The 68,842-nt window shown below is 44.7% G+C and overlaps 4 protein-coding genes and 1 long non-coding RNA gene across 7 annotated transcripts in view; all 5 read left to right on the plus strand.

Moving 5' to 3' along the window:
• The first annotated feature begins 29,364 nt into the window (after window positions 1-29,364).
• On the plus strand, window positions 29,365-38,078 carry LOC146757993 (obscurin-like protein 1). The gene is made up of 5 exons (XM_085518635.1): window positions 29,365-29,383; window positions 32,501-32,776; window positions 36,419-36,685; window positions 37,009-37,121; window positions 37,838-38,078. Exons 1-5 carry the CDS (start codon window positions 29,365-29,367, stop codon window positions 37,892-37,894), a joined length of 732 nt encoding a protein of 243 aa, XP_085374761.1. The 3' UTR covers window positions 37,895-38,078.
• A 121-nt stretch (window positions 38,079-38,199) lies between these two features.
• On the plus strand, window positions 38,200-42,125 carry LOC146757994 (immunoglobulin superfamily member 22-like). Its single transcript, XM_085518636.1, has 4 exons — window positions 38,200-38,218; window positions 41,007-41,273; window positions 41,918-42,078; window positions 42,111-42,125. Exons 1-4 carry the CDS (start codon window positions 38,200-38,202, stop codon window positions 42,123-42,125), a joined length of 462 nt encoding a protein of 153 aa, XP_085374762.1.
• Window positions 42,126-50,036: 7,911 nt separating this feature from the next.
• On the plus strand, window positions 50,037-54,523 carry LOC146757995 (kinesin-like protein KIF20B). The gene is made up of 5 exons (XM_085518638.1): window positions 50,037-51,414; window positions 51,855-51,993; window positions 52,723-52,845; window positions 53,241-53,402; window positions 54,353-54,523. The coding sequence occupies exons 1-5, from the start codon at window positions 50,267-50,269 to the stop codon at window positions 54,521-54,523; spliced, it is 1,743 nt and encodes a 580-aa protein (XP_085374764.1). The 5' UTR covers window positions 50,037-50,266.
• A 1,706-nt stretch (window positions 54,524-56,229) lies between these two features.
• LOC146757996 (kinesin-like protein KIF20B) lies at window positions 56,230-59,260 on the plus strand. Its single transcript, XM_085518276.1, has 4 exons — window positions 56,230-56,294; window positions 57,023-57,149; window positions 57,687-57,829; window positions 58,841-59,260. Exons 1-4 carry the CDS (start codon window positions 56,256-56,258, stop codon window positions 58,919-58,921), a joined length of 390 nt encoding a protein of 129 aa, XP_085374402.1. The 5' UTR covers window positions 56,230-56,255; the 3' UTR covers window positions 58,922-59,260.
• Window positions 59,261-65,766: 6,506 nt separating this feature from the next.
• LOC146757997 (uncharacterized) overlaps window positions 65,767-68,842 on the plus strand; it is an 11,946-nt gene continuing 8,870 nt past the window's right edge. Inside the window, exons 1-3 of one of the 3 annotated variants that reach the window (XR_014935118.1) lie at window positions 65,771-66,269; window positions 66,501-66,647; window positions 67,390-67,499. This is a non-coding gene — a long non-coding RNA (uncharacterized LOC146757997). Of the gene's footprint in view, window positions 66,648-67,389; window positions 67,500-68,842 lie in introns of all 3 variants that reach the window. The other 2 variants (XR_014935119.1, XR_014935117.1) reach the window with 2 other exon arrangements.

The following is a 68,842-nucleotide window of genomic DNA, read 5'->3' on the forward strand; positions in this document are numbered from 1 at the left end:
ATCATGAAAGAGGTTGTTGATACTTGGTAATAGAGTGGCGGCAGGAAGAAGCAAATAGGCTTCAAGCAACAGAGCCACTGTCTTGAAAGTGATCCTTGTGCAGGTCCAGCTCGTGTGTTGTTTCACTGTAATCTGCTTCTTTGGGTCTACTTAGTGGGCAGCAGCACTCGAGCTGTTACTGATATCATTGAAAAGAACTGGAGACAATTGTTCTATTCCTAAGAGCTTCAAGGTGCCTAGAAGTACAAATAGAAACCAGCAGTATTTCATCACTTCACCAAAAGGAAGGTCAAACACCTGAGCTGTGAAGAGCAGTTATAGAACCTATGCATAATATCACACCAGGCATAGTTTGTTCTAACAACAGTTATGGTACATAGTCCATTTCCTTCAATATTCCCAAAATGAAATGATGTGGAGCATTACAGGGAAAGAAACACTGCACACAGACACTATGACCCTGATTATACTCATGCAGCAGACTTAAAACAAGTCAGAGTTTTAGATTCCAGGATATTTCAGGACCTATCATGTGTGAAATTCAGTTACACAACAGTGCCTAGGTGCCTGCGTTTCAAGCAACTTTCAGATCACAGCCATGTAAAATAAAAACAAATTCAGTGCAGTAATAGCAAGCCTGTACCTTAATACCCATGAGATTATCCATTTTTTACAGCACTCTGACTAAGTTCTAAAACTTGCTCATCCCAGTTCACTTCAACAAGTTCCACCAGTTCAAGCAACGCAGTTCTGAGATCCTATGTATGTTATGCAGATAGAATTGAACAGTGCAGAAATAGTCTCTGACAGCTTTAAGAGCTCCGTTCTGCTTACAAACTCTCAGTCCAAAACTATTCTCAGTTTTAAGGAAATGAACACCTGAAGCAGTTGGATCATCTGCCATTTGCCGCATTCGGCTTCTTGGCATCATGATTAGCACAAAGGGTTTTCTGCTGTCCTGCAGAGATGGACAAAGTCCTGCTTACAAATGGACCAAGTTTCAGTGTACAGCAGAGTTTGTACCAGACTAAAAAGCCACGTCATTCAATTCATGTGCTCAGGTTGTTAATGCACTCCGAAAGGAAACAGAACTAACTGTTGGATTCTGAAGGCAATCTGTGGGGTCCTACATTACCTCCTGATTCTGGAAGAGGAAATTCTAATAGCAAATGCAGAACTTTGCTCTTCGTAGACATGAGAAGAGATGACATATAGGAACATTGATTTCTGGGAAATCAAATGATGTGTCTGTATTTTTACTACAGATAGTATAGGGAGCAGCCAGTTGAAGAACCAGATACAAAAAATCCAGCCTATTGGCAAGAAAATACTTCTCCTTAAATTCTGTATGCTATCATGGTACAGAATTAGGCTACAGTGCCACATAGGCCAACCAAGCGTAGAACCAAATCCACAAAATACTGGTAGACAAAGCAGCAAAAACAGGGACAATATTCAGCAGACAGGCCTTTCTACCCACAGCTCAGCATGTTCTGCCATCCGAAAAGCAAGGCCTCTTGTCAAGCTCAGCTATTTCCCTTCTCAGTGTATTCTAGCACCACTGATACCCACTGGTATCCTCCTGTAGAGTGCCATCATATTGTCATCATCCAAAGGAAAAACCCACACAGCAGAGCATACAGCACTACACCCATGCTCCAAATATCCGCCTGAAAAACAAAAAGACAAGCTTACAAACCTGAAGCACCACAAATGGCTTCCTGACAGACTGGATTGTCTGCCCTTGCCAAAGCCCACATATAGCCCATGAAAAGCTGGCTCTTTCCCTCAGGAAAAAAAGCCTTATCGTCCCAGAGAAAGCATATAACCCTCATTCAATAGCCCTTCCACTCAGCTTAGAGCACTAATACAACCAGCATCTTCATGTTAGCTCATCACACTGCTGCAGTTCCTTTTACAAGGATTTCACTGGCAAAAATGAAATCAAAGCCGTCACAAGGGATTTAGCACAGTTACGTGTTACTGGCTACGAGAGCTGTCAGCACAGTCACCTGTCTGGCTTTGCTGCTGTTCTATTTATGTATAGGCACAACAAGGTTCAGACACCTCACAGTGCAATTCTCACTTTGACTGTAAAGAAAAAGGAGGCTTGAAAAGCAGTGTGTGGAAAACAAAGAAACAAGAATTAGAACAACAGTGGGGCCATGGCACTTGTAGGAATTGCTCCGCCTTTAACAGCAGAGCGATTCAAGAAGGATGAGGGCATTCCAAACCAGACCAGTTTGGACAGATTAACAACTGCAAGTAGTGGGTTCCAAAATTCCAGACATGAAATCAAAGCTGGAAAAACTCTTTGCATTTACATCTCTCAATTTTTAGTACACTGTGCATTACAACGGAAACAATTCTTCACATACAACTTGGAAGCTAAAGACAAGTCTGACAAAACAGACTGCACAGAAATGATGGATAATTAACAGAGCAAATTGCTCTTTCAAACACTTAGTAATAGAAAGAGATCTCTGAAGTTGCTGTTCTGTAGAGCACCAAAGCAGTCGCTTGAGGCAGTTCAGGATTAGCCTGAGACAAACCAGCCAGCTGTGTGAACTGAGACCAATTGCACTTCTTCTATTTTACTTTCATTCTATGTGACCTCACTAAGCAAATATTGTCTAAGACCATGAGTATCACATAAATGTGCAGATCTCAAGCTGCTCACTTATCTAGTACCCTTGGCATGATGCTTTATTTTCCTCAGCTATTCATCTAGATTGTGTCTGTTGATTGTGCAACAACAGCCTGTTGGTCTCGATTACCTGTGAGAGGCTCTAAATTTGGCCAGGAAAAATCATTTGAGGATAAGTAATTATCTGGGACTCAGTAAGTCTTCCCATGCTTTCATAACAGCCGAGATACACACACACACAAACTCATGGAACCCCACTGCTTTGCACAATCCTGTGCACACTCACATGTGTCATGCACTGATTTCCCAGCCAGTCCTCATGGGGTCTATTACTTAGGACAGGAGTGCAGGGGAGCAGCCAGAAGCTGTTTGCATTCCCTGCTGTCTGCTGGGCAGCTTTGCTGGAGATGCTTGGGTTGCTTTGTTTTTCCTTGGGAGGTGGGAAGGAGCTTTGGGTTGGAGGCACATCCTGTGCCAGAGCATCTCGATGGCACGTGTGGGGCACGGATCTGCAGCAGATGAAGGGGAGGAGGTCCCAGCACAGCTCTGCACCATGCTCTGCCACACTGGGCAGCTTGTTCCTGGCTCAGCAGCGCCATCAGACAAGAAGCAGGGAAGGAAATCAAGGATGGGGGGTACCATCAAACGCAGTTAGTGCATGCCTGTGCAAGACAAACAGACCCAGAGCTTGCGGGTTGTTCCTGCTTTTGTAGCATTTGTGTGCTGTAGCTGAGCAAAAGGTTCTGCTGCTTGAATCTTCTTCTACAAGAGCTGCCTACAGGTAAATGTCTGCAGGGATGGAGGATGTGACAGAAAGCATTTGTCTCCACGACAGCGTAGTTACACTTGGTCTAGAGAGTGAGAGAGGCAGGCAGCACTGCCTGATGTTGGTCAGGGCGAGCTCCTCCTGCTGCAGCGTGACGATGGCAGGGCTGGAGATGATCTGCAGGGACAGCTCACAGGTGGGAGCCAGGAATGGACACGGCGGGAGGACAGAGCTGTTAGGGAGCAGCCACGGCATCAAAGAGCATCAAAAGGCCCTGAAAAGCATCACAGAGCCACAGCCAGGAAGCTTGGGGTTTTCATGAGCAGCATCCAGGATGCTAGAGACTATTTGCTGCCATACACAACGGCAGCAGAGCTCTCGCTGCAGGCATCCCAAAGTCAGGCAAAATGGGAACACACCCAGAGCTCGGCCGCACAAACCCCACAGCCAGAGTGTTGTAAGCTGAGCTGCCTTGATGTTTCTTGCACTCATCCCAATCTCTGCGAATGAAAACTCGGAATTCAGTCAAGGCGTTGATTGAGCACGAGCGTGCCTTTATTCAATAGGAGAAAGGAGGGGGTGTGAGGTCTGGAGGAAAGATGGGACTCATCCTCTCTTGTAATCATGAGAGCTGCTCAGAGACCGTGCTGTTGCCCGGAGCCTGGGACTCGTGTCCTGATTCTGTGCCCCCCTGCGAGATGCTCGGCTTCTCCTCGGTGATGCTGACCTGAGCCTGCATGGTGGTGCTGCTGTCAGGGCACTCGGGCTGTGCTTGGGCTGGGCTGCACTGCAGAGACATTGAGTCCAGGCTGGTGCCTGAGGTGTCTGGCAGGCTCAGGTCAGCAGCTTCAGTAGGGATGGGATGAATGAGGGCTTCAACGATGATGACATTCTTCTCTTGATAGCTGATGTTATATGGAAGGCTTTCATCTGAACTGCAGCATCCTGTGCTTAGTAACAACTCTTAATTGATGGAAGATGCGTCATCGTAACATGCCCTGTGTCTTGGGGATATACAAGGGCTCGGGTCACCTAGGAAGGAGTAGATGTACAGCGGTTAGTGTCGAACGTTCACAAGATGAACCATGGAGATTCTTGACATTTGGCTATGTAGTGGTGGTGGGCAGAAGCAAATAGGCTTCTAGCAATAGTGTCACTGTCTTGAAAGTGATCCATGTGCAGGTCCAGCTCTTGTGTTGACAAGAGACTCATTTGGGAAAGACAGGTGTCAACTGAAGATGTCAGGCACGGACTTGAACGCCAGAAGGAGGTACAAGCCCACTGAAAGCATGAATTCTACCTGTGTTGCTGACAAGCAGTGTTTTGTAAGCTGGATTTGCATGCTTACCTGCCAGGACCAAGACTTCAGCTTCAGAGGGCTCCCTAGCACTGCTCTGCAGTTGGCGTTTGGCCACAGGGGATGGTTTGCCCAGGCAGAAGCAGGAACACCAACTGCCAGCTGCTGACTCTGCCCTCTTACTGGGAGAACTCAGTCTGCAGAGAAAACAGAGCATGCTGTCAGACGTGGTGCAGGGTGAGGGAAGAGCTGCACTGAGCCCTGGCCAAAAGTTGCCTGTTCCGGGCACTGCCTGCTTTCTGCTGAAACACAGCTTATAAACGCCCTCTGTTTCAAACAGCAGAGGATGCTTCCATTCCTACAGCTCAGCCCTCAAGTCCTGAAGGCTAAATAACTCTCAACGATGTCAAGCAAGGACATGGATCCGGAGAATGTTGGAGGCTCGGGCTGCTTCGCTCTCCCGGGGCTGGCCTTCACCAGGGAACGAAGGCGGTTGATGAGCTTGCCCCATTTCTTTGGCTCTGCACAACAAAACAAAGAAACCAGTTCATTTCAGGCCTGGCTCAGTTGGACGAACCTGAGCGCAACGCATTCGACAGAGCATGTAACAACGGGAAGAACATTCCCAACAAGGACACGCAAGAATGGATTTTCCCCATCCCTGGAGGTGCCCAAGGAGATTACTGTAGTTCTCTTTCTAAGCTTGCTGAACTTGGGCATAAACAAACCCACTGAAAGTAGCGTTCTGACCCTATTTGACTAACTCGCGTTGTCAAATGTAAATTACGCACCTGGCTTTGGCAATGAATTGAGGAGGGAATCGGGAACTTTTCCGCTGATGAGTTCCATGCACTCACCAGGGAAAAGCCCAACCTGTAATTAGAACAAAAAGACAGGTGAGCATTAGCCCGAGCCCAGAGCCAAAGGGAAGGTCCACTGACAGTGACACAGGGCAACTGTTTGCATCCAGATGCCATCCTGTGCAGGCAGAGCAGCTCCAACCTGAGATTCCCAACTCTACTGAAGTTGTGCTCTCTAGTCAAAAACGTGTGCCTACCTCAAAGCCACGCTTGCCTCTCCACCAGGGGCTCAGCCTGTTGATATGTCCTCATATCAACAATGCTCACCAGATCTCCGACCTGCAAGAGATTGAAACATCAAACCCAGATTCAGCAAATCTGGTAGGAAAACAAAGCAGAAAGGACTGCCCTCCTCTATGCATGACAACAAGGAACGCCTGGAACTGCTTACCTCCAGAGAGAGCTCATCTGGCCCCTGGGCGACGTGGCTCTTAATAACATGGGCTGCCGCAATCGCTGGTACGTTTAAAGATGACATAGCACGCACCAGCTGTGGCTTCTGCATGTTATCAGCCTGCAAAACAGAGCACAGGCCGTGGTCAGGAGCTGAGGACAAACCAGGAGGATTTCAAGGTGAGGAGCACATCTGCAGAGAAAGCTGCAGCAAATGCGCTCCATCCTTCTCAGGAGCACTTCAGAAGGAGCTGCGCGTCTCATAGCTCTTGAGCAGCACTTCTTCCCCACCCTTCACTACTCCAAGCAGCTCCAACAAACTTCTCAGAAGAAATCCAGGCCAGCACAGACCTGGCAGACCAGAACCAAGTGCAGCTTGTGGGACGGCAGTGCCCACTCCTTGCTTCCACCCTGCTCCAGCAGGTTAAGGAGTCTGAGCCTCACTGGCCTTTGACAGCTCAAGACTTTCATCATCTCATGCCAACATTTCTCACTAAGATACACCTCAGGCATTGAATTCTCTTCTCATACCTCCTCCCAGTCCTCCCCTAGGAACAGAAACCATTCAGATTCTACAGCAAACTACAGCATCTACCCTGCCAAGAGCACACTGAACCACCTGCAACAATGAAACATGGTTTTGGAGAGTGGGTCTGAAAACACACCTCTAGACAGCTGTCTCCCTGTAGCCAAAAGGAAACCAAGTAGCAAAAGAAGAGTCCAGCCTGAAACATGCCCACGCTACTAGCCCAGGTTTCTCACAGTGAATGCAGAATCCATCCTGTTCTTGAGGTAACAAATGACCAGTGGGTCTCCTCTTGCTCCACCCCTTCTCCTTCAAAGCCAGAAAAAGAAAAAACAAGCAGAAGAAACCCAGACGTACCTTTCCACACACAAAGCAGAAAGTGGAACAGCAGTTGTCTCCTTCCTGAGACATGGTGGGGAGCATGCCAGAGGAAGCCCAAGTTCTTTGCTTCTCTCCACAGGGACTTCAAGCACTCTTGGCAAGAGCTGCTTTGGTTCTTTCTTCAATTGCTTCCATCCCCAGAATCTCCTTTGGAAAAGGAACCCGAATGAAAGAATCAGCAAATGAAAAAGAATGAGCAATAGCCACTTTCCCAGCTTTCTTCTGACACTCAATTTAGACTCTTGACTCAGGCAAGGTCTTAAAATCAGCTGGTTACAAGAACTGTCCCAAAATATATCCAACATCTGTACAGCTGCCATTCTTTCTGACAGCGAATGTAATCACAGAATCATAGAATGGCCTGGGTTGGAAGGGACCTCAAGGATCATGAAGATCAATCACCTCCCTGTCCCAGCTGGCCATCCCCTCTTCTGATGGAGCCCAGGGGACTATTTGCTCTCTGAGCTGCAAGAGCACGCTGATGGCTCACGTTCTGTTTTTCATCCACCAGGACCCCCAGGTCCTTCTCTGCGGGGCTTCTCTTAAGGACTGCTCCTCCCAGTCTGTAGAAATGCCTGGGATTCCTCCAGCCCAAGTGCAAAACCTTGCACTTTGCTATGTTGAACCTCATTAGATTCACGTAGGCCAACCTCTCGGTTGAGCTCCCTCTGAATGGCATCCCTTCCTTCCACTGCGTCAGCCGCACCACTCAGCAAACAGCAGAGGGTGCACTCCATTGCATCATTGGTGTCTCTGATAACCATGTAAAAAAGCACTGGTCCCAAGACAGACTCCTGGATGACACCACTTGTTATCGGCCTCCACCTGGACATCAAACCATGAATCACCACCCTCTGTCCTCTACAAAACCTCTTTGTCTTCTACTCCTGCTGCAGCTGCAATGGCTGCACCAGCATGACTCACGTGTTTGACAATCCTCCAGCTCTGGCCTAGCCATGCACAGCAGCAGTCTGTCTCCCTCCCAGTTCACTCACCAGTGTGCTGCTGTGCCCCAAATTCAGTGCAGCAGCATTGAGAGCAGGCAGCACCCATCACCCTCCTCTAACTCTCTCTGCCAGCCGCGATGAGGACTGACACAGCACGCCCACCCCAGCCCAGCTTTTCTGCTGAGACACCTCCCAGCAACCACCCAGCACCAATCCCAGTTGCTGCAAGCTGTCTGAGAGCCTGCTGGAGTGCACTGACAATAACTTTGTGGGCCAAGCATTAAGCACACCAAGCAGAAGGGAAGCATTACTGGACATGGTGCACAGCAGGGGTTAAGACTGGAGGTGGTCAGGGCTGTAGTGACCATGCCCTCCTAGAGTTCCTCATCTCAAGGAATGCGGGCCTGGCAAAAAGCAAAGTCAGGACCCTGAGCTTCAGGAGAGTCAGCTGCAGGCTGTTCAAAGAATTCTTGCATGAGAGACACTGGAAAACTGTTTTTAGGGGTAAAGGAATGGAAAAGAGATGGTAACTTTCTCAGAAAACCTTTCTCAGAGCTGGAGCTCTGAGCTCCATCCCGACCACACGAAACACAGCAGAGGAGGCAGGAAAGCAGCATGGCTGAACCTGCTGGTTACAGGGAGCAACAAGAAGGAAATGGAGAAACAGCGGAAATGGAGACATGCAGCCTGGTCGCTTTGGTGGCCTTCTACAGTGGAGTGACAGCATCAGTAGGGAAAGGAAAAGCAACTGACATCATTCAGCCGGACTTTTGCAAGGCCTTCAATGTTGAGCAAGTTTCCTGTTAGAGCTCAGTGTGAACAAATCTACCACTGAGCAACACCATATCATATAACACCATCATATTTGAGAAGTCATGGCTGTCAGGTGAGGTCCCGGATGATTGGAGGAAGGGTCACGTCACTCCCATTTACAAGAAGGGGAGCAGGGAGGACCCGGGGAACTACAGGCCGGTGAGTCTCACCTCCGTGCCTGGGAAGATTATGGAACAGATCCTCCTGGACAACATGCTTGATCACATAAAGAATGAGCATGTGATCCGAGACAGCCAGCATGGCTTCACCAGGGGAAGGTCATGCTTAACTAATCTTGTGGCCTTCTATGATGGAGTGACGGCATTGGTGGACGAAGGGAAGGCGACCGATGTCATTTACCTGGACCTGAGCAAGGCCTTTGACATGGTCCCCCATCACATCCTCATCTCCAAATTGGAGGGAGGTGGATTTGATGGGTGGACAACTAGATGGATAAGCAATTGGTTGAAAGGCCGCAGACAGAGGGTGGTGGTCAATGGCTCTATGTCCAGGTGGAGGCCGGTAACGAGCGGTGTCCCTCAAGGGTCTGTCTTGGGACCGGTGCTCTTTAACATCTTTATTAATGACATCGATGAGGGAATGGAGTGCACCCTCAGCAAGTTTGCTGATGACACCAAGCTGAGTGGTGCAGTCGATATGGTGGAGGGAATGGATGCCATTCAGAGGGACCTTGACAGGCTGGAAAGCTGGGCTTGGGTGAACCTAATGAGGTTCAACACGGCAAAGTGCAAGGTTTTGCACTTGGGCCGGAAGAACCCCAGGCACCTGTACAGCCTGGGAGGAGTTGTCCTTGAGAGCAGCTTGGCAGAAAAAGACCTAGGGGTCCTGATAGATGAGAAACTTAACATGAGCCAGCAGTGCGCTCTGGCAGCCCGGAAAGCAAATGGGATCCTGGGCTCCATCAGGAGAGGGGTGGTCAGCAGGGATAGGGAGGTGATCGTCCCTCTCTACTCTGCTCTTGTGAGGCCCCATCTGGAGTACTGTGTCCAGGTGTGGAGCCCTCAGTACAAAAAAGATATAGAGATTTTGGAAAGGGTCCAGAGGAGGGCCACAAAGATGATCAGGGGGCTGGAGCACCTCCCCTATGAGGGCAGGCTGAGGGAGTTGGGTTTGTTCAGCTTGGAGAAGAGAAGGTTGCGGGGTGACCTCATTGCAGCCTTTCAGTACCTGAAGGGAACTTACTCCCAGGAAGGGAGTAAACTCTTCGAAAGGGCTGATAATAGCAGGACACGGGGAAATGGTTTTAAGTTGAAGGAGGGAAGATTTAGGTTGGATGTTAGGGGAAAGTTCTTTACTAGAAGAGTGGTTAGGTCCTGGAACAGGCTGCCCAGTGAGGTTGTGGATGCCCCGTCCTTGGAGGTGTTCAAGGCCAGGTTGGACGGGGCCCTGGGCAACCTGACCTAGTAAAGGTGTATGTTTGGTGGCCCTGCTGGGCAGGGGGGTTGGAGCTACATGATCCTTGAGGTCCCTTCCAACCCGGGTAATTCTGTGATTCTGTGATTCTGTGATTCTGTAACACCCTGAGCCCCCACTCACCTCAGCAGAGGTCAGCCTGCACCCCAGCCTTCCGCCTATTCTGCTCCATTGATGGAAGCACACCGGGCATCATTGCTACTCACCCGACCAATGATGATAGGGGCAGAAAAGGGAATTCCTCTTTACCTTTCAGATGAAAAATTGATGACTGTGTGGAATCTTCCCAGTACAGCTGCGGGGCCTTCCTTTACTTGTATCCTGCTGTCACAGTGGGAGAGCTGCTCTGGCCTCTCCTCTCAGCCTGTGCCTCCTGCAGTGTGAGCAGCTTTGTGGATAGAGGAGACACCCACACAGACTTGGGCCTGGATAGAGAACTGTGCCCTACAACATAGAATAGCCCTTGGTACATTTACATCATGCTCTTTTCCTTGTGTGTGAGCAATCCTTGCTCTTTTCAGATGGTACTATGAGTGTGTGACACCCCAAACACATAGTTAGCATCTGTCCATATCATTAAGGCTCTCGTCAAGGCAGTTATTTCAGCCTTCTGAGGGGTAGTCCCCACGGCTGATGGTTGTGCTTCCATTCCCTGCTCAGTAGCAGTTACTGCATGTCCTGCCTTAAAGCCTCCTTGTCTCACAAAACTGCAGCTGCTGGTAAACCAGGCGTCTTCTGCATCTTCTAAGGGTTCGTCCTTCAGCTCCGACTGACTGGATGTAATGTGCAGCATCAGTTGTTTCAAAGCAGTGATGTCATCCTGGTTCTCCACCAGGGGAGTTCCGCTAAGGAAAGATACTGGGTTGGCAATAGTAGTTACAATTATTTCTATATCACCCTGCTCTACCAGGATGGCCTGGTATTTCGGGAATCTTTGGGGTGAAAGCCAATGTCCCCCTTTTGCCTCCAATACAGTAAACACTGCATGAGATATTAAAACTGGTATCCTTTGGCCCAGTGTAGATTGATGGGTTTCTTGAATATTGAGCACCAGTGCACCCTGGATATCCCTTACTCACTTCAAGCTGTTTCAAGTTTACCATCAGTCCGTAGCTGTGTATCCATGGTCGGCACCCTCCTGTCATTCCTGGCAACGTATGGAGTTCCTTGGCAGTTTGCAGCTCAGGGGTTGAGCAGATGGCTTCTTTCTTGGCAGTCCTTAAGGTTCAAAGTCCAGCTGTCATCTCCTATCCCAAATACGTCACTTGCTGCTGAGTTATTTGTGCTTTCTGTCAACCAAGAAACTCAGCAAACTCTCAGTCTATTGTACACAGTCCTTTTGTTGCTGTGGCACCCACGTGCTCCAGTAAAGTTCCACCCTAGGATGGAGGATCCCAGGTCTCAGGCTCACGAGTTGACCAGTTCTCAACAATCATTCAGCTGTTCTCACAACCCTGGGTAACACTGTCCAGGTTCACTGAGTCTCTTCTCCCTCTGTTAGGGAGAACAGATACACGCAAGTACTCGTATGCTATCATGAGGAATCCAGTAGGTTACATTTAATTTAGAAGCATGATGCAATCAAAAGCTCGCTTAAATAAAAGCATACCCTTTTCTTTCACTCAAAATAATAGCCCAGAAAAAAATAAAAACAAAACAAAACCCTCATCATAATTGTTAAAGAAATTATCTACTAGATCTCAATGGAGAGTGGAGACACATGCTAGTTTTAGGAACACAGCGCTTATCTCATTATCTGAATGCATCTCAAGGCATGCTCCTTGTGAAACTGTGAGAACTTCTATCATTAATAGACATGTACCGTGCCCTGATATATGGTTAAACCACTTGCAGTACACTGTCAGATGTACAGGCTGGCAGCTGTATGTGCTGTGACCAAATAAACCCCACACTGAAACCTTTCAGAATTTTAGGACCTACAAGTATTGCATTCATATTTAAATTAAAAAATTCCTAAGCTACACATGTTCTAGGTTTCCATTTGTTAGATACAACATACCTTTGGAAGTAGGCACCTGAAAGGATATGCCTTCTACTTGCTTCTCTGTCTGGCTCTTCGAAAAGAAGGCCTTTGGAGCAGGAAATGCAAAGGGCAGCTCATTTCTTAACGCTGACTCTGCATCAACATTCTCTGTGTTTGCACGCTTCTTAGATGCCACTTTTCTTGTCACTGGAGTTGACAGTGTGAATTCCATATCACCCAGTTGAGTATCATGCCTCGAATGCTGCCGGAGACGGAACAAAAGGTTTTCTGATCACAGCCGGAGAAGTTACTGTCAAAGAAATTCTAACAGCTGAGAAGGTCAGGCACAATGCTTATAAAAATATCATACATTATTTGGCTATTGAACAAAACAGTTGAAAACTCTGATTCTCTCCTAGAATAAGTTCGTTTCTTATAGACTGTCAAACGCCATTTTTTTATTTGTTCATCTCAATTCTCCATTGAGGATTAACCCTCACCAGCTTATCTAAACATAAATATGAATTATCACTTGGTTTAGTTAAAAATTTGAATAATATCACAGTGGATTTTTTTGTCCAACACAGTAAGATTGAATTTCTTTCGGTACCTTTCAACCTCTGCCTACCTCCAGCCTAACTCCAGAATCTTATTAACTGTGCCTTATCTCTTCCCATTGTGTTTTAAAATCCTCACTGACTCCTTTACTTGTTCCCTTGCTTGCTGTTTCTGTGCAAACCAAACACTGGAGTTAGGGATCACGTCAAACCAACCATGGCCTACAGGTAGAAGGCAACAAAATTTATGCTTAACATACTTCTTTGCTCTATCTTTATCTTCCTTTGGTCAAGGTCCACTAGATACTTAAATATGGAGTAAGCACTAGATACAATGAGAAGCAGATTTCTAGATTAAGAGCTGTATTTTTTCTGTAAGAAACTAGCTGTACATCTTCACACACCTGCTTTGTTTTCTGAGTATTTAGATTGAGTGGAGATTCTTCAAACACTGAAGCTACATCAGAAAATTCCATGGATCCAAACGCATCTGGCACATGGCTGCAGTCTGGCACATATGCCAGAGCCTTTTCAGACAGAAATGTTCCATCGAGATTCTTTTGCAGAATTAGAAGGAGGATTTCATCAGAAGATTTCATCACTAAAGTCTAAATAAGATTGCTTTGCAAGTTCCAAACTATGGCTAACAGCTAATGGAAGTCCACAGGCCAGCAGCAACAACTTTTATATTATGTTCTTAATATTCTAATTGTTGATATGACGTTCATATCAAGAGCAGAAGGGAAATTACTCTTAGAGCTCAAGTCATCTTTCACAGCCTGTGTCAACAAGAGCAGCACCTCATAGCCTTTGGTTTCAAGACCCGGACCACAAGCTAGCTAATGATTTTACACAGAATTCCAGAGTTCAAGTCACTGTTTACATTAGGGCTGAAATTGTACTGAAAGCCTTCAAGTTCATCACACTTAATTATCACTGGCACCACACATAACTCCACGTTACATATGTGATCACACGCAACCTGGCAACTTCAGACAATTCCAAAGCACTCCACTTGCACTTGGCTACTAAAGTACAGAAAAAGGAATTAACATCAGAAATAGCTGCAGTCAAAGCCATCTAAGAATCCAAGTCTCCAGGAAACAAGGAAAGCAAATCCTCTCCAGGACTGTGTTCTAAAAGGAAACAGATCAGAAAGGTGAGTTCTTCCCCCCTTTGACCACCCACTCATGTAACGTCCATGTCATTTCTAAGTATGCTGCCCAGACCAAGACTGAGGATGCTTCAGAAGAAGACCTTCCCTGCTAAGCCAAACAGAACAAGTAAGGTACCAAAATATGTAGAGCCAAACGAGGAAAGGTGCTCTAGGAAGGTAAGCATCACAAGAGACCAACAGGAATACTTACACAATCCAAACAATGCACAGTTTCTGTTCCACAAGCTGCCAAGAGGAATGTGTGCAGTACTCACAGCGCACCATGTACACTGCTTACTGCAGTCATACTGCTTCGTAGGACCAGCCCAACTTACTAAAACATTTTAATGAGCAGTCCGAACTGTCTGGATCAGCACGGTTCACTTGGAAGGGACCTTCACAGATAAACCTGAAGAGGTGAGGCGACTGCACTATCTAAACCTTAAAGCATATAGGACCTTAAAGCATAAGCTTAAAGCACAGAAGCATGACCAGCAGGTCGAGAGAGGTGGTGCTGCCCCTCCACACTCCTCTCACTGAAACCCCATCTGGAGCACTGCACACAGTTCTGGAGCCCTCAACACAAGAAGGACTTGGAGATGTTCAGGCAGGTCCAGAGGAGGGCCATGAAAGTGATCAGAGAGGGCTGAAAGCACCTCTACTATGTGCACAGGCTGAGAGAGATGGGGCTCTTCAGCCTGGAGAAGATTCCAAGGAGACCTTAGAGTGGCCTTCCAGTATCTGAAGAGGGCCTACAGGGAAGGCTGGGGAGGGACTTTTCATAAGGGCAGGTAGCAACAGAATGAGGGGAAATGGCTTTACATGGGAAGAAGGTAGATTAGGATTGGATATTAGGAAGAAATGCTTTACTGTGGGTGTGGTGAGACACTGGAGCAGGTTGCCCAGCAAGGCTCCAATATGATTGCTTTGCAAGTTCCAAACTATGGCTATCAGCTAATGGAAGTCCTCAGTCCAGCAGCACAAACTTTTATATTATCTTCTTAATATTCTAATTGTGGATTTGACATTCATATAAAGAGCAGAAGGGAAATTACTCTTAGAGCTCAAGTCATCTTTCACAGCCTGTGTCAACAAGAGCAGCACCTCACAGCCTTTGGTTTCAAGACCCGGACCACAAGCTAGCTAATGATTTTACACAGAATTCCAGAGTTCAAGTCATTGTTTATGTTAGGGCTGCAATTCTACTGAAAGCCTTCCAGTTCATCACACTTCATTATCAATGGCACCACAGATACCTCACAAAGAAGCATTATGACATCACAAAGGGGCATTATGACGTCAGAAAGGGCATTATGACATCACAAAGGGCATTATGAATCACAAAGGAGAATTATGACATCACAAAGGAGCATTATGACGTCTCAAAGGGCATTATGACGTCACAAAGGGCATTATGACATCACAAAGTAGCATTATGACATCACAAAGAAGCATTATGACATCACAAAGGGGAATTATGACGTCAAAAAGGGTCATTATGACATCTGAAAGGGGCATTATGACGTCACAAAGGGGTGTTATGACATCACAAAGGGGTATTGTGACATCACAAAAGAGCATTAAGACATCACAAAGGGGCATTAAGACGTCACAAAGGGCATTATGACGTCACAAAGAGGCATTATCACGTCACAAAGGGGCATTATGACATCACAAAGGAGCCTTATGACGTCTCAAATGGCATTATGACATCACAATGGGTCATTATGACGTCAGAAAGGGGCATTATGACATCAGAAAGGTGCATTATGATGTCACAAAGGGGTGTTATGGTGTCACAAAGGGGCATTATGACGTCACAAAGGGGCGCTGGGAAAAGATCTCTGTGTGGAGATTGCTTCTACTAGAGGTAGTTCTATAAGACTGTTATATAGAGCTGTGCAGGGGCTGTAAATCTGTCTGCAGAGGGTGATGATCAGTTCCAAGTGTCTGCAGTCAATGCTCACGGACAGAGCCCATCCAACCTGGCCTTGAATGCCTGCAGGCCTTGAATGGGGCATCCACAGCCTCCTTGGGCAACCTGTTCCAGTGTGTCACCACCCTCTGAGCAAAAAACATCTACCTAAGATCCAACCTATACCTCCCCAGTCTCAGTTTTAAACCATTCCCCCTTGTCCTATCATTATCCACCCTCATAAACAGCCATTCCCCCTCCTGTTTATACGCTCCCTTCAAGTACTCAAAGGCCACAATGAGGTCTCCCCACAGCCTTCCATTCTCCAGGCTAAACAAGCCCAGATCCCTCCACCTTTCCTCATAGGAGAGCTGCTCCAGCCCCTCTGATCATCACAGTGGCCCTCCTCTGGACCCCCCCCAACAGCTCCACATCCTTCCCAGGCCTGGACACAGTGCTGCAAATATGGCCTCACAAGAGCTGAGCAGGAGGGGACAATCACCTCCCTCTCCTGCTGGCCACCCCTTTTTCAGTGCAGCCCAGAACACACATGGATCTATCTTTTCCATACGGATATTCCCATCTGTGTACATATATATACCACACCTACACCCCCACAATCTGCGACAACTCCATAGAATTTTCAAGGTTGGAAAAGACCTGGATGATCTTATGATCTTATGATCTCAGATCAGTCCAACCATCACCAATACTTCCCAGTTAAATCACATCCCTCAACACAACACCCAAACTTTTTGTGAACTTCCCAGGGTTGGTGACTCTACATGAGAGAAAAGGGCACTCAGATAAGGGATTCTGCATTTGCTATTAGCAGAGGTGGGATGAGACCGAGCACTGCCCCAGCTCCTGGGATAACGCAGAAGGGCTGAGACCTTCCAGCTGCTTCCACCCAGGGTCACACAGCAAAGCCGACCCTGCAGGAGTCTGCATCATTCTTTGCATGGCATTGCTAAGAGGAAGATCCCCCCCCTACCCTTGGCTCTACACTCCAGCTGCTGTCTGCCATCTGTAAAGCCACCACAGCTCTCCTACTGGAGTTCCCATCTGCACAGTGACAGCTTGGTTTCTTCTTACTGTCAAAGCAGCCACAGCCTCAGTGCTTCTAAAATCTCCCCTTTTCAGCTGATTTCCTCTTTCTAGTGGCTGGGCAATTCCTCCCTCTCACAGTCATCCCTCTGCGCCACTCTGTGCCCACAGACCCACAGAGGGCACACAGAGCCAGCCCTGTCCCAGCTGCTGCTGCTTCACATCTGACAGTCTCAGGAGCTGAGATCCAGGCCGAGACAGCAATGCCCAGACATGGTTTGTAGGACGTTTGTGATAGGAAATAGGGAGGTTTGTGATTAAACCTGCCCCCTAAGGAGGAAGGCAATGCTGCCTGCAGCCCCAGCAGGCATTACAAAACATCCCCATTTACAGGAGGGTTTTAAATAGCACAATTCAGGAACTACAACTGCACAAATTCCCGCATGCCCTGGAATAAGTTTGGGAATGGACATGGTTCTACCACCTGTGCAATGCCATAGAAAGAACAACCATCCACCTGTAAACCTCCATCCTCTCCCCTGCTGCACAAAGGGGAGCTCAACAGCAGTGCACAAATGTCCCAGCAATGTCTGAGCACTGCTCTGTGCATCCCAACCTGCTCATCCCATCCACTCCTGGCTGGGCAGCAGGATTGGGGTGGCACATTGCAATGGGCACAGAGGAACATGGAAGCCCCACACATGTGAGGAAGGGGCTGGCTGTGCTCCACACTCACGTTATCAGACGTGATTTGCCCTTCTGTGGGGAGCCTCTGCTCTTTCCCAGCTCATCCTCCAGCGTCTGGGACTCCAGGATCTCATTCAGGCTGTTGTTGGCTGCGGGGCAGCTCCATGAAGAGCCGCCCCTCCACCGACCGGCACACAACAGCCGCTCCCGCGCACTGCGGCTCAGCCAATCGGAGCCGGCGGAGCTGCCGCTGCCCGATGGGACCCCCCCCCCACATATTGACCCCCCAGACGAGGAAGAGGAGGAGGAGAGCGACGAGGAGCTGCCGCAGGAGCTGACGTTGGGGCGGGGGGGCAACGCGGGGGGGGGTCGGCAGTGGGGGGTGGGGGAGGGGGTGGGGCAGCATTACCCCCGGACCCCGTGGACCCCCCCCAGCCAAAGTGCTGCTCTCCGACCCCCGCGGGCTCTTTGTGCAGCCGCTGCCCTCCAGTTATAGGACCCCCCCCCCCCCCCCCATATTGCGCTTTGCCCACCCCCCCCCAACCCCGGAACCCCCCCCCTCCCCATATCGCCCCCTCCCCCCCCGGGTGGGGTTATGGGGGGTGGGGGTGGGGTCGGCGATGTGCCGTAAGCCGCGCCGGAGTCGTGTGACAAACCCCCCCCCATAAAGATGAATGGGGAGCTGTCGGGGGGGGGCTCAGCCGTAAGGATAAAGCGGGGGGGTTAATGACGGGGGGGGGCAGCGGTATAGGGAACGCAACTAATCTAAGCCCCCCCCCCCCCCACATTAACACCCCATTGTGTGTGGGGGTGGTGGGGGTGGGGCACACAATAACCCCCCCAAAGGCCAAACAGCCCCAACCCCCCCCCTCAAAGCCGCTGCCTTACGCTGTGCCCCCCCTGCATGATGGGGCCCCCCCATCGATTGAGCCCTCCCCAATCCCATCTATAGTTGAGAGCTATGCTTTTTGTACCCCCCCCTTATAAAGCCCCCCCCCCCAATGTTGTGCACGTTGTGCTGCCCCCCATGAGCCCCTGACCCCCCCCCTTAAAAGATGGGGTGTGGGGGGGTGGTCTCGGACCCCCCCTCCTTTAAACGATGGGGGGGGGGATTGTCACTGCCCCCCCCCACCAAAATGGACACCCCCCTTTTAAAGGATGAGGTGGGGATGGGGGGGGGGGTGAAGGTGGTCTCGACCCCCCCCCCCCCCATTAAAACGGACCCCCCACCCCTTTAAAGGATGGGTGGGGGTCAGTTACGGGCCCCCCCGGCGCTGTGTGTGTATGTGGCCCCCTCCCCGTTTTGCCCCCCCCCCCCGTGTCGGAGTGTGCTGGGAAAGGATCTCTGTGTGGAGATTGCTTCTACTAGAGGTAGTTCTATAAGACTGTTATATAGAGCTGTGCAGGGGCTGTAAATCTGTCTGCAGAGGCTGATGATCAGTTCCAAGTGTCTGCAGTCAATGCGCATGGACAGAGCCTGTATCTGGAATTCCCAGGGAGCGTGCACCTTGGTAAGCACAAAAACCCCATGAGCAGCTGTGTTAGTTCCCTAAAGATGTTTCCTTTGACTTTAAGGATAGTAGTGCATTAACACACCAAAGGCTTTCCTTTATTCCTAGTTCTCCTATCTCCTATCAACCTCCAGCTACCACTGAAGTGATACAAGTTCTGTTTCTGTGACAGAGACATGAATATCCTTATCTTTTGATATCTCACATGTGCAAGAGGCAGAACTTTCTGTAACAGATCTTAAGCACAGAAGTGCTTCTTCCAGCACTCATGCAGAGGGAGAAGTAGAAATGTACTTATGATTTAATCTTCCATTTCTAATTGAGATACCAGACTTGCATCTAAAGAGCATTAAGACATCCATGTTGTTCTTCCTCAGAACCAGTCCTGGTTGTGAAATCCCCCCTAACAACTGGTGAAGCTGTACCTGGAGGGGATGCCATGTTTACTATTGACCTTACAACAATGTGTTGCGGCACTTGCTACCTCAGTGGTAAAGTCTTACAGGAAAGCGAGACCTGCATCATCAAGAGAACCCAAACTACTCACAGCCTAATCATGAAGAACGTCACCAAGAACGATGATGGAGCAGAAGTGAAATTTGTTGCCAAAAATGTTGATGTCAGCAGCAAGATGAGAGTGAGAGGTATTTGCTTTGATCCTTCTCCTTTCCTCTTACAGTCAAGGCATAGTTGCTGTGATGTGATGATTAGAACTGGGGCTGCAGGCATTCACTGACTGTACCAAATACCTGAAACTGCATCACATGGACTGACGTGAGTCCTGGTAATGACCTAAACATGATAGCACTGAGTGTAGGGTAAGCCAATCTACCCAGCTGCTTGGTATCTGAACCAGATTGTTTCATGCCAGCTGATGAACGTCTGCAGTTCACAGCTCTTGGCCAGTGCATTCAGTCAGCAGGTTTACCACTGCATCACCATAGAGCAGTATTTTCAGCTCCAGGTTCAGACAGCTTTTCTGATTGTGCTGGAATGGGTTAGAAGTAGGGGAGCAATCGTTACAATAGTATCTCTATCAATCAGCTTTGCATGACAAAGTAGAACAAATAAACATTCATGATGGGAGGACCTGTTTGTCATTGGGTGGAAACATCTGCAGAAGCATGTTTAGAGCATTCTTAATCAGTAGAAGGAGATGTTTGATTGATTTTTACTTAGTAAATCCGGCAAGAAGACCAAATTAAATATCTTGAATTGCTCAGCACTGTCACAATGATGAGTGCAGGAACAGAAGGTGATACTTTTTCAGAGATCTTGCCGCAAACATTGACCACGTTAGCCTGATATCAATTGAAATAACGCGGCCTTTGCTCCTGACAGGTGCTGCAGTGAGATTTAGCAATAAGAGCAAAGATGTAGAAAAGATCTGCGCTCGGCTGCATGAGGAAGCCAAACTGCAGGCTGAGCTTTCAGACACAGGTGCTACTGTGGAGTGGATGAAGGATGGGAAAGAGCTCAAGGCCAGTGAAAAATAGGAACTGCACATTGTGGGGAAGAAACACACTGTGAAAATTTACAGTGTCTCTATGGATGATGCTGGAAGTTGTCAGTGCATCTGTGAGGGGGATAAAATGCTCTATCAGCTTTCAGTGAAAGGTATGTGACAGTCTGGGCTGTCCTCTTCCTGCCCAGGGCCAGCAGACTGCATTCACCTGACTCCCTGACAGTCCAGCTGTTGTCAGACAGCATCTGGGGTGTTTTCAGTGGGTGTTTTGACTTGAACTGGCCAATCTGCTTTGTAGAGCCATTTGATTTCTGTGTTCTGTCCTGCGATTTGTCCCTAAGACATAGAGGAAATGAGGGGAAAGATAGGAAAAAGAGCATCCCAGCCTTCCTGCTCTTCTGTCAGGGTGGCCACAAGAGATGATGTCAACAGCTCTTTTTGTAGCAGTGATCCAAAATGTAGAAAACACCTGTGAAGAGTCACAGGGACTAAATTTATGGAGAGCAGAACTTCCTGCCAAGGCTTGTCAGCTAGTCTTAATTTTGCTTTTCTTCTCTCTCTTTGTCATGTTAGCATAATATTTCATACTGGCAGGTCTGCCCACAGAATTAACTGGCACAGGCTGCCCAGGGAGTTGGTGGGATCCCTGGAGGTGCTCAGGAGCTGTCGAGATGTGGCCCTGATGGATGTTATCAGGGGGCATGGTGGGGTGGGTTGGGGTTGGAATCAAAGGAGGATCCCCATGTATTTCATCAGGAAGCACTACTGGTAATAAGACCTTTGGAGCAAATCCTGGTAGGGCCACGCTCAGCTGGTCCAGTCTGGAGGCTGTTTCTCCTTACTGCAGTATCTGCAGTGAAAACCAGCAGCTGCTTTTGTGTGGTTGGGCTCACATCCAGCAGTGGTGACGGGACTACAATGATAAGAGACAGTTCCTGAAAAAATGAATGAAATTTGACTGTATGATAGGATGGAGTTAAATGTATTGACAGGATCTCAGTCATCCCAGTGTACATCAGCTGGCTCTCGAGCTCCTAAATACAGTCATTCTGTAGAACGTTGTTGAATTTGTATTATACATGCGTGTTCTTGGAACTGCAGAACAAATGCATGCATAATCCAGACTTTGATTTTAGCAGCTCTGACTGCGCTGTCTCAACAGACCCAACTCAGTTGTGTGTGCTGTTTTGAAATGATATGTTAACAAGAAGTTGGAAAACAAGCTCAATTACCCTCAGTAAAATAGGACCGTGGACTTAGGCTTAAACTTTTGGCTAAGACAGTGGTGAGATTTTGAATCTTTGAAGTCAATTATTCCACTGTGTGTTAATAGGGGCCAGTTTTATCATCTAACTTTTGCACTCCAATTAATTTCCATAAAGGAATTCTGTTTTTCTTTTCAGTCCTAAGTGATATCTCCATCTTTTAGGCTTGATTTGTTTGCCAGGGGGTTACAGTGCAGAAATAGATACCCCCTCCATTGATTTTCTTCTAGTTTGCTTGTTCCAATTCTTTCCTCAGTTTTCCTATTTTAGACATTTTCTTGAAGCCTTGGGCTTCTTCCTTTGGCTCTGTCCCCTGTACAGTGTATGTCCTTCAACTTGTGGAGATAAGGTAATCTGGTACGTGGTTTATAAAAGCTGCCAATTTGCCAGCTTCTGAATTAGAATCTAGCAATTAGAACTAGGATTAAACGTGTACGTTTGGTCTTATGATAAATGAATGCCTCATGGTCACCAATGTCCCTGCAGTTCTTTACCATCATATGTATTTTGTGTCTTCATATTTTGTTTCAGCACTGGCAAACTTCGTAATCAAAGAGACAACTGGAGGAGTAATCAGGGCCGTTGCTGGAAAACAGGCTGAATTTGTTTCTGGGACCTCTGAAGCCAATGTCATGGTGAAGTGGTACAAAAATGGCAAAGAAATCACGACCAGTAAGAAATTCACAATGGAAGATAAAGGGAAACTGCATAAGCTTGTGGCTTCAGCTGTAACGAAAGAAGACGAGGGAACATACATCTACACAATTGGAGATGACACTCTGATTTTTGATTGGAAAGTCTCAGGTAAGTTTGTGAGGCAAATATAGGATCACAATCCATGTAAAGCACTTCAGACTTAATTCATTTTATTTGTCCAACGCTGTGGGTTTCCAGTATTTAGGACAAAGATTGCATAGCTCTATTGAAGCAATTCTGACCTTACTGTTGTCCCTATGCAAATCCACAGGATGAGCAAATAATGTAACTGTGTTGTGATGAATTCAAGACAGCCTTAGCTCCTGCTGGGGCTGGAGTCACGTCTTGAGCCCTGACATCTGGGCTTCATTCATCTAGTTCATGTATTGCCTCAGCACTTACATCGTCTTTAAACCTATGACTGAAATGGTCCTAAGTTATTAGCATTGGAATCCTGTCTCCTCTTTGGACAAATTAAACTCCATATTTGGAGAGTTCATTGTCTCCTGCTGTACCCGAAGGATGTTGTGATCTCTGAGGTGTCTCCCTGAGGTGCTGTAAGCACAGCCATTAGCTCATAGTACAAGTAAAGCACTGTTAGGTCAAGCCTGGAGGAGTAATGCTTGTCACTGACATGTTCCTGTTCAGGGTGGAGCTGGAGGGTAAAATAACACAAGAAATTGTCATTGAAATTCAATATCTGTGAAATTCAGCTGGCTGCATTCACAGAACCTGGCGTTAAGATCTTTTTTCTGGTTTCTATCTTGAGCCTATTTTCCATAACCCAGTCCTCATTTATGAACTGAAGCTCTACTGAAAGCCTTTCGCTGTGTATGCTCATGCTGCAGTGCAGCGCTTGTGACCTTTAACAGCACATTCACGTTCCTCTGATCACAGGATCCTTAAGGTTGATTAAGACCCTCTAGTCTGACTGCTCACCCATCACCACCATGATGCTCACCATCAGCTAGCTAAAAACTCAGCAGAGATGATAGATCAAGCACAACACTGGATTTGGGGTGGCTAGAGATTCCTAAGATATTGAAGGATTGCTTGCAGGTGGTGTTGGCTCAGGTATTCACCCTGCATCCCACCTCCCGTTCTGTTTGGTTGAGAATCATGCGTTCTGCAATTTCACTTTGTAATTCAAAGACCCTGGCTTTATCTGTTGAAAACCTGATCTAAAACAAGCCAAGAAGACTCCGTTGGAACTGGTTGATGCAGAACAAAGGCATCCCCAAAGGACAAGTTGCACTGTTTGATGAACATTATTGGATGAGAGCTAAGCTAAGATTTAAAAAGTTCTGGGGCTGTCTCTGAGCATCAAATACAGAGGAAGCCTGCATGATTCCCTGAGAATGGATACCTCCTACTTTGGTGTAGGGTGAAGGGAACACTAGCAGTAACTCCTATCACAAAATGTCGCATGGCTCAGACAAAAAAGCCATCAAGAGGGCTTAATTAATAGCACCAAATGGTCACAAGACGGTCTTAGGGCAGGGAAGTAATCTATCTACGTGATATTGATTGATGCTGTTAGTTCTTAACAGCTTGACTCTAGAGGGACTAATCTTCTTTGGTCACCTAGTTTTAAAAGAATAGATGGCTCCTGTCTATTACAATTTTTAACAAATTATTTGTTCACTGATGCCATAAATGTGCCTGGCATAGCAATTGGCCTTGGTATATTCAGTGACTGAAAGCAACAGTTGTTGCTCTAAGAAATGCAATACTAAGCTCGGTCTGCCTGTAGCTGACAGCCATCAGCTTGCTCCTCAGGCAGGTTCTGTCTGGATGGAATGAAGGGCATGAAATACTGATGTGCTCATCAAACGCTGCTTGTTAGCTTAGAGACAAGGTGTTGAATAGGTTTGTTCATGTATTGCAAACACGTTACTTAGCTACCTTCATTTTAGCTTCAGAAGAACATGTGCAGAATACAGAATTGATTAAAAGAAATAAGAACTGTCTGCATAGAACTTACTCTTTCCTTACACAGGAGAATCAAGCACACATTTGTATGTGAGTACCTCCAGAGGTGAAACTCGATCACGCAAATGTAATGAGCAGAGACATTACAATCAGCTCTAACTGTATCTTCATGCTGCGCTGAATAAGCCTGAGTCAGGATGTAAACCACTTTCTCTTTTTTTCTTCAGATGAAGCCATTAATGTTGTCAACAAGCCCAAAACGACTCCAGAAATATCAGTCAGTCCTTCTGAAGACCTGGAGCTGGTGTGTGAGGTGTCAGCTGCAAGCGGAGCTGTCGTATGGAAGAAAGATCAAACAGAGGTGAAGCAGGACCAGAGGACAACCATCATCTCCCAGGGGACGCACCGCAAGCTCATGGTCAAAAATGTGACCCTGAAAGACCAAGGTGTGAAACAAAAGATGACAAAGCAACATTCCAAGTGAAAGTCAGAGGTGAGAAAATGCTTGGAATCCCAGAGATAAAGGAACGCTTCATTTTGTGTGTCTTGCATTTGGAGGATCATCTTTCAGCCTCTCTGGTGCAAAACACTTTGGCTATAGGACTTTCTTTGTTATCTAGTGTCATAGCAACACTTTTCTACATGTGCTTTTCCATCCAGGAATGAATTACTGCAACAAACAATAGGCAAGGAGGGTAACTTGTGCAGTTCTTGTAGTCAGCTGGTGTCTGCAGGGTTACAGTGCAAGAGCACACCAGGCATGCAAGGAGTGAGAAAAGGGGAGGTGTTTGAAGAGATCTGGTTACAAAATTTGAATGACACAATTAGGTGGAAAATGCCACTAATCAGACTCATAAATGGCCTGGGTTGCAAAGGCCCACAGTGCTCATCCAGTTCCAACCCCCTTCTTCCTATGTGCAGGGTTGCCAAGCAGCAGCCCAGGCTGCCCAGAACCACATCCAGCCTGGCCTTGAATGCCTGCAGGGATGGAGCATCCACAGTCTCCTTGGGCAACCTGTTCTAGAGGGCCGTTCCCTTCTGATCTAATGGAAATTTAGAGAGACATGAGAAGAAAAAAAGATAAGGGAGGAGGTTCAGCAGTGCATGCAGGTGTTCTAAATCTCATGTCCAAATCTGCTATCAGACTGCGAAATGTTTAGCTTTGTGATATGATATGATATGATATGATATGATATGATATGATATGATATGATATGCCTATCATTTCCCAAGGCAAAATAGAGGGGAAAGTATTTTCCTGTCTTAATGAGGCATCACGATGCTCCCTGTGAAGGGCAAGTATAGTGAAAACAGGGAACTGGAGTTAGCTCTGCAGCAGACTACAGCAAAACGGTGTGACTGTTGTGATGTCCCTGCAGAGAAAGAAGACGTGTTTACAAACAAGGACAAGGTACAAAAAGAGGTGAAGGCTGTACTGACTCAAAATGCCACGCTGAGCTGCGAGGTGGCCCAGGAGAAGACGGAGGTGAAGTGGTACAAGGAGGGGAAACTGATCACCTCGAGCAAGAAGTTCAAGGCTGAGTCAGAGGGCAAACAGCGTCGGCTGGTGGTGAGCCAGGTGGAGAAGAAAGATGCAGGGGAGTACAGCTGCGAGGCTGCTGGCCAGAAACTCACCTTCAAGATTCATGTAACTGGTAGGAAACACATTTTGGTTGATATTCTTTGATTATTCCATAGTCTGGCTGTGGAAACGTCTGTGTGAATGTGTGCTCTTGATTCTGCCATGAAATTGTTTTGGGGAGGATGAAAAGAAATGCTTACAAACGTGCAGCTAAAATGATTATTTGTTTTTAACAGTGTTTCATCCAGCTCTTCCCCTACGACTATTTTTATAATGAGCTGTCCATGGATGTCCAACTGTGATTTGTACAATGTGCAACACTGCTCTACCAGTTGATATTTCAACAGTAGTAGTTACAGATCTCTACTGTGGCTGCACTGAGAAGGTTTGGTTGTTGGTGTCCTAAGAACTTTTAGTCAGAGGCATTGCACTTGCCTTTGGTTTGTTGAATCCCATGTTGATGACCATTCGTTCCATGTTCTGTAAATGTAATGACTAGTCATGAATCCATTGATACCTTTCTAATTGTACGTTTCTCATTAGTCTGAGAGTTTAGCATGGAGGCAGATCTCTCACTCCAGCTGCAGTAGAGATTGCTCTGGTGTCAGTATATTTTGCACAAGATCCGGTAAATTTTAACTTAGACTCCAGATAGCCATGGGCACATCAGCTGCATTCTGAGTGACCATTAGTGAGCTGGCTGATGACGAGGGTTTGTCTTCTGTTTTATTTGTAGCTGCACTCTGCTGGTTTTTGCTCGTAAGTCAGCTTGTTCTCTGTTAACTTTACAGTTCTCGTCTTGTATTCTGAGCTGATCAGGACAGGGAATCTGTTTTCTCCTCTTCTTTCTTATGGCAGTGAACACATTGGAGCTTAATCCTGGTCAAGGTTTGGCATTTGGTCAGCTATGTGGAGGAGCAACTGTACTGGGAGTCTACTGCCTTTCTGCTCACACAGACCTAGTGTCCTTGCAGGGCATAGCTTGCGTTCTGTTCCCTTGTAAAGGTTGCAGTCTTTGCTCTCTCCATCTTGGGGCATTCTGCTCCTTCAGTCCCTGGTGTGCAATATATCTCTGCTCCTGTAGTAGACAGTTTTGCTGCTGCCTGTGGTGTAGACTCTAAACTATCAGCTCTTACTGTTCCCACACCCCGTGGATGTGATTCTGGGGCCTTTGGATCTGTTCCGTGAGTTGTGTCGCTCATGCTTTTGGCTCAGGAAACTGGCAGTTTCAGCAAAGAGTGGATTACAGACAGGGTAGATTTGGGAGGTATCTGTCAGAGAAAATGAAATATGAACGATAACAGAAAGACTATGGCAACAGCTGGAATCTACCAAGTTAATCCTCAGCAGCCAAAGCCAGCCCATGTCTTATTGCAGAGGTGTAGGGAGAAAACACAGCAATGTAGTGCTTTTACACTTGAATTTTGCTAGCTGAGGGCTATTATTAGCTGTTTGCCTCAGAAACCAAAGGTTTTCTGTTCTGTTTCAGACCGGATGAGCTCATGGCTGCACAGGGTAATGTAATACCTCCTCCTCTGCCATATGTGGAGAGTGCTTGCCTTGCTACTGTTGCTGTATTTCTCATGTATTTCTCACTGTAACATGACGTGCAAGTCCAGCCCTCACTGCAAAATGATGTGGTGTGAAAGTCAGGAGGGATTATGAGTACTCTTGGAGTGGTTGGCTCTTTCACTACAGAAATCCTCATCTTACTAGCTTCTCCCAAAGTGCAATGGCTTCCTGAGTCTTAATTTCTCCTCTTACCATTGCACTCAGAAAGATTTTCAGAATTCCTCTACCCCAGGGTTCCACTGGTAGCACAGAACAATCCCATTTTAAGGAAATGTTGAATGTTAGGTGCTGAGTGTTGAGCATTACGGGACGCAGATTAGACCTTCTTGCTTAAAAGAAACAAGTGCTGCACACCTTGGAAACCTATAGGAAACTATAGTAAAAAGGGCTTATTCTGCCATCTCATTATCTCACTATTTGTGGTGCGCGCTGAAATCCTTCTTTGAAGTGGGCCAAAGCTCCATTGCATTTGTGAGAAGTTTTGCATCACCTGGTTGGTCTAGGCCATGTTTGTTGTCTTGCTAATAAGCAACCCTTCTGATCTTCATCAAATCATTGTGGTTGGAAAAGACCACAAAGATCCCCACATCCAGCCTCACCCCATCCCACCATGCACACTGCCCACATCCCTCAGTGCCACATCTCCATGGTTATTGAACACTCCCAGGGATGGTGACCCCACCACCTCCCTGCAAAGCTGTGCCACCACATCACCAGTCCTCTTCAGAAGAAGTTTTTCTTAACATCCAACTTGAACCTTCCCTGAAAATCATCAGTCAAAACAGGGGCTGTTGAAGATGGGCGGAGAGAATGATGCTTTAGCAGTCAATACAAGCAGGGAGATCAAATGTAGAGTGTATCAACTGCAGTCTTGCATTGGCTTGCTGCCCTGCTCCCTTGCCTTCAGTGGACTGCAGTGCTGGTGGTAGAGCTGTGGTGTGAATCCTGAGATTGCACGTACTGCAACGGTCAGCAGCACAGGAACTTGACCTGAACTTACCCTCCTGGGCAGCTGCTGCCACTTAGAATTCAGACAGCATGCAGAGGAGAAAGTCATGAAGGAAGGGAAAGGGATGGCAGCAGAAGGCTTCACAGAGTGACAGCGGGGAGGAAGGAGATAGGGGACAGGTCATGGAAGGGTTTGCCATGACTGCTGGGGAGCAGGAGCCTTCCCGGTCACCTGAGCTGGGTATGCCTGAATATGCTTGCATGAATGATCTGAATGAGTGGTCTTCCATGTCTGCACTGCAAATAAAAGGCAATGTCAATCCCCCTCACACCTGCTAGTCCTGCATTCATGCTTGGAGCCTCTGTCTTGGTATCAACATCAGGACCCTGGGATCTTTCCTGGGACCCAAACAAGCATAGGAAGCTTATTCAAAATTGCTCTGCTGTTAGAAGCTGGCTAGCACTAGAGAAGTCCATGATGTAAATGCGTCAGAAATATTCTGCACTTCTACAGCCTTTTGTAGGGCAAACCATGGAATAGAAATGGAAGCCCATTTATTTCAGGTTTATCTGTTCTCCCACGCCTCAAATAGGAACTAGCATGAATGCTCTCAGCAACCAGTTGTTGGTAAAAGGAGAACCAGATAAAACAGTCATTAAAGTAATCAATAAAAGATTCAATGTATCAATTGATCCCACTTAGCAAAGTGATTAACTGAATCCCCTTAACTGAAGTGTGTATGCCTAACTAATTACACTTGCTATCTTTCTGATGCTAACTCCATTTGTTGACACAAAGGGTAAGGTGGGCTTTAAACACTTTCTTCTTTATGTGTTAGGTATTAAGAGGAGATGACCTCAGCCAGTTCTCTGAAGAATCAGGGGTTGCTGAGAGTAGAAAACCATGCTTTATGCATAAAACCGAGCTACAAAACCTAATGTAGGCCAAGTATTCACAATATTAAGGGCTATATCACTGCCATATGGTAGAGTCAAAAGATGGTTTTCTGCTCTTAAATTTCTATGGTTTCCTGATTTTGAGGTCTTCATAATTGAGCTGTATTTGGCTGATCTCCAGCGTAGAGTGGAGCAATATCAAAAAGACACACAGATGAAGATCTGTCATTGTCTTCATTAGAAGAAATCTGAAAATTAGGAGTCCTAGCTGATAGTAAAGACTACCCAGAGGGATGGGATGACCATAGGGACTGTGCTGAGGATGCATTATAATGTGTGATAAACACTGTGAAGCAGTGTTGCTCCAGGAAATGGTCCAATACAACATAGAAGCAACTTTTAATGTCTTCCAGTCACAAGTTGTTCATATGTAATGTATATTTTACCCAATGTTTTCCAGTTCCAGAAGCAGAGGATGCCTTTATCAACAAGCAGAAGGTGCAGAAGGAGGTGAAGGCTGTACTGACTCAAAATGTCACGCTGAGCTGCAAGGTGGCCCAGGAGAAGACGGAGGTGAAGTGGTACAAGGAGGGGAAACTGATCACCTCGAGCAAGAAGTTCAGGGTGGAGTCAGAGGGCAAACAGTGTTGGCTGGTGGTGAGCCAGGTGGAGAAGAAAGATGCAGGGGAGTACAGCTGCGAGGCTGCTGGCCAGAATCTCACCTTCAAGATTGATGTCACAGGTGAGAGAAATTGTTTCGACTGTATTGAACCCCCCAACAAAGAAGGAGGGGAAAGTTAAGTGGTTTGACACATTCAACCCCAGCATTCAGTGATGTAGACGGTGCTTAAATTCTGTTTAATTTGTGTACATTCCTGTTTGCCTTCTGAAGCTATGAACACAGAGGACTTGGGTAGCCTCAGCTTAAGACAGGCTGAAAATAATTGGGGAATTTCCCTGGGGATCTCAAGTAGATGCAATGATAGCAAAATGAGAAGTCAATAATTACAGGGGAAATTAAAGAATATTAAAGATATCTTCAGGGCACAAGCACACCCCTGCAAATGCTTCTTCCTAAATAGTCTCAGAGACAGCATTTGGTCACAGTGCTAGAAGGCGGCACTGGTGGTTTCTATTAAATTAAAGAAACCTGCAACTAAAAAGGTTTTCCCGTATTTTCTTTTGTTTTCTTCTCTATAGCAGGTACAAAAGAAATGCTTAAAAATAGAAAGGCTTCAAGCTGGTGCTTTTCTTTCCAGAAATGGAGGAAGACAGGCGTTCATTTATTAGGAGAGTCTGATAAGAAAGTGGAAAAAGGCTTTTTACCAGGGTCTATAGCAACATAACAAAGGGCAATGGTTTCAAAAGTGAAGAGGGTAGACTCAGTTTGGACATGAGAAAAGTTCTTTATGATGAGGGTAGTGATACACTGGAACAGACTGTCCAGTGAAGGTTGTGGGTGACTCATCATTGGCGTGTCCAAGGCCAGGCTGGATGGGGACCCTGGGCAGCCTCATTTAGTGAATGATGTCCCTGACTACGGCAAGAGGTTGGACTGGATGATCTTTAAAGCTTCCTTCTATACCCAAACCGTTCTATGATTCCATAGGGGAAACCATTTTATTACTGCCTCTGAAAACTCAGGAGATATTAGAACTGTTTTCAGAAATAAGTAGGTGAGAAAAATACATTTCCTCACTATGACTTAATCACAAACAGAATTTAACCTTGACCCTCATCTGGCTTTTGCTGGCAAAGCAACTTACAGCTGTCAGCTTGTTTGGACAATTTAATGCCTGTCCCCTTGTACGAAACAGACTTTTCAATGACTGCGTATGCTGGTGTGCTGCTGGACAGTGGGGAAAGGGGTGTTGTTTTCTTTTTGAAGATTTTGGAACATGTTACTGGTGGAAATGAAAACAAGTTTAGGGCTATCTAAGCTGTTTTGGTCTGGCAGGGAGGAAGTTCTTCACTGGCAATTGATATAGTTCAGATGTTGGCATTCAGTTCATAGCACTGTCAGGAAATGTGAGTGGGAAAGCTGTCCTCAACGGTACAGACCAAAGACTAATTTGGGCATTTGGGGAAGGCTGTGTAGAAAAGATTCATGTCTTAAATGTGCCCATTTGCCTTCAATTCCAGAAGCAGAAGATGCTTTATCAACAAGGATAAGGCGCAGAAGGAGGTGAAGGCTGCACCAACAGAAAATGCCACGCTGAGCTGCACAGGTAAGACAGGTGTTGTCTGAAATACAGCAGAGAACAGTAAAGTAAAATCTAGTTTCTATTATACAGTGATCCAGGTGCAGTAGTCTGTGCTGAGGTTTTTCCCCTATACTTGATTGCCTGGGTTTGTAGCAAGTATTTGGTTTTAGTATGGCACAAAGACCTGTTTCAGTCTGTCTGTAGAATAATAATTACTGATATATGTACAATGGAAGCAATATTCAAGATATTATTCAAATCTCTCCTGTGCCTGAGATCCCAAACTGTAATTCTTGTTCACCGAAACATTTGACTAAGATAAGTATGTGCAGTGAGGCTGGAGTGCATGTTGTACGTGCAGCCTTTCATGGCAGGAGAAGCAGGAACTTCTCCTAGTAGTACACTGCCTTTTTACTATGCCTTTATGTTGGAGGCTGCATCTGGATAGGTGAGTCTGCTACTCACAGTAAGAGCCCTGGTAGAGCTGACTATTCCCAGAGCTCAAAGATAGATATCTGCAAATCACACGCAAAGAACAAAGGACTGCGTTGGTGAGCATATTTCCTTTGTGCCTTTGACAGTCACAGTTGTGGCAATGGTAGAGGCCATGAGGAGTCTGTTCAGGAAGCCAGGAGTACTGTTCTGGGTCATGAAAAGGCAGCCAGTGGTTTGACCATCGCATGTTTATGTGTTTTGATTTTTCACAGTGGGTCTTCAGTAAAAGGAACTCAGGTTTTGGTTGCCTGCAGGTCAGATGTTCTTTTGGGTTCAATATGTTTGCATAGTGACTTGCAACCATGGGACTGGTGTTCAAGGACCCTCTTGGTTCCTTCAGTTCCTAGGTTCTTTCTTGCCTAGATTTGACACTTTGTTTCAACAGAAGAGCTGATATTCTCTAGTGAAGGCTATTAGTTTGGGCACAAGTGGTAACCTAAACCTGTTCCAACCTGTACATACAAACCTGCAAGATGGTCTCATTTCAGTCCCTCAGTCAATACTTTTTCTTTTCTTCCCTCAGAGCCAAAACCTGTGTTTATAAACCAGGAGAAGGTGCAGAAAGAGGTGAGTGCTGCCCTGGCAGCAAGTGCCTCCCTCAGCTGTGAAGTAGCACAGGATACAACCGAAGTAAAATGGTACAAGGATGGAAGACTGCTTGCCTCCTCCAGAAAGTTCAAACTGGAATGTGTGGGCAAAACACGGCGTCTGGTTGTGGAGCAGCTGGAGAAGAAAGATGCTGGAGAATACATCTGCGAGGCTGCTGGCCAGAAGATGACCTTCAAGTTGGAAACAACTGGTGAGCATTCGCTTTGGGAGCACTAAGCAGCTGTTTATGTGGCTTAGAGGAAGACTGGCTGTCTTCTACCCTGTGGGCATGGAACAGCCACAATTCCCCCTGGAACAATATCAATGACCCACACCACTAATTGGATTCTCCTTTTTAATGTAGTGTTAGCGAGAAGAAAATGTGGCTGTGGAATATTTTTGACTAAGGAACTTCTACTTTAATTTTATATGCACTGAATTTCCCTCTAGAGTGTCTTTCTGAATATATAAGCAACCACGTGTGACTATGATCCTGATTTATATCTAGGTTCAGGCTTACTGTTTCAGTTAGGTTAGATGAATAGCTCCAGAGAAGATAGGGAAATACAGCAGTTCACTGATACCACGTGTCAGAAGAATGCAGCTCAGTGCTGGGCAGTTTGCTGCTTCATTCCCTCTTACAAGTTGCACCCAAGGCTGGAAAAGACCACTGAGATAGCTGAGTCCAACCCCTGCCCACCCTCACTGTACTTACTAACCACGTCCCCAGTGCCACATACCCGTGGCTCTTGAGCACCTCCAGTGACTGTGGTATATCAGCGTGGTTGCTTCAGTTGTGGGAGTTTTCAGACACTGACTGTTGTTCTAGCGAGGCAAGAAACCAAAACTGATGGAACAGTGTCTATACAGGAAGCAACTGGCTGTCCTGATGGCTGCCAACAGTTTTGCACAAGGTGTGTCATGCAAGCTTGCATGAGTCTGGTTTAAAAACTTGCTGTTCTGATGGAAGGAGAGGATGTTGGTACAGGATAACTGCGGGATTTGTGCTCTCCCGACATCCAGTTGCAATCACAGCTTATTGTTGCTATAGAAAACAGCTTCTCTGTAGACAAACTGAGTTAGTTCCATTAAGTGGCTGAAGCCCTAAGTGATCCAAGGTGAAGCATGATCCAAACTGGAATTTAGCTAATTGTAGTAGGAAATCCAAGCCTTAATGAGATGAGTTATTTAAAATATGAGTCCTCCATCTAAAACAGCATTGAACTCTTACCCTGGTTTATGATAGAAGTGAGAGTTTAACAGCAGAAGTCTGAAGTTATGCTCCATATTTCTCATCACTCAAGAGAATATTTGAATATATGAATTCCTTTGGCTATGTTAGAGCTCATAATGAGGTCAGCTGATGTTCTTTAAATGCTCGGAGTCTAGCAATGTGGGGAAGTGGACTGCTATTTGCTGTTGAGCTTTAGGCTAAGAAGCCTGATTTTAGAGGACCATGGACTTCCCCTTTCCCTTCCCCTCTCCTCCCCTTCTCCCTGGACTGATCCCGCATGGTTTGAGAATGATTTCAGAGCAAGGTAAATGAGGAATAGGCATGTGAAAACCTGTTGTTTAGTGCACTATAAAAGACACTTAGTCAAAAGACAAGTGTGTGTTCCAAGCTTAAGACTGCAGGAGATCCTAGAAACAACTCAGCTGCTCAAACCTGTAGTCTGGCTGAATATTTTATTGTCAGTTATGGTCAGGAGGAGATGCTTGAGTAAGACAAATAAAAGGTCATGGGTAAGTTGGTCCTTCTTGTGATATACTTCTAGGCTTTCATCAGGGAAAAGCTTAATTAGTCCAAATAATTATAGCAGAAACACCACACCAAGAACATGTGAGTGATATTTCAAATTTCTTGACGTGAAGGTAAACTTTACCTGTTTCTGCCATTCCCCAAACGTTTGTTTCATTATGACAAGAAGAACTTTGCAAAAGTAATTTATTTTTTTTTTTTCAGTCTTGTGTGCAACACAAAAAGGGGTAAAATCTAGGAGGCCACCTGAAATGTTTTTTCTATCTGGAAGGATCCATTTAAGAGCACCCATGGACCTGGTTATGAACAAGTTTTCTTCTTTTCAAAGGCTGTTGCTTAATTAGCAGATACTGTCTGTATTTGGGAGAGGAAGAGGGAAGTAACTTGTTTTGGAAGTCCTGTGTGGTTTCTCAGCTGAAAGGGTGGAGGGATTCTCCCGTCCCTGCTCCGGGGATGGCTCCAAGAATGGATTTGCAGACCAATGCATAAAGCAGGGTGGGAGGTGGCTCTCTTACAATCAGAAGTATGTGGTACGTCATCCTAACGGGTCCACCTATAATCTCTCATGCTACTGGGGCCCTGACGATCTGGCATGTTCTGGTTGTTGTTCTCGAAAGGAACCTTTAGCTGGGGTAGGAATAAACTGCAATGGTACAGCCAAGGCCCTTCCTAAGGACATATTTTTGATATGTGGGGATAGAGCTTGGCAAGGGATACCAAAGAATCCAGTTGGGGGGCCGTGTTATTTGGGAAAGCTGACATTGTTGGCTCCCAATCACACTGCAATGATAAGTGTTATGAAAAAGATCGATCGAGCTCGACGCCAGAAAAGGTCAATAAAAACATTGGACCAGGATTGTAGTGATGAGGTTCAGCTGTGGGGTCCCACAGCTAGAATCTTTGCATCCGTCTTAGCTCCGGGAGTAGCTTCAGCCCAGGCCCTAAGAGAAATTGAGAGATTGGCATGCTGGTCCGTGAAGCAAGCTAATGTCACCACAGCAGTCCTGTCGGAACTCCTGATGGACGTTAACAACATCAGACACGCTGTTCTTCAAAATAGAGCTGCAATTGACTTTCTGCTGCTTGCTCAAGGGCACGGGTGCAAGGACTTTGAAGGGATGTGTTGTTTCAATCTGAGCGACCACAGCGATTCGATACATAGGAAGTTGGAATGGATGCAAGAACACACGAAGAAGATCGCAATAGATGATGCATTCGGAAGCTGGTTGGAGGGACTGTTTGGTAATCTGGGCCCATGGCTTAAGCAGTTTCTCAAAGTATTAATCATAGGTATTTTATTCTTTTTAGCTTTAATGATTTGCTTACCTTGTTTGTTTCAGTGTGTCCAGGGTTGTTTACAGCGTATGATAGAAAGAATGTTTAACGAAAAAATGGAGTACCAACGGGTATATGATAAACTTTGAGAAGAAGAAGGAACTGTATAAACCCAAGATGCCTTGGATATAATCATTAGAAAACTACTGATGTTATTAGATATTGCACTACCTACCTCTGTAGCTTGTCTACCTCACTTTTTAGATAACTTATTAAGTTTAAATTATAGAGACTAACATTTTTATATTAGGATTAAGGATTAGCATTCGGGATGTAACGGGGCATACTTTATCGAGCATGGAGAGGGGGAAATGATGTATTAGGCGGCACGAACTCACGGGATGTAACGTGATAGGCCTCTCCGTGCTCGGTAATGTATATGTATGAGGCTGAAATTGGAGCCCTATATAAGGGTCTCACACGGTTCATTAAACGCCATTTTACAGCTCACCATATTGGTGTGATCAGCGTGTAACTTGGTCATGGGGCCGTCAGATGCACATTCTCAATGATGGACGTAGTTCTTTAGGTTACCTTACACAAGGCAACAGTCCTGATGCTATTCAAGCATTCAAGGCCAGGCTGGATGGGGCTTTGTGCAATCTGGTGTAGAGGGAAGCATCCCTGCCTAGAGCAGGGGGTTTGGAACTGGGTGATCTCAAAGGCCCCTTCCAACCTAAACCTTTCTCTGATTCCTTTTGTGATTCTATTTCTCAGCTGCTGGTGTGAGATCTCCAACCTGTCCCCATTGTCTTTCAGTGTGGCAGATGAAGCTGGTGAAAGGTCTGCAGCCCCTGGAATTCCCTGAGAAGGGAACTGTCACCTTTTCGGTGGAGGTGTCCCATGAGGATGTGGAAGGGACTTGGCAGAAGGACGGCGTGCGGCTGAAGCCTGCACCAAATATCACGATGGGTGTCCAGGGGAAGAAACATTCCTTGACACTTTCTTCTGTGACCCTTGAAGATGCAGGACTCATTTCCTTTAAAGCAGAAGGCATCAATTCATCAGGGAGGCTCACTGTGACAGGTATTGGTTGGTGCAAGGTGTCATTATCTGCTCCTGTCCCAGATTACTTGAACAGCAGAACCAGCTTCCCTTCCAGCTGCAAAGAATGTTTTGCACTGGGCCATTGCCACTAGAGTATCCCTCAAATATCAAGAGGATTGTTGGAACGTTATTGTCCCTAGCACAAGTAATGATAATGTGCTCAAAACAATAGGTTTTTTTTTTGCTAATTACAAGTTCTAGTAAGCATGGAGAGTAGGCCCTGCCTTTCATTATTCCTTATGCCAGATGCTCCTAGAGACCTCATTCCCAACTAAATCCACATCCTTCTTTCTCCTTCTCAGAATTGCCTGTGAAAATCAGCAAACCATTGGCAGACATTAGCGTCACTCAGAAGGACAAGGTCACATTTGAGTGTGAGCTGTGCAGGCCCAAGGTGGACGTCAAGTGGTTCAAGGTTTGGCATGTAATGGTATTTTCCTTTCTGACTTCTCTGGAAATGAATGAGAGCCTTTAATTTCACTTCCAAGGGATGCGAGTCTGAGCTTTTGCTTGATAGCTTTTGCATTGCTCTCTTTTCTTTGTGCTCTTTTACTTGCCCAGATCAGCACTCTTTGTTATTATGTCCTGAGTTCATTTATCAAGTTGAAATGGAAGTTTGTTTTGGGTTTCTTGTGAACTCCTGAGGTCATGCTGCACAAAATATTGTTGGTTGGAGCACAGTCTTGAGCTTCAACTCTAACACAGAAATTCTCAGCCAGGATTTTGTAGCCTTGTTGTGAACTGGGTTTTAGGGTGAAATCTGAGTTTTCTTTGCACCTGACAGTGTGAGAATTTGCTCTGGCACTTTGTGTACCTCCCCGGTGCTCAGCTGTTCCTTCCCATACTTGAGGATAACGTCATTTATTCAAGGTGATGTCCAAACGGGCTTGTTAACAGTCCTCCGCAGTGCTTTAAGCTGTCATAGGTCAGCCAGAATTTATGCAAGTTCTATAGCCATTCCTACATGTTGAAAACACTGCACTGTGCTTAAGCTTCAGCATATGTTCCAGTAAGCACAGTTCCATTAATTCTAGGGGAGTGGGTGAATTAAGCATAGATCTGAAGGCTCCCTTTGCTCAGTGCAGAGATGGAAGGACTCATGGAGATCTGACTTGATATTTTCCTTTCTAGGATGGGAAGGAGCTCCATCAAAGTAAAAGAAGTGGGCATTACTTCCCAGGGAAATAAGGGAAGTCTTATTATTCACTAGTGTGAATTTGAAGATCAGGGAACATACACGTGCCAAGCAGCTGAAGACAAGACATCAGCTACCCTAAAGGTTCATGGTATGTTTAACTGAAAGAGCAAATAAATCCTATTGTGGTATTTTGCACCACAGGAAGAAATGCTTCATGGGCAGTTTGGGCACTTCTTGGTTAGTCCTTTTGGATACCTTTCTCTTTCTTCTTTATGCTCAAGACATATTTTCCCTCCATGTGTTGCACTGGTTAAGCCCCAGTTTGTAGGTCATCATTGGGCTCTGAAGCATCAGAATGGTTACTGAACACACAGGTCTGCAGTGCCCTGGTAGATGCCACCTTCCCAAGGGACGTCTGAAAGGATGCTTTTTTTCTGATTTCCTACTAGTTGCTGTCCTCATGTGGCCACTTGGGTTCAGTGTTAGCATGAACATGAACATCTGTCCTGTCCCATGACTTTGGTGAACTCTCATTTTCTCTCTCAGTCTGCAACCAGGTTGGGTTGCTGTTTCAGTACTGGAAATGACATGAGAGAACAGGCAGTGATGCTGTGAAACCAGATGGATGATGCTCAGCCTGGCCATGTGCCTCAGAGCTCTTTGCTCAAGGAAGCCAAGTGTAGTTGTGGCTTTGCTCTCAAGAGCACAGTTTGGTAGGGATGAGTTGGTGGTTGGACTAGATGACCTTAGTGGTCCTTTCCAGCCTTAGTGACTCTGTGGTTCTCTGCTTCAGGAAAGAGCTACTCGCTGACTTACACACGTGTCCAAGTCAAGGATGCAGCAGAAATCAAATCTGTAGCAGAAAAGGCAGAATCTTGTGAATCTTGTGCCCATCTTACAGTTAAAGGTAATTATGCTTCTGATGACGATTTTGATTAAATTATGTTATAAACGAGCTAACATCCTTTGCTTTAATGTCAAGGAAGTTAAACACCACCAGGACCTTTCACAGAAATAAAAACTCCTACCTACCTACCTTTCTGCCCACAAAATATCCAGCTTCTCTTTTGGAATTTACTTTTGCTAAGTAAAACAGATTATTTTCTTAGGAGGTTGATTTTCTACGTTTAGACTTCAGATTTGTGTTTGAATGTTGAGGGATAAAAAACATAGCTTGACTTTTTCTTCATTTTCTCTTGCTGTTTGAAAAGAACACAGGGTTTTTGTGTTTTTTTTTTTTAATATATACAATGTTAGGGTATATATATGATGTTAAGTGTGATAAAGAAAAGGGAGACATTTGAGTTAGCACACTACTCAAGAGTTCAGTCCCCAGCTTTGCCACTGTTACAATTATAAGGGCAAGAACTTCCTGGAAAATGAATTTCTCCTAAGTAGAGTCATTACATTTGAGCTACAGAGACCTTTCCTAGGTGAAAACTTGTTGTTCAGAGCTAAGTTGCTGTATTTAACCAAAGTAATTATCAATGTCCGTGTTTCATTGAACCTCTATTCCATTTCGTAATGCGAGGAGTTGTATATTGGGATGGGAAGGTCATGGTTTGATTTAGATGTTGGACTGGGAATCAGAAGATCTGGGCTCTTTTCAGATTGTCAATCTTATTGTCTGACTTCTTAACAACATTCCTTTCTGTATATTATTTTTTAATGATGTTTTAAGGCATTTTGAGCTGATAGGTGTAGTGTTCATGTGCAGTAATGCTTACGTGAGTAAGTAGGGTGATAATGTAAGGGTTTTTTACATTCCTTCTAAATCTTTCTCTCCTGCTAACTTTATAAATGTATAATGTTCACTGAGAAGATTACACAAAGATCATCTAGTCCAACCATTCTACCACATCCCAGTATGGTTTATAGTAACAGTGGTAACAGTTCACCTTGTTTCCCCACAGCCTGCAATGTAGAAGTAATGAAGCACCTGCAGGATGTAGAAATTGAAGAAGAGAGCTCTGCTGTCTTCTCCTGCGAGCTGTCCCATGATGACGAGGACATGGAATGGTTCCTGAATGGCAACCTCCTTTACACCAACAATTACAATGACATCAAGAACGTTGGCAATTGCTGCACACTGACAATGAAGCAGGTTAAGCCTGAGGATGCTGGCACAGTGACAGTGAAGTCAGACAAGGTATCAGAAAGTGCACCTGAAGGTGATAGGTGGGTCTGATCACACCCCTCCTGGATGTAAGAGATGCTAAGGAGCTCCAGTTCTTTCTATTGTGCAGCAGTCCTGCTTCTAAAGCTCACCTCTCTGGGGTGACAAGTCATCAGAGGCTTTCTTCCAGTGGAAGGTTCCATTGCAGCAGATACCAACGAAGGAGGATGGTTTTGGTGTCCTGCCAAAGCATTCCATTGCTTTTTATCATCATTTTATTTAGCACAAGGAGAGTTACAAGAGCAGTTTCTTTTACTGCTTCAGTAACATGCAGTGTCAATGCTGTTGTCTCCAAGGATTTATGACTGCAGGGAGAGATCATTCAGTGTGTGTTTTGCCTCTGGGATGACTAATGACCAGGCTGTGAGCAACCTGATCTAGCTGTGAATGTCCCTTTTTATTGCAGGGGAGCTGGGCTAGATGGCCTTGAAGGGTCTCTTCCAATTCTAAGGGTACTGTGATTCTAATCTGCTCTCCCCAGCAATTAAGCTCTTTTACTCTATGCGCTCAGAGTTTGAAGGATTTCCTCTTTCTCCTTTCTTTTGCATTTGGTGGAAGTTTTTTCCCCAGTATAAACATCTGATGTGTGAAATAGAAGAGAGATAAAAGGAGTCAATAAAACAGGAAAAGCAAAAGTGTTCAGCAGCTTATCCTCTTAATCCTGTGGCCTGCTGTATGAGCTCTGCTCCATGTGAGGGCAATGCCAGCTCTCCAGCTTTAGAAGAGCTGCATCCCAATTACTTCATATGATATCAGTCCCACCCACGGCAATGCAGGCTGTCCCTCCTGTTCCCAGTATTCTCCTACTGATTAGTTCAGAATTCCATAAAGTGCATTCAGTCAACAGACATGAAACCACTTTAGGTTCTATATTGGTGTCGTCAGTGCTGGTAAAGATTTATTTATCCCTCTTTAAAAATCTGAAAGCAACTAGAAATGTCTCAACTTCTGTATCACATTGTTCTGTTTTGCCCTTTTAATTGCAGAGAAGCCTGCTGTTTTCATGAAGCCCTTGGATGATGTTTTTGGTGAGGAGCGGGGTGTGATTAAATTGGAATGCGAAGTCTCTAAAGAGAAGGTCAAACCAGTGTGGAAAAAGGACGGTGTTGTGCTCCCTTCTGGCAACAAGTATGAGCTGGTACAGTCTGGGAAGACCCTATGTCCCCTTATCCATGACCTCGAGATGTCAGATGCAGGTTTCTATACCTGTGATATTGGCACTGATGTTGCCAAGTCAAAGGTCGGCATTCAGGGTAAGTACTGTGGAAAGTAAAGGAGTGCTAAAAGCACATTCAGTGTGGTCACTATGTCTTACACCTATTCCCCCATGAGCCTTAATAGTTTCTACAATAGAAGTGTATTACTGCAATTTAGCGCAGTGATGTCTGGAAAATTCCCATTGCTTTTGATGTAAATGTATCTCATTTTGCCATGAAAATCACCAAACACATCAAGAATGTCCTGGAAATGTTTCCTTTCTAAACATCGTTAAAATGGAGAAATGGTTTGAACACCAGTAGGGGTAGGATGGTAACAAATTAGCTAATAGAAACAGTTAATTTCTTGTCATAGGCAAAACCCTTTTTCTCACACAGCATCCTAGAGTTGTCCTCTCTGTTAGGTTTTTCCCTCTGTAGCTCATTGAATCTTCATTCTGCTCCATGGACTGAGCTGCTCGCCTTGTAGTTCTTCCAGAGCAAAGCCAAGAGATTCACGTCTCTTTTTTTTTATAGCTTTCTGGTAATTCTGAGTGGAGAATGTCTTAGAGAATACATCAGTAAGGAATGCAGCCATGTTCTGCAAATCCTGAGTTAAAACACCAGTACTGCTACTCACATATGTCACAAATGCCTTTTCTCCATATAAACCTCATACTAACCTATCTCTTACCTTCCAGAGCTGAATAGTGGCATTACCAAACGGCTGAAAAACACTGAAATCCAGGAGGGAGAAGATTGTACTTTTGAATGCATTCTGTCCCATGAAAGCATTGATGAGTTCAAGTGGACACTGAATGGAAGCAGAGTGGAAAGTGGTGGGCGATTTAAAGCTTCTAACGTGAGTCAGAAATATACTCTCATTATCAAAAGTGTGACTCCTACTGATGCTGGGGAAGTCGTTTTTTACTGCCCGTGGTCTAACCTCCAAAGCCTCTCTGTCTGTGAAAGGTAATGAGATGGGAGAGATTCTGGGGTCTGATTCCTTCAACTGTCTTCTGATAAGATTGTCGTGAGAGCTAACTCATAATATGGTTAAAGTGAATAGCAACCTTCTACTTGAACCTCGAAGCACTGAGAATTTCTCTTAAAAATAAGTAAAAGGAGGAAACATTTTACACAAATATGAGAACTACCCAAAGCACTGGGGTAGTGTTGGAAATGGGCATCTCACTACAGCTTGTTCCATTAACAGTAAATCAGGAATGATCTGTTGAGGGAACTGTGGGAGCAAATATCCTCTAAGTATAAGCTGAAGGGATGGCCTTCACATCATCTAGCTGTACAACAAATTCCTATCTAGAGCATGTGCATCTGAGAGCATCATCTGAGGCTCCCAGTGTGATGAGTGGAGAGAAGAAAGAGGCAGTTTTCAGACATGGTTCATCATCCTCAATTGGGTAGATTTAAGAGAGAATAAATGCTGCCTGGAATTCTATTGTCTGTACTTTGCAGATTACTGCTGGCTGTAGGATGGCGTCTGTTGCAAGTGCCTCTCTAACTTATCTCCAGCATGTAGATGCATGTATTTTGAGAGAGGCATCCTACCCTAAGTGTATGTTACTCAAAAAGCAATGTTTTCTTCCAGGAAAACCTACTGAGGTTTCAAAACAGCTGGAGGATAAGACAGCAGCAGCAGGGCAGGACATCAGCCTGAGCTGTGAGCTGTCAAAACCGGATTTGAACATCAGGTGGTACAAGGATAGCAAAGCAATCAGAAAAAGCCAGAAGTACGACTTGCAGCAGGAGGGAACTGGGGCCATTCTGATCATCCATGACTCTACTGCCAAGGACAGTGGGGAGTACCCCTGTGAGACAGAGGACTCCATAACAAAAGCCAGGGTCACTGTGCAAGGTGAGTTGAAAAGCACACTGGGGATGGCATGTAGAGAAGTCGAGGTAAATATCTGCAGCCTGTGGGTGATGTTTTTCTCTTCTGTTTCCTTGAGCAGGATCAATTCTTAGTTTTCAGAAAATATGATGGATTAAAATCTTTTCCTTAAAATAATCTGGAAACTGAATGATTCTCCAGTGTGATGTGGATCTGGGCAGCCTGGTCTGGTGGTTGGTGACCCCTTGGAGGGGGTTTAAAACTAAATGCTCTTTGAGGTCCTTTTCTACTCAGGCCACTCTATGATTCTATGATCTTGGGTGTTAGTGAGCCAAGAAAAGATGGCAGTCTGAATTAGTCTATATTGAATATGTGTAATCAAAACTATATGCAGTTGATCAGATGAGATCCTACCAGCGCATGTATAATGGTATTGAAGTTTCCAGATATCTACTGGAATTATCAAACCTATGTAAATGGGTGGACTCTGTGGTCTTCTTAGACTCTTTGCATCTCTATGTGATATTCTGAAATGAGGGCAAAGGAGATTCAGGACACCTCTGTATGCTTGGGACTTGTTGGGGTAACAAATCCCTTTGTCCTACACCCTCATCCTTTTTTTTTTTCCTTCCAGAAAAACCTAATTACTTTATCAAGGAACTTTCAGATGTGAAAATTGAAGAAAGTGGAAGTGCACTTTTTACATGTCAGAGCGAGAAAGCCGCATCCTTCGTCATATGGAGGAAAGGCATTGCTGTGCTCAGGCCTGGCAGGAAATACAAGAGGGCACAGAAAGGACGAGACCTGCAGCTGTGCATAAAAAATCTGGAGAAAAGTGACAGTGACATGTACACCTGTGACATTGGTGATGCCCAGTCCAGAGCCAAGCTGGTTGTACAAGGTATGTGTGAGAGCCATATGACTGCGCATCCTGTTTCTCCACTACCAAGACATTATCCTGGTCGAATTTGTACATTTATGGCAGGTCTTTGGGGCTGCAGCTGTCTGGCCTGAATAGCGGTTCACAAGCCATGCACAGAGCAAGCTGCACGGAAAGGGAAAGAACTACCGACACTAGTAAAGTGCCATTGAGAACTTTATGTATCATTTAAAAACCAAAAATGCTGATGTACGGTGAGGCTGGTGACCCAGAAATCAGTGTGAACTTTCTATCTCTGACCTTTCTGAGTTACAAATAGTCCTCCAGAGTTCTAGGCAAAAATTCCCTTATGCTGCATTCTGGGTAGTTGTCACGGTTTAAACAAAAATCTACCTGTGTCCGTGACAGGGGGGCCACAGGGAGAACCTCTGTCCCAACTGCTTCAGAAGCAGCCCAAACCCCCTCGTACATGGCTAAGTTCTCCTTCTCAGTTGGAGTGTAGCACTCATCAGACCCTTTATATGCTCGACTCCAAAGTCCCGGGGGTTGGCCTTGGGTTTCTCCTAAAGCTCTTTGCCACAAACTCCAAGTGGGACCTTTCTCTCCAGCAGCAGTGTAGAGGATGTTCTTTACATCCTGTCCTGTCCGTACTGGCCCCAAGGCCACGGCACGGGCTATCTCTTGTTTTCTCTGCTCAAAAGCCTGCTGCTGCTCAGGACCCCATGAGAAATTATTCTTCTTCCGTGTTACCTGATAGAGGGGGCTCACTATGTGGCTGTAGTTTGGGACATGCATTCTCCAAAAGCCCACTACTCCCGGAAAAAATTGGGTCTCTGTCTTGTTGGTGGGAGGAGACATAGCAGTGATTTTTTCAATCACATCTGCTGGGATGTGTCGATGCCCATCTTGCCATTTTACACCTAAGAACTGGATTTCCTGGGCAGACCCCTTCACCTTGCTGCGCTTAATGGCAAAACCAGCTTGCAAAAGAATTTGGATTATCTGTTTTCTTTTCTTGAAAATCTCTGCTGCTGTATGGCCCCACACGACAATATCATCAATATACTGCAAGTGTTCAGGAGCAGTAAAATTATTCATGCTTTATATGATGTTATGATGTGGAATACTGATAGCAAAATTACAAAATTATTAAACCATGACACCCTGGTATTTTTCTTTTTTTTTTCTTGAATATTTTCCTTTTTTTTTCTTAAATATTTTCCTTTTTACTATTTAAATGTTATGGGCACATCTTATAGAAACACAAGGCTGTTTACAAAGAAGTGCATGCTGTGTTGCTCTATGATGAGCAAGATACATCTATTCTTCATCTAGCAGGAATAGTTGCTGAGCCTTAAGAACAGTTTCAGAAAGCTTTGGGAATTTGGGCGTTTTCCTTGTTTCTGCAACACAAAATGAAAATTTACGCTGTATACAAAGAAAAGGGGAGTCCGAACTTGTACGTTAAATTTGAAGGAGATCAATCTGGGGTAATATTTAAAAAAAAAAAAAAAAAAAAAAAAAAAAAAAAAAGGGAGTGTGGTCATCAAATACTATAAAATATATTAGCTGTTACTAGAATGCCACTTATCTTCCCCCCATACGAATCACTGTCATGTTGTATGTGAATTTGTGAGGTGGGTTTTGAAGCTGAAATTAAAAACTTCTTGTATGGCTGTCTTCATAGTGGCTATCCAGACTATCTGTAGAAATAACAGCTATTATGTAGTCAGCTATTCACCAGTTTTAACTGATTATAAATTACGTTTCAGGGTGGAGAACATAGCATAGTGCCTGACACCTGTGTTGATCCTGAGGGCATTCTTGATTCTGTGCATTATGATGTCATGGATATTAAAGAGCAAGCTGAGGCAGCACATAGTTCCATTGTATCCCTGGGGGACCCGAAGGAAGATACTGGCTGGTTTGAAAAGCAGCTGGAGAAAACTAACTTTGAACTGATGGAGACCAAAGAAGAGCTAACAGAGAAAAACACCAAACTACTTAAAACTGAAGAAGAGCTGATGCAGAAGAACAAAGGTGAGTTATGCGATGTGAAAGGTAGAAGACAGAAATAGTTCATTAATCTAAAAGAGAAATAACCAGTTTGAGTAGGAATTAGAGGAGATGTTCTACCTTTGGAACCATAGCCTGTAGATAAGTGATAGTTTGTTCCTTGTGTATATTCAGGTTCAGCAATTCCATGGTTTTTGGTTATTTCTTTTCTTTTTTCCCCCTCTCCTTTAAACTGCAACTAGCAGCTTTACGCTTTCGTAAGTATGGGGTTAAATGTCTATATCTTGATTTTTACTTTTATATTGTAATCTCTACTCTTCTTTATGTCTTGTTGATGCAATGTTTTCATTCCAAGAAATATAGAAGACTTTTGAATCACTCCCAATAAGTGAAGACCACATGCAAATTAATTAATCTGTTCAAAAGCTACCTAAACATTAGAATATCTGGAAAAATTGATTACTTAATAAACTATCTATTGGCTACTTATGTAATACAACCTTTTCTGTGTGTTACAGACTTTGAAATGCAGATGATTAAATTGGATGAGTCTGTTGAGCAACTTAAAGAAGCAACTGAGGTAACTTTATCAAGAAGATGTTGTGTAAAATTGTTTTAATACCAACTTGTGGTAGCTTAAAATGCTATTCCAGTAGGCTCCATTATCAGGATATCTCCACGTTCTATGCAGTCCATAAAACTTTATCCTGACTAATGTACTGTGAGCTACTGAATATGTGAAGACTAGCTTGATTAAGTATGTGTGCATACCACTTCTGGTGGTTTTTGTTCATTTTTTGATGTTTGGTAGCCTGAAGTAGCTCTGAAAACATTTATAGTTAATTCTGTCACTCAAATCTCTAACCTTGTAAGCAACTTGACCCTTCTTAGTCTTTGACTGTCTGCATCACTGCAACTTAGTATTTCCATGGTGTTAAAGCTGACTGTGATGAGTAGTCATGTCCTCACCTATTACTTCTTCCAAGAACAAGGCTCCAACTCTATCTGTGAGATTGTGTGGCCTGAACACTTCTGAGGCTTTTCTTTTCATAAGCTACTAAAGATGAATAATCAGTCCTTGGCAGTGCCAGCATGGCTTAACAATCGTCATCTTGTAAGTAAGGAAGCTTCACTTGTGGTCAAGGACACAATCTAAAATATGCGTGACAGAGCTGACTAAGCTTTAAGGTTGGATTATATCTGTCACGATGAAAGTGATTTTAGCAGCTTAGCAGAAGTGTGATGTGATGAACTTGTATGAGAGCTGACCATTTGCTCTTTGACCATGTTTGTAATTTTGTTGACTTCTTGGAAACAGGAAATTCTTTGATAAACTGGTAAACTCTTGATTGTGTGCAAGTCTTTTACTTTGTAACCTGCTAGGCTCTTGCTTTCCCTTGTATACTCTACCGAGTATTGCACTTGTCATTATCTGAAGGTGTACTTGTTCTGTCTGCTATTGAGATTTGTAACTGATGTCTATAGAGTCACTGGGTAAATATTTTAGCTGTATGGTTTTGTGTAAATATTTGCCTACAGAAGATTACTGAGACTTAAGTGCTCCTTTTGTTAAGCTTCAATGTAGCTGATCTTATATCAATACAGGAAAAGACTACCTACCATTTAACTACCATTAAAGCAGAACCGGCAGAAGAGAACACTAATAAAGGAACTGAAAGCAGCCAATTTTCAGTGCTTTCAGTTAAAGCACTGAAACAAGAGAAAACTGAGTTGGAAGTGGGAAGAAAGCGCAGTACTGATGAAGATAAGCCTACTGTGGAAGAGCCACCTCCAAAGAAAGGTACAGTTTCTTCCATCCTTGAACAGGGTGTCTTCCAAAACAATAAATAGCTTCCTATTCCGGATAGGAAGCAAAAGGCTGTGAAGCGCGTACCTTATGGTATAAGGAGAAAAGCCACTGTGTTAAACTGTAAATAGAAGTAACTGTTATGTAAATATCCCTTTTTCAGAAGGTCCTATGCTGTTCATTTTTGAATGCTTAAGAATAAAAGTTTTTTGCACTATTTTTTTCCTTTTTGCTGCTTTTTCCTCATCTGTTGATGCACTTGCAGATTTGGTAATAGTTTTAAAGCAGTTTCTTTAGGATTGTTTCAACTGCTGTTGCTGATCTTCTGAGTAGCATCAGCTGCTCAAGTGCTTTTTTTTGTTTGTTTGTTTTTTTTTTCCTGAAGCAACTATCAAAATTGTTGACGACCTGCTAATTGCTCGCTCATGGGCAATATTTGAGCAAAATGGTTTGGATAAGCTCTGATGCATTTAACTTCACTTCTGGGCACAGCTGAGCATCAGTGTTCCTAGAATTACGGAAGGCATATACAATGTAGAAGGGAAAATCTAAAACTTAGCTGTATTCCCTTCCTTTCTTGTATTCCTCTTGCAAAATATGTGCAAGGGAGAAAGTCAAGGCCTTCTTTGGATGAGATGCTGTTCTTGGATGATTTGTCCCTGCTGCCTTTATTTGGCATAAATCTTGAATCCTAATGTGACCACTGAATGGCATCACATATAAGCATCTTACCAGAGACTGAGGGAGGGATGTGGACTCCTCCATACTCCAAATAGTAGTGGGTTTGTTCTAATCATATGACCAAAGCTCTCATTTAAAAATTAATGACAGCAATGCTCCACATAGGAATTAAAATGGGTAGCTGATAGTCACAATGTCAGCATGAAGTTTTCTGTTAAGAAGTACTGAGTATTCAATCATGTTAAAATTTTCTTCTATTTGTGAGTATTAATAGCGTCCAATTTCAAAAAACGCTTAATATATATTCTTTAGCTATGTTAAATATACACAGTAGAACAATGAGCACAGGTATGTTGTGCTGGTTCTTTTGTAGAATTAGTTATATAAGTAGCACGAGCAAAAGTGTTTTAGGAGATGCTAGGTTATCTCAGCTTCAAGTTCAGGGTATTTACACCATTCTCTGAGCTTTTAGGTCTTGTTTCCTATGCTCTGTAATAATGCTTTTTCCCTACTTCCTGTGTAAGGAGCTTCTAGACTGAACATTACACATCTTCTCCCTAGTCTTATTTATCTTGCTTTAGTGCTTGCTTGTTGTTTTCAGCATAAAGTGTTTAGATTACTTATAAATCATATTCCCCTCACTAGTGTTGCTGGGTGAGCAGTCAAAACCAAAACCTGGTTTGGGGTGGAATATGCCACTGCTGTTTCTTCAGTATGACTTTTAAATCAGTTGAGGGCTGTATATAAAACTCCTTAGATGAGTTAAGAGGCTGTTTCCATGCAGTACATGTGAATCTGTATGTAATGCAGGCTGCACGTGGGCGCTATAAAATTCTGCATTTCTGTAGTTGTAGTAATAAAAGGACTGTACAAGAATCACCATGGAATATATTGTTGTGGTGACCCAATCCCTAGTAAGTCTTGACTTATATTTATTTTTTTTAATACTTAAAGTATGCATATTATGGAATGGACATAATTGGATTCTAAAGCAATGATGAAATACAGCAGAAGTTGCTTTTGATAGAAAGAAAATGCATGTGATTTTAGCTAATTGCTCACCAGTTAAAGAAAAAAACAGCCCCAAGCTAATGGAATATTTATGGAAACTTGAATCTGCAAATTTGTACAACTTTATGAGTGAACTTTATATGCAAAAGAGTAAGTGTGGACAGAAGTAGGAATCCTCATATTTTGTTTAGAGATCAACTGAATAAGAGAGACAGATATCAACACTTAAGTGATCAACTTGTCCAGGGTTTTATCTTTCTTTTGAAAGTAAGAGGACTGTGAGTTGGAATGAAATTTCTTAGAGAACTGTTTATCTACCATTTAGATGTAGATGGAGTGATTCCTGGCTGCCTTATAGGGATTGCTGAAGCACGGAAGATAGAAAGAATATAGCTGTGAATTATCTATCTCGTTCCCATGTTTCTTAGATCTAATAAGATTTTCTACTGGTGTGGAGTGGAAGGTTTGAGTAGTGCCATGGTAAAAGTGTTCTTCCAGACTGAAAACCTTTTGCTGTTAATTCTGTATAGAAATCTGAGGCACCTGAATACGTGTCCAGAGGACTTTAATTCCTTCACTAGTATCAAATACTATGTGATGTGAGGGTATGGCTTGCATATTACGACAGTTTTTCACTTAGAAGTTGCTACTTGGTGTTGTGAACTGCTATGTAATAATGATTTTAATCAATCTGAGCTACATTCCTTTTCCCTTTTTTTTTTGTTTGTTTGTTTGTTTGTTTTACAGTAGTTGTAAATGAGAGAAAGAAAAAGAACACTGTAGAGCAAAAGAAAATTGAACACATGAAACAAAAGTGCTCCGCGTACCGAAAGGAAGTACTAGCACTGAGGGAAAGAACTGAAATCTTGGAACATCATTTAGCTGTGCTTGAAGAACAATGCAGAAGAGAACAAAATAAAAAAGAAGATTTCAGTAAGCAGGTAACAAGCCTGCGTATTGAGCTTACTTTTTCTGAAGAAACAGCTGATGCCCTCCGTGAACAAATTCTGCAGGGTCAAGCTGACTATCGGGAAATTGCTTCTGAACTGGATGAACAGAAATTTATAAATATGACACTAGAAGACAAAAATGCCCAACTAACTAACAACATAGAAGTTGCCAAAGAATATATAATTGATAAAGTGTCACAAGTAAAAAAAATGCGGACCAAATTAGATGAATTATACAAATGTCACTTAGAGTTTCGTGCCATCGGTACTGACTTTGTCAGTGTAAAGGATTCCTCAGACTCTGAAAAATATGAGCCAGGGACATCTCAAATTAGTTCTGCATGCACTCAGTCACAGACTTCTTCCATCTCAGATCTTGTTCAGGACCTCTCCTTTAACGATAGTCTTGAAAGGATTTGGGAAGTATGCAGAAGTATTGTTGATGTTTCCTCACAAAAAAGTCAACACATCAAAGCACTGCTTCAAGACAATGAAAACCTAAAGGCGGGACTGAATAATGCTGAAAATCATAATCGTCAACTTGTAATGAAGCTATGTGAGATTACAACTCACACTAGTCAGGAAGATGATCTTGTGAATCATTTACATGAGCAAATAGAAAAGAAAACTCAGGACTTTGAAGAAAAGACTGCAGAAGATCAGAGAGTGATTGCACAATTTCAGGAGGAAGTTGCCAACTGTGAGGTAAAAATAAGAGAGCTTGAATATCGCCTGGAGGCTTCCAAGACAATGGAAGACAATGTGTCAAAACTCAATGAATTACTTAAAGAAAAAGAATCTATTATTGTTAATCTGGAGACAGTTACAGCAACTCTGCAGGAGAAGTCTGCTAATGCAGACAAAAAGGTTGAAGAGTTAAGTAGCAAAGAAGCAAATGTGATTCAAGAAGTTATGCAGCTGAAAAACAGCTTGGAGCAGATGAAACATTCTCTTCAGGAAAAGGAAAAGAGTGAAATGGAGAAAGTGCAACGTATAGAATCGTAAGTAACCACTGAGTTAACTTAGAGCCCTTTGAGAATGAACTAGAGTTAAAAATAATTAATGGGAACATCCCTTCGACTTAATGCATCTGCATGCTTATCAATGGCCAAACTACTACTTTAGGATGCTTTGGTATGCTACTTGAGTTCCAAGGGAAAACAGGAGTGTGCAAGGAAATAAAGAATAATATGGGGATTTCTGGTGGTTTTGTTGTACATCCCTCAGAATAGCATCTGAATAATTTATTGCTTCAGCATCTGATTATGAGAAGCAAGCTGAAATTCAAAAGTAATTGTTTAAATCTTGTCACTGGTCTAGATAGATTTAAGAGTCTACTTACAAATAGAAACCAACAGGCAGGGCATGGATTAAGCTGTAATTGCTGTTTCCATGAGATGTGTAACAGTAATGTTCTTTGTCTCTTTATTTTTAACATAAGGCTAGAAAATATTCTTTCTGAGAGTTCTGCCCTTGTACTGAATTTGAAAAAAGATTTGCAGAGGAAAGAAGAAGAGTATGCAGATCTAAAAGACAAACATTCTGATGCCGAGAAACAAATTCAGCAAGTACAAAGCGAGGTTTGTAGTCAACTGAGATATTTTTTTCTGTAAGATTATGCTTGGCTTTCTGCTGTTAAAACTTCTCAAACTTTAACTATGAAGTTGGAAATTTCACACTAGCGTGGCTAGCAGCAAATCTTAGGTAAAGTTGCCATTGAAGCTCTAGAGGGGACCAGAAGTTAAAACATGGTTTCACATAGATTATGAGGAGAGGAAAGTAAAGTTGGTTGGTAGTCTGGAATATGGTTTGTGAAGAGAATAGCTAATCTGCCTCTGGAGGGGACTTGTTATTATCTCTACGTTACTGGTGACTTGCCATTGGTATCCGTGGTAACTCCAAAGCCTAAAACCTAAGTCTTGTGAAAAAACGCTGATAACTGGGAAGAAGAATGCTATTTACTTGAAGAGAAATAGACTAATTTCCAGAGGCTCTTTAATATAAGCATGTATATTTTTTTTCTTCAATTTCAGCTTCAGTGATGTTAATAGTTAAAATTTAATTATTAAACAAGAAGATATCTTAAAACCCGTTTTGCAGGATCTTAGTCTGAAAGTTTATTGGGTGTGCTTGGGGTGGAAAATTGAAGCTTAAAAATGAATTCATGTCTTCCTTGGTAACCTTGCACTTGCTGTCGTTTTCCTACTCAGCACTTGTTTGTGAATTCCTCTTTATTTAACAAAGAAGTATTTGGCCAGGTTGGATTACAGAAGTCTTTTAATGAACCGTGAGCTGTGCTTACATTACAGGTGTCCACGAAGCGTTCTGTGGAGGAATCCCTCAGGAACAGGATGGATGAACTTGAAAGGATTAATAACCAGTTTAAGGATGAGCTGGATTTTAAAGACTATACTATCCAACAACTTAAACAGGTATTTTTCTTGCTCTTAATTTTTATTAAATGAATGATGCAGGTTTTCCAAGCAACAGGAAAAAGGTCAAAAAAAAAAAAATTGGAGCAAAATGAAAGTGGCCAACTGAAATTAGTGGTAGACCATGAAAGATATTCAAATAATTAGTCACTACAGAGCACTGGCAGATTGCTTTAAATACAATAATCTGCATAGTAAATACATACGTAATACATGCATATAACCTGATCTTGTTGAGTGACATCACGATATGTTAATTGAAATGTCTTACCATAAACTCTTTTTATCAGCTTGAGTCCTTATTTATGCTATATGAAAAACTTATTAATTCTAGGCTGTCTTAAAGATTCTGCTTGTTTCTACTGTGTATGCTTTTCTTTCAACATGAAATATAGGAGCTGGTGGAAAAGGACCATAATCTTCAAAAGTGGCGTGAGGAGAGAGATCAGTTAGTTGAAGCTTTGGAAGAACAGCTCAAAACTTTGGCTTCTAATGCCATACAAAAAGAGACAGAAATAGCAGAACTGAGACAATCTGCCTTAAAGGATTCAAGCAAGGTCAGCTCTCCTTTCCTCCTACCTGATTAGCTACCCATAAATTCTGTAAAACTCCTGTACCTGCTCTTTGTATTCTGGGTGTGGTTCTGTTCTTGAACACTGTCGTATTGACATCATGTGCAACTAACCAAAAAAAGCACCAGCTTTTATTTTTGTTCTTCAGAAACAGAATTTCTGTTAATTACTAAAATTTCAATTTTTTCAGTAGTTCAGATAAGCAGATGTCAGTTTGATGCTTATGATCCTACAATCAGACTGGACATCTGTAGGTTTTTCTGATAATTCACAGCATTTCCGGATCCCAAGCTAGGCTCAATACTCAGACAGTAGTTCTGTCTCAGGTTTCTAACTTTCTTTGCTTTCTCTGAGGTAGTATCTACAATGGCATGAAAAGACAGAAGGGGACGTGGAGAGAGATTAAGGGAAGCATCAAAAAGCAGAGGGGGGATGATCTCTGGAAGTTGCATTTCTTATTTCAACATCCAGCTTTTAATCAGGATAGCCAATCTAAGCCGTAGCATAGAATTTCAGAAGCTAAGCAGAAGACTAAATGAGTTGTGCTCTTTTGAGAATGTTTGGATTCACTTTCTCTGAGAAGAAAGATGTTCTCATAGCAAAAGTTCCCCTACAACTGCCGACTTTCTCACAGTACCGAGGATTTGGGAACAAATAAAAGCTCGGGTTATTATATCTTAAGGGAGATGAAGGCTGAAGCACATAAGTAAAATAGAAGAATCAAAATATATTGTATTACAACTTCCCAGGCAATTCTGTGACTACTGCACTTGTAACAGTGACCGTACAAATCCGTGAAATGTTACTGTTCTTGAATAGTTAAGTGTTCTAGCCTGCAATTCTAAAACTGATGCTACTAAGTAATTGCAATACTGCTTGTGTGTGTTAATTCCTTTTGCCAATCCCACAACTCAGCAGTTTTTACTGTTTATTAGGATAATGCAACTGTGATAGAAGAGTTAAGAAAAGAACTGGCTGACAAAGATGACTTTATAAAGGAATTAAAACAACGCATTAACCACAGTAGCCCTCAGTGTTTGCCAGAAATACTTTTACTTGAAGAAAGACAAAGTAGAAGGAATGACTCTGTAAATGAAAAGGTATGATTATATTTATAGAAAGTCAGTACTTAACATCTTGTTAACCCCTTTTTGTTCTTCTGTTTTCCTAGGAGATACTGGAGCTAGAATCATTTTTCTTAGCATATAGTCCTTTAACTACATATTCAGTGATGAGTACTTGTTGGTTCTTTTTGTCTTCCACTCAAACATGAGCTCTCATCTTCTCAAAAATATTTTATTTACTAGAACACCATCTCTCTGTGTACATTATGGAACTTTTCCATGCAGTTTTCCATGTATTCGTATGTGGATGCTGAAGATTAGGCAGAGGTTTAGCCTTTGGTGTTCTAACATAGCAGCTGTGAGCGTGCAGAGTATGGGGGGAATGGATGACAAAACGACCAGCGTTACAGATTTTGTCCCTAAATAATGTCTTGCTTTCTCTCTTTTGGAGGCAGAATACTGCCTGAGACTGTTAGTGAGACCCAGTAGGGTGTATCTGAAGATCACACAATGAATAGATGTTACTACCTTCCCACACTTGTGCTGTGTTTCAGCTTACGTGTTCATGTGGCGTCTGAGCTTGAGGTTTTACACTGTAACTTTAGAAAACTCGAGATATTTTGGAGGTCTAATGCATAGCCTAATCTTTACTCCTTTTAAATATTTACAGCCTAGGAAACAACAAAGCAAAACTAAAACTGGAGAAAGTATTCCATTAAGATGCAAAGCTGAAGACAATTATTTGTCACGTCGATGTACTAGGAGCCTCACTTCATTAAATGAATCTGAGGTTAGTATGAAACTTCAGATCTGAAAATGTTGTGATTGTATTGCTTTTGATAAGGAATGAGTAGGAAAAGGTCTCATGTTCTCTAAACAATTCCCAAGTTTTAATTTATTTCTCCCTTTCAAGGTGATCAGATCACCTGTTTTTATAGCCTTTGATAGGAATAAAAGCTGTTGAAATAATTGTGTGATGAATTTTTGTCAGGTGCTGTTGAAAACTCTCCTCATGTTAATGCTTATGAAGTGGCTCATGATTAGATAAGTTACTTGGAAAAAATTCATGGAGCCACTGAAACGGGCACAGCAAATTGAACTTATTTTCTTCCTCTGCAGGATTTCTGGATATTGTTTTGTTAGCAGATGATGTTAATCATTCCTATCTAAGTTTTTAATTGCTAACTTTCATAAAATAGCAGTTACATATATTTTAAAAACAAAGTATTTATTAACCAACTTAATTCTTGGAAATACAGTGGGTGGTGATACTCCATTCAGATTCTTAGCAGAGCCTGATAAAGTGGCTCTGACTACTTTTTGTCTTTCTACAATTAAAAAAAGCATTAAAAACAAGCATTAAAAATGCTATTTCTACCTCAGTAAAGTAGTTGAAGAATTTAATCAATGAACTGCTTTAATGAACAAAACTAATAGCCAAGCTCAGTGATAATGGTTTAAGAGAAGGGAATTTCTCTTAACTCCATTGTGTATTTTCTTTGAAACCTGTAGACATAAATCAGCTTTTTAGACATCATGAGATGTCTAATACTGATATCTTAATGTCCTGTTTTTATAATTGAATGCTTATTTATTATTTGATTTACAGTGGAATAGTTACCACTAGCAAATACTTCCCTACTATTAGCAAAAGTGTTTAAAGTGTTCACTTTTGTGACATCAATTGTTCTTTCCAAAAGAATCATGGCTGAAACTTGTCTTATTTTCCCAGGATTTTGTGAAAAGTGAGAACACGAAAAATACAAAATCTGTCATGGCTTTTAATTCACCCTCTGCAAGTGACGAGAAAATGGTTGGTTTTTGTTCTAGTTTTGAAGCTAGCTTGGGACTTCCTGTAATTGTGTGGTCACACGAAAGAAGCAGTGTCTTATCCTTATGTGTATACCTGAATGGGAATCTTACATGCTTATGAGCTCTTCCTATTAAATTCCATAAGCTAACCAAAGGGCAAGTCAGTCTGTCCCCAGAGCGTGTAATGGCTGTACTGTGTAATGATTTGGAGGGAAGGATATTGCACACTGAATAGTTGGGAAGAGAAGCTTTAGTGTATTATCGTGTGCTTTTGTAAGTGAAGCCCTTGTATTAAACTAAGGTTCATATCATTAATATGCATGGCAGTTATTAAAAACAGATGTTCACATGTGATAGCAGTATCCTTGGCATGGTCAGAGTATGAGTAGTAGATTTTTCCCATCTGTTGTCTTCTGTTTTGTATGTTTGTTTATTTTATGTAATTAGAACAGCTTATGTAAGAAACAACTCCACAGCTTGGGAGCTACTTTTAAAGAAACTACTGCCTTATTAAGAAACTTTAAGAAACGTATGCCTTGAAATAGCTGAGATTTTGACAACTCCCTAAAGGGTGTAAAATTGTCTACATTACTTGCCATTGTGGTATCATCAGCATAATGAACAGAGGTGTCAGTAGTAAAGCTCAAAATGTCAACTTAAAATAACGTTGAACTAAAATGAAGTTTAAACAATGCTCTTGTTTCACATGTTCACATCTCTGTTGAACAGAAATCCGGAAAAGACTACTTCCTGAGAAAGCGAGTACATGCTTCAAGACTGACTAAAAAGAAGGATGAAACACTGCAAAAAGTTGGAGATTTTATTCAAAGCTCTCCTTCTATTATACACTCTAAAGGTTGGTGTAGAATAAGTTTTATTCCATGTTTTCTAGACATTGTAGAATGGCTTGTTTCTGCTGTAGGCTATTAATGTATGTGTTCTTAGACTTGTCTGCCATGTTAAGTTGTCCTTTGATTTATGAAGTAAATGCATTCATTCGTCTCTTCAGAGATTCATTATTACATTTGTGAAAACCTACAAGTATACAGAGAAAGTTGGTTCTGTCTTGTGCTTCTGTCAGCACGAAAGTTAGGCCTGTTGTTTAACTCCTGCTGAAGTTTCTGACTTCCAGTGACTTCTGAGCCATGATTGTCTTTCATACTCCATTTTAATGCATGCTTTAAGCTGCCGTACCTGAAGCTATAAACTGTTTCAGCTATAGAAGCAATAAAGAGCCTCAATGAACAAATACAATTTCTGAGTATTTTCACTTAAATTTTACGTGTCATTTATAAACCAAGTTTGTTACGAAGCTTTTTTTGCATTCAGTGATTTAAAGACTCACAAAACCAGTAAGTTGATTGGTTTATGTATCAAAACAAATTTCTTCTAGCCAAGAAGCTGATGTCAGCAGTAAGTTCTCCTAAATCAAACGAACCTGAAAGTCTCGAAGAAGGAGAGACCAAGCCAAAACGATGCAAAAGGAAGCTGTATTCCACTGTCGTTTCTGGCCCTCTAGATATACCTGCTTCTTCGGTAAGCGATTATACTGTAGTCTTGGCTTAAAATAAACTACTAAGGAGTCCAAACAGACTGGAGGTTTCATCTATTTGCAGGGGGAGGTTGAAAATACTGAGGTATTTCTTTATTCTACCAAGTCATTCTTGTTGGTCTTCCTGCTGTTCTGTTTTATTTTGTCCTCAAAGATCTCTGTGTTTGGCTGGCTTACAGTTTACTAAGTAGGTGATGTAGCAATCACGGAGATGTCTTCTAATTTGGAATCATAGATAATTTCAGTGTGTCGGAGTGGGATTATTCTACTACACGCTTTTCTAGAGCACAACTTAGACAGCTTTTTAGGTATGCTTAAACTATGATCTCTTGTCTAAGCCAACTTGCAAAGGATCTGATGTGCCAGTTTCATGACTCTGTTGGCAGCTATTGTGCTAAGAACATTCTTGCTCTGTTGGAACTGCATCTTTTAATTGTATTAGAGTCCTTTTTCTGTTCAGCATAGTGATCATTTGCCCATACTGTAATATCCCTCTGAATTTTTTGATGATTTGACGAATGATAGGGGCAGAAACCAAAATGTTATTTTTTTTGTTAGAGGATGAAGAAGATGAGACAATTTCTTCTCTCACTGTAGTTCTGAGAACATGGAACTGAACCGAGAACTGAAATTCTGGGCAAGTCATAGCTACAGGGATTGAGGCTAAAAATGTTTTCTGAACGCTTCATGTTTCACAAAACAAGTATTATAATACTCTTTTGAAAACAAGTATTTCAAAATGAAAGCTGCCTTCAGGCTTTCCTCAGATGTGTGTGCTTTTTTAAGATAAACAGGATTTTGTACATTCTCCATATTTGTTCCTTGTGATTAAGCTGCATTAAAATGATCTCGGTATCCCATAGTTTTCTGAATAAAATATAATAAGCAAATGCCATTCTGAAATCCATTTGGGGAAGAAATATGTTTGCGTGTGTCAAGAAGAGCTTGTCAGTCTTGTGTGAAAGGATGAGTAACTTTTGAAATGTTTTCTTCAGGAATCTGAGGAACAGAAGAAGGAAAGTGATCATCTGATCATCAAGCGACGGCTGAGATCCAGAACAGCTAAAAAACCTTGAAGAAGCGTGTTTGTTCCCCTTTCTCAGGACATACTTTTATCATATTATTAAAACTGGTTGTTAATAAACAGTAACAGTTACTCCGTTGTGTTCTTAAATTTGTATATAGGTGTTTGTTGCAGAACGGCGGGAGAAAAGCAGACGACCACACCTGTCATTGACATATGATCAACTAATCTCATTTATTCCTTGGCTGCGTGTACCTTTATAATACAGATAATTAGCTCATACATATTGCAACATATCTCTGTTTCGTTCGATTTGTTGGCCTCAATTATATTATATTGTGTTATCTTGTATTTCGATATCATATTTAGTAAAGTAAGTTTTTCCTCCTTAGATTGCCGCTGTTTTATCCCATTCCCCTTTTCCCCCTCCTTTCCGGGCCCACGGGGTGGCTTCCCCTGTCACAGGCATAGGTAAATCTAAGTAACCCGTGACACCATCCAAAGCCAATCTTCCCTCTTTCTGCCTGAAACTGTTTCCCCTCCTCCTATCCCAAGTGACCCTGCTAACAGCTTTAGAAAGCCTTCATGCAGCATGAAAACATGCCTGTGAGCAAACAAGCAGAGAGCAGCAAGGATTGCTGTTGCACTGCGTCACGCCGCTCACTGCCCTCTCCTCCCTTACAGGTTTCAAATGGAATTGGTCCCCAAACTGCCGCCGCTGATACACCGCAAGTCCTCCGGGAGCTTCTCTGGGGCACGGAAGCCAAAAAAAGATGAGACTTTGCCACCTCTTTCCAAGGGCAGGAAAGGTAAAGTGGCTTCCAGCTCCTTTACACGGCACAGGCAACCAACTGGAGGTGGGCAGTCTCTTGCTGACCATCATCCCAGGGCTCTCACTTGTTTCAAACCTTCCTGCCGGCTCAGCATGGCTTCTTCCCCTTAGATAATGGTTGGCCTGTCCAAAAGGGAAGTGCTGGGTGTGACGTACCCCCATCCCTGGCTATGGCAGGAGGATGTGGGGATCTCAGGCCCTGCCCTCCCCCAGTGGAAGGGCAGGGACCCCAAAAGTCATTCTGCTGCCTTCTTGTCACCAGCCAGGTCCTCTTTCCCATAGCCAACGTCCCTCCTGCAGCCCCAAAACAGAGCTGAGCTGCAGAAAGGAGGAGTGGGGACAGAGATGGTTTCAGGGCTGGCTCTGGGAACAGGCCTGAGTGCTGCTAGTGAGCGAGCCAAAGGCTTGATGGCGAATCTCCTCTTCCTTCCCAACTGCAGTGAGATTTGACATGACTCCAACCTACACCAGAAGCCTGAGCACTGCAAGTGTTGACAGCGGGCAGTTGCGAAGGAGACGGAGCTCTCTGCAGAGGGAGAGCATTGCCTACAGGTGAGGCTGGAGGCTGTGGGCTGGGATGTGCATGGGGGTGACCCAACGAGAGCCCATTCCCTAACGCCAAAGGGTCGCTGCTTGTTTGTGGCTGCCCGAGAGAGGGATGGGGAGGCCAGGAGCCCCCCAGTTCACAGGGCTGGTCCCTCTCCACGTCTCCAGAGAGCCATGGGACAGCCCATCAGCTGTCTGTGGGGAAGGCTGCATTACAGCCCAGGCTCCTGGCTCAGGCTGGCGGGATGCGGCCCCAAAGCCATCAGCCACTCAGGCAGACCCCTCCCGCTCTGTCCTTTCAGTCTTCTGCCACCCATCAGGGCTGTGCTTGAAGCCCCAAAGCAGCCGATGAGCTGCCAGCTGCAAGGCCAGGAGGGAACAGAGAGCCAAGAAGAGCTGGGCCCAACAGGATGGGTGGACGTATCCAATCTGTTCAATCTGTTCAGACGTGTCCAATCTGTTGATGTTGTTGCTGCAGCCCCTTTGCTGTGTCTGCGGCAGTCTGTAGGGAAAAGGGGGATCAGGTCAGATGAAAGCCCCTTTAGGGCTCATGGCGGGGGCAGTCCCGCTTTGGGTTGGGGGTTGTTGTTGATTATGGGACGGGGGTCTGCTCACATCCCCTGTGAGCCCCTCCCCCCCCAACCCCATCCCATAACCCCTGTGACCCCCCCAGCCCCATCCCATTCCAGCTCCCTGCAGGTCACACAATGGAGCTGCTGCTGCTGGTCCTGTAGGAGGATGGTCCTATGCCCACATCCCCAACATCCTCAGCTTCACCCCGTGAGGTTTTTGGGGTCCACATCCTCAGCTTCACCCCAAGGTTTTGGGGTCCACATCCCCACCGGGTGTCCCCAATGTGTCCACAAGGATTTGAGGTCTCACGTCCCCATAGAACCCCAAGTGTCCCCCCAAGGTTTTGGGGCTCACAACCCTGTTGGATATTGGGGAGGTGGTGCCTGCATGCAGCAGGGCTGGAGTCAGGGAGGTCACAAGTGTCTGACAGGGGTGGTCACCTGTACCACAATATAGGGTTATACACCCCCCATAACCCCCCACCATTCTTTTGTGTATATGTTGATGTTATTTAATGGGGGGGTGGGGGTCTTCACTCACCACGGCCCCCCCCCCCCCCCCTCAAGCAGCACTTCCTCCAGCTCCGCTTTGAATCGCAATTTGGCCGCCCGTTTCCCCACACGCTGCAGCCGTTTCCACACCGACCCCATCGCGAACCCCCCAAAATAAAGCCCCCCCCCCACCCCCCCCTTCAATATATACTCATTAATAACACACACACACACACCCTTTATATAGAAACCCGGAACGCAGCGTTGGGTGCGGCGCAGCCCCGGGGCAGGAAGCGCTGATGATGGGAGGGGGCCGGGCCATATACACTCATATGGGCCCGCCCCTAAGCTCTGCCCCCCTGCACGGAAGGACACAAAGTTCCCCTGTCGTGGCTGTGGGTGACCACTAGGGGGCGCCATAGGCATAAAGATTGCCCCCCACGCCCCTTCCCCTTCAACCCAATTTGGTTCCAAAGAGACCCCCCCGCCCCCCGCATTAAACTGGGGTCTTAGAGTGCCCCCACTGACTCCAAATACCTCCCCCAACCCACCCTATAGACCCCAAACCCACCCCACTGCACCCTAATCCCACCCCACAGCCCCCAAAAACCCCCCCAAGCCCACCTTAAAACCCCCAAAGGCCACCCCATAACCCCCAGATACCCCCCAAACCCACCCTATGGACCCCAAATCCACCCCTCAGCCCCCAAATACACCCAAAACCCACCCTATGGACCCCAAATCCACCCCTTAGCCCCAAAATACCCCCTTAAACCATGCTGGGGCCTTGGGGGCGGCTGTTGGCGGCCCTCAGCCCACAAACCTCTTCCGCTCCCTCTGCCGTTCTCCCCCCTCCGCCCCACGCAACCAGGTCAGGCCTCTCCGGTCTCCACTCCCCCTTCCCCCCATTATCCGCAATGGGTCCGTGCCGTAACCCGCTCCCCCGGAGGGAACGCGTGCTCTGCGGAAATGAGTCCCCTGGGAAACGCGATCTGCTTCACTGGCGTTCCGCCCTCGCTTTGGTTCCTACGGTCTACAGAGCCGGAGGAAGGCGATCCCGGGGAGGGGGGGGGGGTGTCCTCAGAGGGGTGGGGACGTGTCAGCTGTGTCTCCACGGAGGGCTGTGTGTCCCCACCCTACAGGTGGAGCTGCTGCTGCTGCTGCTCGTGTACCCCCGTGGGCGCCCCCACCACCACCACCCAAAACGAAGGGGGGCTGCGGGGATACCTGAGAGTATTGGCTCGGGCGCCCGGCCCCCCCCGGCCCAAAGCGTGCAGCCGCTACCTGCGGCGTTTGGCCGCCCGGAGCCTGGGGGGGTTACGGGAGGGCTTTGGCACGATGGGGAGCCCCGGAGGGGGGTTACGGCTTTGCCTCCATTTGGAGCCCGACGACGCGACCCCCCCTCATCGCCTCCACATCCTGGCGCTGCTGCTGCAGGTGGGGGGGGGGGGCTCAGGGCTGATCGGTGCGGTTGGAGTCGGGGGGAGCAGAATTAAGGCTCACCCTGCGCCCCTCCCGCTTTCCCCCCCCCCCCCCCCCCCCCCCACTCACCATGTGGGAAACGCTGGGGGTGGGACCTGAAAGCCGGTTGGTGTGGGAAGGGGCTCGGCCCCCCACCGCCATCACCCCCTTCGTGTTGGATGAAGGGGAAGGAGATGGGGGGTGGGTGGCGGCCGCCTCGTTGCCCCCCCGCGGTCTGGCCATAGGAAATAATTCATCTCAATTGTTTTCTTATGGATTCATTTGCTTCCTCGAGATTGTCCTGACATTCGGCAATTTCCTTCAGTAGCGTTTCGAGCCTTTTCACTTCTGCATCCTTCTGCTGTAGAAATATCACATTCAAAACAGGACGAACCAGATCATTTTAGAAACAATTACAAGCCACGTTGCATTTTGGTGTTAAAAACAGTCATAGACTCATAGAATAGCCTGGGTTGAAAAGGACCACAGTGTGCAGGGTCTCCAACCAGCAGACCAGGCTGCGCAAAGCCACATCCAGCCTGGCCTGAAATGTGTCCAGGGATGGAGCATCCACAACCTCCCTGGGCAACCTGTTCCAGTGCGTCACCACCCTCTGTGTGAAAAACATCAACCTAATATCCAACCTAAACGTCCCCGTATCACTTTAAAACCATTCCCCTTGTCCTATCACTGTCCACCCTTGTAAACAGCCATTCCCCTGCCTGTTTATATGCTCCTTTCAAATACTAGAAGCCAACAGTGAGGTTTCCCTGGAACCTTCTCTTTTCCAAGCACAACAAGCCCAGTTCCCTCAACCTGTCCTCACAGGAAAGGTGCTCCAGCCCTCTGATCATCTTACTGGCCCCCCTTAGCATTATTTGCAATTCTCTTTTGCCTTCCTGCAAGCACACCTGCTTCAGGGCACATTTCATCCCACTGTTAGGCCTTGTAAGAAGCACTATGGCAAGTCCATATGCAGAAAACAATGGCATTCCATTCACTAACAGAGAAACTATTCTGCCCTTGCTCCTGACTCTTGCCTCCTCCTGCACTGGGCAGTGTTTGTGGGCAATGAAAGAAATACCCACATTCTGGAAAATACAGACAAAAAAGAAACAGGCAGAAAAGCGGCACTAATACTTTGTCACTGGTGGGAATCTCCACAGAAAGTGCTGTGCTAAAGGTGTGAGGTTAAGGGATCATCACTGTCACGATAAAAGTCATAGCATGGAAGATTTAGCGATGGCGTGCTGACTAGAAGGAAAAAACAACACTTACCTTGGAGCTTGTTCATTTTCCCTCCTATCATTGGATATCTTCTCATCATCTACGTAGCTCCGAGGTTGGCCAAAGCCTGTTGCCATGAGCTTTGCTAAACGCAACAGTGCTGTGGCTCAGAGATTTACACCAGCACATAGCATAGGAGAACTCCATAACCCAAGTGTCATGGGAAGAAGAAAGGGGAACTGTTACAATTAATTACGTTCACTAAATTGATAATTGTAGGCTTCTTGTCACACACTACTGCCTACAGCAAAACAGCACAGATGTTGACAAATGTGACAGGGATTTCTGCATACAAGCAACCACTCGAGGCTGAGCACACTCTCCTGTGTCTTTGCCATGCCTAGAAATACCCAGAAGAGCTCAGTGTTCTCTTGCTGTTAGTTTACATCCTCCAAGCACTTCCAAAGGCACGCTGCTCTGTAGAAAAAGCTGAGCTGCCCAGAAAGTTTGTGCAGGAAGAAGGCAGCAGTGTCAGTGCACATCATCCTGGGGGATCTGAATGCATTTGTGAAGAGAACAGGGAAAGAAGAGGGAAGAGAGCAAAACCAACAGGCACTAGCACTGCTGCCCACAGGGGGCGGGGCTTGAGGCAGGGCCTGTGCCAGAGGGGGGCCTGGCACAGTTAGGGCCAGCTCAGGGCCCAGAGCAGAGGGGGAGCAGGCAGAGGCAGGGCCTTGGGGCCCAGGATGGAGGAGGACCAGGCACAGCTGGGGCCAGCTCAGGGCCCAGAGCAGAGGGGGACCAGGCACAGCTGAGGCCACTGCAGGGCCCAGGTGAGAGGGGAACCCAGCACAGTCGGGGCTGCTTTGGGGCCTGGGCCGGAAGGGGGCCGGGCACAGCCAGGGCCTATCCCCCTTTTTTGCACATATGAAATGCTCCCAGCTGTGCTGCACAGCAGAACATCTTTCAATGGAGATGAAAACCTGTGAAATGAAAGAATCCTTTCTTATTTCTTTCACATTTGTGTTTGTTGACTGCAGTTCCAACCAGGTGGACTCGCAGTGTCTTGCAAGTGCCACCTGGAAGCAGGTACAGACTGGAGACACAGCACCCTCAATGTCCAGGTGAGTAACAGCAGCCAAGGAGGCCTTTGGGCTCTGCAGGGTCCAAGTGTGGAGCATTACACACAGGAACAGCTGAGTATAAAGACAGTGGCAGAGCTGTAGAGCTAGCCATAACAGAGAGGCACAGTGGCTCAGTTAATTTCCTGCAGTAACACAGAAAAAAAGAGCCATGAGGGAAATGCAGATGCTTTCTGCCTTCCTCTTTTGTCTCATGCCTTCTGCCCCCATCAGAGGGGAGGAATGAGCTGCACTTCCACAGAGACATTCCCCTCACAGCCACTCACACCTCAGGTGTGGAGGAGCTAGCTGGGGCTGCTGGTGGCAGCTGTGGAACACTGCCATCTGTGGTGCCCCATCCTACCTTTGACACTGTGCAAATGACTGCAAGCAGAGATGTAGCAGAGGGAACACAAAGCATTTAATAGCTTATCAAACAAAGCAATGAGTAATAGAAATGACAGTATTTCCAAAGAAGTGGCAGGGAACTGGGGTTCTGTAGCAGGCTTTAGAGGCTCTGCATGGAACACAGCCCCAGGACACGACCCATCAGCTGCTGGGGCAGCAGCATCCTTGTCAGTGGGGGATGTCGCCAGTGGTGGACAGGGGCAGAGTGAAGCCACACCTTGATGTAGCTCTGCATCTGCTCCTTTCCTGCTCATGTCCAGTCCTTTCATCTATTGCACTTTCGATCTTCTGTCCTTCTTTCTTACCTTTATCCTTTCTTCTTTTCTGCTCTTTTCCTCTTCTTAAGTTGTTTTACCTGTATCTGCTTTTCCCCTCTTCTGTTGTTTTACTGCTCTGGTCTGCATCCGGTGTCTGCACCACAGCTCTAGGTTGGACTTTGTGTTGGGATGGAGAAAGGTTCACAGGGCATAGATTTGTACAAGAAGAGCTCTCGTGCTGTGCCCAACAGGTGATGAAAAGGAGCCCTCAGGACCCAGGACCACAAAGGCAGCTTTTTTTCCCAAAGGCCACAGCGTAAGCTCGTGTAACTGGGAAGGATTCTGTTGTATATCTCCTGGAAGTGCCTTTGAATGAATAATTTTCTGATTTGTTCCCAATTGTTGCTCAGAGGAAATGAGGCTTTTATCCTTGTATCTTTGCAGGAAGACAGAGAGGAGGGAACCTGTCTGGTGAAATGCTCAGGTGCCATTTCCTTCCTTGCACCAACAGCCTGTTTGTGTCCACGCGATGCCAGTTGTCCTCCTGACAGTTTCTACTGATGTTTCCCTGAGACCTTCTGCTAAGCTCTACTGTTTCTGTTTTCTCAAAGCTTTGTTAGGACTAAAAGAGGAGTGGATAACAGATGGAAGGATCTGGCCTTCTGCTGGATGATAGCCACCTGCATGTCATGTTCCTGCTTTCTCTTTTCCACAGGTGGCATTGTGCTTCCCAAGGAGCATATGGACCTTTTAGATGGGAGTGCACAGCAATGATCCAACAGGGTCTCAGCTTCCTTCCTGCTCTGCACCTGAGTGAGGGACACCGTGACCTGCTTAGGAGGCAAGATGTCATGTCAGGGAGGTGCGTTTTCCTTGTTTTTTTTTTGTCATCTGTGCTTTGCTGTGCTGTGATATTTTTTTGCGTTGCAGTGCTATGGTTTTCTTTCCTATTTGGTGTTTTCTATGTCTTATTCATTTATTTATTTTTATAATTTTTTTCTTGTCTTTCCTTCTTTTGACTTGAAGGGGTGGAGCCTGGCTGCACCTCTCTTACAGCTCATTTCAGGGGGCTGACTGCCCTTGGGTGGGATTTTTTTCTGTTGATTTCTCCTCTGTGGAGTTTGTTCTGTGCACTTCCATCCTCAGAGGTGGGTGAGCCATTCTTTCCTTGCCTTTGTAATATTGTGCTAGTCTTTCTGCTGCTACAGATAGTATGTGGTTGTTTTTTCTGGGGGTTTTTTTTTTTTTCTGTGTTTTTTTATACTTAGATTCCCTGGTCTTTGGCTTGCTTTTTTCTTTATTTTTCTTTGTATTGCTTTTTTTTTTTTTTTTTTTTTTCCTTAATTTGCTGTGTCATGTTCTCCTTTATGGTGACATTTGCAAGAGACTGTGAATTCTCCTGGTTCAAACTGCAGTCGGCTTCATCAAATGTGTAAGAAATATATAAGGGCTGCTGAGGCCAGGCTAGATTTCCATTTCTTTATGAACTGGGGTGTTGCTGCGGATGCGTTTATCTCCTGTTTTGTCTCTTGTGCTTGTTCAAGAATTTTAGAACATACTATGTCAGTGTTTGTTTCTATCCTGCTTTCTCTTCTCTCTGGCAGGTCAGCTCATGCTAGAAGTTGATGGCATCACTGTATGAATCGAGGTCAGTTTAGGAGCAGCTGCTGGTGGAAGGAATCAAGTCCAGGCTAATAAACGGAAGCATCTCCTGGTAAGGTGTCAGAGGCGGCAGTAATGATGTCTGTCATCGTAAAAACCAGAGGGCAGGCTCATCCAAGTTCTTGCTGGCTGATGTTTGGGAGTATCTTGTTTTCCAGCTGAAAGATAAGAAAGCTAAACATGCTGAGCCGTTACAGCTTGAGCTGAAGTTGTGAATGTGCTCCCGGATGTTTCCTTTAGTGGTAAATCATGTTCTGGCACTGTGGTAGTCCTATCTCTGTCATGATTTGGAGCACAGTGTCTGGTTGCGAGCCTTGTGTGCCTGTTTCCATGAACCTTGCTTTCTTTCTGTCTTCAGAGTAAGTGCAGGGTGCTTCCTTGCTTTTGGTGGATTCATCCAGGAGGCTTTCAGAAGGCCAATTGCAGTATTCATAACACAGAGGGACACAATGGGAATGGACTGTTGTTACCACCAGGCAAAAGTTTCTTATGTCATGAACAATATAAACAAAATTCTTACTTCTGGCCTGGCCCTGAGCTGCTGCAGCTTAAAGGCTGTTTGCTTTTGGGTGGCCCTTCGTGGAATTACCTGATGAATTTTCCCCCAATTTTTTAATGGCATTTTTAATGGCACTCATAGCTACTAAATTTGGGAGAGGAGTTAGATAAGGTTAGGGTAAGCTGCTTCTTTTTTTTTCTATTCTCCTAGGTGACTGTATTTTCTGCCAGTGCTGTGCTAGCTCTGTAACCGGGGATGGTCCTAATGCTCATGAAAAGGCTCTACTGGCAGCACAGAATTTGACCATTGGGCTGCCTGCTGGATTAATTTCTGTAGATTGAACAAACCATCTCAAAAAGCATACAATCAGTTTATTTTTTGAAAGGCTGTCAGCTTTTGAGGTCGCTGAGAAGTCTTGGTTTATCAGTCACTAGCAGCTTGCTGGAGCTTGAAGTAGTTGAATCGTCCCTTACAGAGCTGTTAAATAAAACCTTCTAATTACTTTGGCATTGTAGCTCTGAGCTAGGCTATACCGCTGGTGTGTGTGCCTGTGCTGCAGATGCCATCCTTCCTCATCCTTCTCCTCCTCCTTGGCAGAAGGTATCACCATCAGCTTTCTACCTCACCCAGCAGTTGTTCTCTGAGCAGAGACTTGGTCGCTTCCCAGTTTCTCTGTGGCACCCCCCTAGGCTGTTAGTTCTCTCTTTTTCTATTGGTGTTCTGTGTAGTCTTCAGTTTGCCCTTAGATGCCAGGCCACTTGAAAAGAGTTTTCAAATCATATCCATCCTGATTTCTTTACGTGTTGTCCTTTTTAAAAACAAACAAACAAACAAAAAATCAGCAACAACAACAACAAAAACCAAGAGGAATACTCTGGAATTTTCTATAGCAATCA

Source organism: Coturnix japonica, chromosome 17 (assembly GCF_054131305.1).
Source record: "Coturnix japonica strain WE chromosome 17, WE-NBRP24, whole genome shotgun sequence".
Classification (NCBI taxonomy): Eukaryota; Metazoa; Chordata; class Aves; order Galliformes; family Phasianidae; genus Coturnix; species Coturnix japonica.

What these genes read in the sequence shown, in the direction of transcription:
- LOC146757996 (XM_085518276.1), top strand. Translation starts at nt 56,256, where the DNA reads ATGGCTTTTAATTCACCCTCTGCAAGTGACGAGAAAATG. An exon ending in TTCTATTATACACTCTAAAG is followed by an intron (nt 57,150 to 57,686) that starts GTTGGTGTAGAA and finishes AATTTCTTCTAG; the next exon opens with CCAAGAAGCTGATGTCAGCA. An exon ending in TAGATATACCTGCTTCTTCG is followed by an intron (nt 57,830 to 58,840) that starts GTAAGCGATTAT and finishes TGTTTTCTTCAG; the next exon opens with GAATCTGAGGAACAGAAGAA.
- LOC146757994 (XM_085518636.1), top strand. An exon ending in GTCAAAGGTCGGCATTCAGG is followed by an intron (nt 41,274 to 41,917) that starts GTAAGTACTGTG and finishes CTTACCTTCCAG; the next exon opens with AGCTGAATAGTGGCATTACC.
- LOC146757995 (XM_085518638.1), top strand. Translation starts at nt 50,267, where the DNA reads ATGAAACAAAAGTGCTCCGCGTACCGAAAGGAAGTACTAGCACTGAGG. An exon ending in AAAGTGCAACGTATAGAATC is followed by an intron (nt 51,415 to 51,854) that starts GTAAGTAACCAC and finishes TTTTAACATAAG; the next exon opens with GCTAGAAAATATTCTTTCTG. An exon ending in CTATCCAACAACTTAAACAG is followed by an intron (nt 52,846 to 53,240) that starts GTATTTTTCTTG and finishes CATGAAATATAG; the next exon opens with GAGCTGGTGGAAAAGGACCA.
- LOC146757993 (XM_085518635.1), top strand. An exon ending in AGGGAGGCTCACTGTGACAG is followed by an intron (nt 36,686 to 37,008) that starts GTATTGGTTGGT and finishes TCTCCTTCTCAG; the next exon opens with AATTGCCTGTGAAAATCAGC. An exon ending in TGGACGTCAAGTGGTTCAAG is followed by an intron (nt 37,122 to 37,837) that starts GTTTGGCATGTA and finishes TTTCCTTTCTAG; the next exon opens with GATGGGAAGGAGCTCCATCA.